Source organism: Lolium rigidum, chromosome 5 (assembly GCF_022539505.1).
Source record: "Lolium rigidum isolate FL_2022 chromosome 5, APGP_CSIRO_Lrig_0.1, whole genome shotgun sequence".
Lineage (NCBI taxonomy): Eukaryota > Viridiplantae > Streptophyta > Magnoliopsida > Poales > Poaceae > Lolium > Lolium rigidum.
Window position 1 is genome coordinate 185,343,888 of NC_061512.1, and position 72,089 is coordinate 185,415,976.

The 72,089-nt window shown below is 48.0% G+C and overlaps 2 protein-coding genes across 2 annotated transcripts; both read left to right on the forward strand.

Annotated features, from left to right (window-relative positions):
- The first annotated feature begins 34,170 nt into the window (after nt 1-34,170).
- Nucleotides 34,171-40,286, forward strand: LOC124656838. Its single transcript, XM_047195508.1, has 7 exons — nt 34,171-34,497; nt 35,427-35,567; nt 35,651-36,016; nt 36,576-36,818; nt 37,376-37,468; nt 39,562-39,762; nt 40,012-40,286. The coding sequence occupies exons 1-7, from the start codon at nt 34,171-34,173 to the stop codon at nt 40,222-40,224; spliced, it is 1,584 nt and encodes a 527-aa protein (XP_047051464.1). The 3' UTR covers nt 40,225-40,286.
- A 4,056-nt stretch (nt 40,287-44,342) lies between these two features.
- On the forward strand, nt 44,343-47,478 carry LOC124654211 (protein EDS1L-like). Its single transcript, XM_047193228.1, has 3 exons — nt 44,343-44,732; nt 45,589-46,356; nt 46,610-47,478. Exons 1-3 carry the CDS (start codon nt 44,358-44,360, stop codon nt 47,324-47,326), a joined length of 1,860 nt encoding a protein of 619 aa, XP_047049184.1. The 5' UTR covers nt 44,343-44,357; the 3' UTR covers nt 47,327-47,478.
- Nucleotides 47,479-72,089: the final 24,611 nt, after the last annotated feature.

Sequence of the window (72,089 nt, forward strand, 5' to 3'; positions counted from 1 at the left end):
CTTTGCACTAAGAAACGCTCACAGTACGTGTTATGGTACCTCGACGATACCTCGACCGGAAGTACCGCTCCCGAGCGGTAGTTCCGTCAAGGTACCGCTTTGGTACCGTAAACACGAAATACAGAACTACCGCCCTGGTACCGCTCAGTGGTACTGGCAGCGGTAGTACCGCTTCGAGCCCATGTGGCAGATCTGTGAGCGAATTTCAAATCCAGAGCTGTACTACCGCTTCCACAAGCGGTAATACCAGTCGTGCGGGAACAACACATAACGGTTGGATTTGGAGGGATCTATAAAAGCGCCCCTTATTCCCCAGCTCGTTACAACTCTTCTCTCTTTCTCTCTCCTCCATTGTTGCTGAGCTCAAAACCTTGAGGATCTCCCTCCCTACCCAACCAATCTTGCCCAAATTTTGAGGAGTGGTGGAGGAGACCCCGATCTATAGTTCTACCAAGAGAGATTTCACCAATATCATCCTTAGTGGATCTTGGAGATAGGGTTCCTATGGTGGGATCCTGGAAGAAGTGCTCCTATGGAGGCTAGCTTGGAGTTGTGCTAGCCCCATAGGGTGTTGGGAGCCTCCGATGTTTGTGGAGCTCGCCCCAACCTTGTGAAGGAACCGCCGCCTCGACCGGCTACTTAGTGGAGAAGGGGAAGCTCCTTCGTCGGGATTTCTCGAGGAACAAGGTGAGGCATGTGTGGCCGTCGAGCCTTCGTGGTTCGCACCTCCTCAATGCAGACGTACTCCCTTTTGTGGGAGGAACTGCGGGAAATAAACCTCGCCTCGTCTCCGCTACCCCGGTTGTCCTGCTCCCTCTCTCTTACTATGTTATTCGGTTCCTTTACTCGTTGCATCGCTAGGATCATACTAGGAACACCCCTATCATCAAAGTTGCCACCTTTACTTCCGCATCGCGCCTAAAAATTGAAAAAGCTATAAAACTTGTGTAGCGACCATTCACCCCCCCTCTTGTTAGCTCCCTCTTGTTCGCTAACGATCCATTCAATTGGTATCAGAGCAAGGTTTTCTTGCTCGGGCTTTACCGCCTAAGAAATGGCCGAACAAGAGGTGCTTGGGAATGGGTCCCTTCCCGGGTTGAAACCACCTCCACCATCAAACACCGATAGCACAACGGCTACTTTGGATGACCTCAAGAAATTGGAGTTATCCATCGTAAGCCAAATGAAGGCTATGATGATGGAGTTGGTTGCTCCAAAACCAAACCCTGCCATAGATCCTAAGGCAAGTGCCGAGGTTCCCCCACCACAAGTTAATCCAATTCCTCTTGTTGGCTTTGTCGCTCAATCGAAAAAAATTCCTCAAGAGCAGGAGCTTGGGGATGTCGGCACTTCATCAAAAGGGATGGAGGAACCATCGGTTGCAGAACATTTAAGGGGTAATCATGCGGTGCCACCACCAAGTGATTACACCATAAATGTTCCAATTCCAATGCCTCATATTTTGTCTCATGGTTCACCACCGCTACTTGAAACCAATAGCTTTGAAAATTGGCAATTCTTAATGCGTTCTCATATGCGCAGCGCATCCACCGAGCTATGGCGCATCATCGAGGAAGGTTAATCACAACGAGACCCAAGAAACTTGACAAGAAGAGAAGTGATGGATGACCAACTCAACGCCACTGCCATCAACATGATCCACATGGCCGTCACACGCAAGGACCGCGCTCATATCCGCTCGCTCAAGACCGCCAAAGAAGCATGGGATAAACTCGACAAGCTCTTCCTCGGAAATGAGAGCATTCAAAGCTCTCGTTTCGATGAAGTGAACAACATGGCCGACAACTTCGTCATGATTGAAGGAGAATCTCCCGAAGAGATGTACCGACGCCTCATCGCTCTTGCCGTGCAAATGCAAGATCTTGCGGAAACTTTTGTGGATGACCATTGGATCAAGCGAAAGTTCTACAACGCTCTCCTCCCCTATGAGGAAGTCAAGTTGACGGCCATCCGCCAAAATGCCTTCTTCCGTGCTATGACATCCGATGAAGTCCTTAGCAAAGTCATCGCTTTCGACATCTCCAAGAAGAATGCGGAGGATCTTGTCGCACGTGCTCACAACACCCGCAAGCCCAACCTCGCTTTGAAGATGAGGGAACATGAAGCTAGTGAAAGTGATGAGGATCACATGGAGTGGGGTCCGGATGATCTCAAAATCAACTATCATGAACATATGGCTTTCGCCGCCAAGAGCTTTTGGGATGGCAACAAGACTAGAAACTCAAGACCAAGAGGAAGCTCAAGATACTCTCCTTGTGACTCTCCAAGAGCCCAAGGGAAGGGCAAAGGGGGATAACGTGCTACAATCGCGGCGACAAAAGTCATTTTGTCACGGATTGTATCAATGAGAGAAGGGAAGACAATGGTGGAAGGTTCCGCAAGGACAAGTTCAAATCCCTCTCCAAAGGATTCTCCAAGTTCTCCTCCAAGCCCGGTGATGCCAAGGTCTCCTTCACCAAGAAGCCTAGAGCTTTCACTATCTGTGAGGAGTATTCCTCCGATGAAGGTGAAGAGCGTGAAGACAAGAGCTCGAACAAGGAATAAGAGGGAGTGGCCGCCATCGCCATCTCCACTCCCTCGAACTCTCTCTTTGACTCTCCTAATGAGAACCTCGTCGCCAACAACTCCCATTGCCTTACGGCAAAGGTATCATCGGAGGTAGCATCCCCTTCCAAACCTACATCTTCATCTAATGTCGTATCTATTGATGATGCCACTAGTCTTACCATAAAGCATGAGGTTGTGGGTTTGGATGCTTTTCTCACTAACTTGCAAGGGGATACCAAGACCCATGTTGAGGCCTTCATGGCTCAACTTGGTGTGGCTCAAGACCTTATAGAGGAGAAGGAGAGGCTTGAGAGGGAGGCGGCAAATGAGATTGCCTCTCTCACTCAAGCTCATGAGGAGGAGCAAAACTTGTGCATGTCTCTTGAAGCAAGTGTTATTACCCTTGAAGTCTCTAACAATGCTATCATCTCCCAACTCACCAAGGATCGAGATAATGCTCTTGCCTTTGTGGGTGAGCTCGAGAAGGAGAAGCTTTCTCTTGAGGATGACCATGATATGTTACTTGAGGAAGTTGCAACCCTCACCAAGGACTTCAAATCCTTGGAAAGTAAATTTGCAATTCTCTCTAAGTCAAGTGATCATCCTCAAGGGGAAGCTCACAAGGAGAAAGAAGTTGAAGTGCCTAACTCTTGTTGTGACGAGCTTGTAGATCAAGTTTCCTCCTTGAAGAGGCATAATGCATTGCTCTTGGAGGTTAATTCCCTTCAATAAGAAGCCTTGGATGAGTATTATTGCCTGAGCAAGGAGAAGTTACCGTGTTGCAATCATGAAGAAGAGATCGCAGCTCTAGAGAACACCAATGCCAAGCTCTTGGAGTTGAATGGTATGCAAGAAGAGTCCTTGATGGAGTGCCTCCGCATGAGCAAAGAAGGTCACTTGTTGCGATCATGAAGAAGATATTGCCTCTTTGAAGAGGAGCAAGGCCAAGCTCATGGAGATCAATTCCATGCAATAAGAAGCCTTGAAGGAGTACTTTCCCTTGTGCAAGGACCGTGTTTGTTGCAATCATGAAGGTGACATTGCCACTTTGGAGAGCCACAAGGGCTTACTCATGAAGATGAACTCTCTCCAAGAAGATGCATTGAAAGAGCATTTTTGTGTGAACAAGGAGAAGGAGGTCCAAGTGTTTGATATCACTCACCCTTACCCGGAACATGAAGATGAAGTCAATCGTTTGAAGGCCAATATTGATAGACTCCAAATCCAAGCCCAATACTTGGAAGGAGTCATTGAAACTAAAGATGGAGCCAATGAGGGCTCTAGCAATGAAGGAGGTGTGGCTACCAAGCCAAAGAGAAAGAGAAGAAGAAGGACCAAGAAGAAGAAGAACAACGAGAATACGGGAATCACCCGTGAGGGAGGTGACTCTAACCCAAGGAGGGGTGGAGTACCCGATCCCACCACAAGGGGCTATGTCGGTGCTAACAACCCTTCTCATGTTCTTTTTGTTGAGTACTATGGTCGTATTCTTGCTCGCTTTGTTGGTCCTTATGAGGACAATGTTGATTGGACTATTTGGGTTGTCGTTTCCCCGACGCTACTGCGCGTGAATTTTGTGTGTTCTCTGGAAGCTCCTTCGTCATGGATTGATATTTAGTTAGGGTTCTTCATGAGGAAGACGATCTAGTAAATTAGGGTTCCTGGGATGTCAGATTCGGCGTTCATACTAGGAAGTTTTAATAAACTAATTTAGTTTGCCAAAACATTTTAAATTAATAAAGCATAGGTAATAATATGATGTAAGTGATGTGTGTATGCGTAGCATGAGTTTCCAAGATTTATTTCATGGAACCAGATCCGGCCCGCATCATCTACATGTTCAGATATAGTCTCATCAGCAGTGGAGGATGTCTTTCTCAACCTCTAAAGGCACGATTGGTAGGTCGCAATACCTCTAAACAAGCCCTAGAGAGCAGAAAGTGGGCTAATAGGATGGTCGAACTCCTCTTGCGTTGTGGTGGGACTGGCCCATTGGACACGCCCAACTCGGCCATTTTCTCGGATACTTGGCTGGCTAGCTGCAATTGAGCTCTTGCTAGATGCAACCTTGCAGGTGACCTTGCTTCCTCTCACCCCCTAAATCTCCCTCACCTTTACTCACTTCTAATCAACACAAGTAGATATTTCAAATCAAAATAAGTTGTAAATGAAAAACATGTTGATTCCATTCTGACTATCGGTGTTGAGTTTTGTTTGTTGTAAATCTCCAATTTTGCGTTCTTCTTTCAAGATTTTTTACTGAATTTCATCAAATTTATCGCACACGGTTCGACATTTCAAATTTCCCTTTGACGGGTAGCTTCACCTCACTGTTTTGCACACTTCTCGTGTTGTAAATTTTTTATTTAGACAAACGTAAACGAATATACCTGTGTCTCGCTAGTAAAATGCAACTTATGCACATGTGTGGCATAGTGGTCTTTCTTCGCGCTGTCGTGGTAGGCCTTGTGTGTGGCTTCATAGATGGTGGTGTGGTGCTAGTTGTGGTTGTTAGAGGTGTCTTACATGTAGGCAGCGTAACCGCCTTGGCCACCGCCGACAACATTGGCATGGTGATCTTTCTGCGCGCTGGCGTGGTGTTGGTTGTGATAGTAGGTGGTGTCTTGTACGTAGTCAGAGTACCCTGCTCCTGGAGCTATAGAACGTGGTGGAGGTGCTCGTGGCGGGCGCGGCAAAAGGCGACGAGCATGCCGACACAGCTCACAGCGAGTTCCACCCCATCAATTTCCCCGCTCTCGCACCGAGCTCGCTAGTGGAGCTTCTACATTGACGGCTACTTTCAATGATGGCCACCGTTACTCAGTTCAAGTGTGGTGGTGTGAGGGAAGCTTACCACGTAAACAAGTGGTGAGACTCAACTTGAGTAGAAAGGCAACCAAACAAATGGGCTAAAGTTGCTCAAGAAATACAACTCGAGCTACCAAACGAATGGAGAACATAGTTTTTTGCCAGTCTCCACCCATCAAGACCCAGCGTCTGGCCCCCGGGAGCCATAAAAGGCTGCGAGCTACCAATCGCGGCCTAAATTGCTAGAACTGGGTATCTCCATCTTTCACCATCCCCAAATTACCATGGTGGGGTTCAAGCATCCTTCTACCAACCAATTGTAATTTCTTATTTGTCTCACGGTCAAATCTAACATCTTGCCCTTTATCCCTCATCCTAGTCACAAGATGCTACACAGTAACATCAACAATCAATAGTACGTTTTTTTTCTTTTTATGTAATATTGCTTAGGAAAATTTGGAAAATTCATTTCATGCGAATTGAGATGTAGATAGGTGTGATAAAAACCAATGACAACTTCAATAAAACATGTAAACTGGGATTCGAGCTGACCTCTACAAATTACATCGGAATCCAATCACATGGGTAGTTCTTTCTGTCCAAAGAGTTCCCATCCACCATGGCCCGCCTATCTCTCGGCTCTCCACTCCGATCTCTGAAACATCCCAGACTCTCCTATACCGTTAACCATCGTGTGAAGAATCAACCCTACCTTGTTACGTCAAGAACTCCATCCTCGTCATCCATGTAGAAAGCTTCGTGTTGAGGGAAGTGATGCGTTCCATGCCATCCACCGTATAGATATGGTATCATCGGCGACATCGGATGTCTTTCTCATCTTGTGAATGGCTAGATTTTTATCTTCTCCATCCTTCACTATCCCAATGTGAGGCTCAAGCATATCCTTCTACCACCGTCCTCGTGGTAAACCCAATTGTCCTTCCTCCTTTGTTGCACCTTCAAATATAACCTCTCACCCTTCCTTCGTCCTCCTAGTGGTAAGATGTGGCAATGACATCAACAACCAATAGTATGTATTTATTATTTGTTTTATTTTTATGTAATATTGCTTAGAAAAATGGGGACAGTTCCTTTCCATTTCCAGGAAGACAATGCAAGACGTGTGTCACGCGGCGAATTGAGATGTAGACACGTGCGACGAAAACAACGGCAACACATGGAAACCACGTGAATAAGGGTTAGAGCCGGACTCTACAAATTGCGTTGGAACCGTAGCCCCTCACACGAATAGTTCCTTCAGCCCAAAGAGTTCCCCTCCACCATGGCTCGCCTCTCCCTCTCTCCGCTCTCCACTCCTATCCCCAAAACTTCACGAACACTTCTATATCGTCGACCATCATCTGAAGTATAGATCCTCCCTCGTTAAGCCAAGATCGACATCCTCCTCCTCCTCCTCCATATAGCTCGGTTCATACCGTGGGAAGTGATGCCTTCCATGTCATCCCCATGATTAGATCTGGTCTCGTCGAGCAACAAGGGACGCCTCCCTCATCTTTCTCGGTCGTCGGAGCCTAGATCCGCTTCTCCATCATCACCCTGGTAAGGTTCAATTATCCTTCTACTATTGTCCTTGTTGCTAACCTCGAAGGTCCTTTTGCTATCTCCCCATGGTCAGATCTGACCTCTCAACCTTCTCGGTGACCAGATCTGACCTCTCATCCTTCTCGGTGGCCAGATCCGGCGACGACAACAACAATAAATGGTATGTGTTTATTTTCTTGAATACGTCTCTTTATTTTTTAATTAATTTTTATCCTGTAATCCTGGCCCAAAAGCTTGATTGTATTTTTTTTCTCCCTACATGTCAAGTGTTCTACCTTAGATTATCAACACCATTTACCCTTTCTTGAGCATACTCGGTGCATATAGTAGTTCTATACAAGGAAATATTTTCCAGAACGAATTTGGCAAACAAAGCTAGTATGGAAATCCATCGAAACTCAGAGGCTGTGAGCGGAGAGGGCCCGGCGTGAAATCTCCGGAAATCCTAAAATCCATAAAGCCTCGTTCGGCATACAGGTATTCAAGGGATTAGAGTGTAATAATTTCATCAGGCTAGATAAAGACTCCCGTAAATGCGTGCTGAACTGTTCAGCCGGCCGGGATGTACCGATTTGGAAGGGTTCAGCCACTGGTGGAAAAAGGGGCTTTGGTCGCGGTTGGCAACTGCCATTAGTCGCGGTGGCCCAACCGCGACCAAAGTAGCGCGACTAAAGGCCCCCCCCCCTTTAGTCGCGGTTCCTCACGAACCGCGACTAAAGGCCCATCCACGTGGGCCTCGAGGCGAGCGCCGGGCGGAGGACCTTTAGTCGCGGTTCTTCTGGCCAACCGCGACTAAAGGCCTCCGCAGGGTTTAGGGTTTAGCCCCCCCCTCCCCCTAAATCTGGTTTCTTTTTAATTTGTATTATTTTATTTCTTTTGGGTTTTAATTTTGAAGGAGTTTCACATATTCTACGGTACTGTATACATACATGCATATGAATGTACAATTTCAAACAAATTTGAAATTAGAACCAAAAAGAATTCAAGAGTAATATACAATATATATTCAATATCGGATAACCATATACAATATATATTCAATATCGGATGACCATATACAATTTTGAACAAGTTAGTTACTAATTCCGGTGCCTATAAAGATCTACGTCATCGTAATAGTGTTCTCCTCTAGGATCGATGACTTCCCTCGCCAACCATCCAGCTAGTTCCTCTTGAAGTGGTCGGAAGCGAGCTTCTGGACTAAGGGTCTTCCGGAGGTTATTCCTCAGGATGTTGTTCTCACACGTCTGGTCCCGCTCATTGCAGTATCTCCGGATCCTCTCACAAACATAGTATCCACATAGATTGGTCCCCGGTGGCTGAGTATCCCCGGTACGTCGGCACTCGCCATTTTAAAATGTAGCTCTTTTTTGAATTCACCGACCTTGGTATCTACGAACCGTCTCCAAACCCTACGAGGCAAAGAAAATTAAATAAACAAGAGAGTTATTAATTAGTTACTTGATATTAGGAAATGATGAACGAAATAGGCCGATCGATATAGAGCGCAAATGAATGAAAATAATTACTTTTGCATCATTTTTCTCATGTCGCCCCAAAGCGCCGGATCCATATTCAGAGAGTCGTGGACGAGAACCGAGGAGGTCTGAACTTTAATTACCATAAGAATCCGGTGGAACCTGCGGACACGATACATGCACGATCATGCATAACTCATCGATTAGCCACATACCATGCATGGAGTAAACAAAAGAGAATGTGCTCAAGACGAAACACTCACCCAAAATGGTAAGGAAATAGAATATCACTTTTCTCGTTGCTGTTTTCTAATAAACCGCCACAGGTCTTCCTCCACGTCGGCGGGGTGGTGTTCTAACACATATGAATTAACGATGTGTGGGTCAATGAACCCAACATCATGGATGTTCCTTATTCGCATTTCCCGCTTCTTCATTCTGCATAATATATAGCGTACACAACAAGATAGTTAGGACAAATATATATATATATATATATATATATATATATATATATATATATATATATATATATATATATATATATATATATATATAGTGCAGGCAATGAACGAGATGGGGTAGAAATTAATAAATCACTTACGAACGTAGCAACCGATGATAGATTTGTCGAGGTCGCGCAGATTGAACAGACTGGAACAATTCACTCGGAGGAATTTGTACCCGGTAACGTTTGAAGTGATGCTCATATTTAACTTCCGCATAGATATAGTCTTTGGCGTTTTCATGTTTTATGTAAGCCTTGTACCAATTTAGCAGACCTAGCATTTGTCGAGGTAGATCCTCTTCCTGCGCAGGCTCGATGAGAGGGCCATTCTTCACATATGTAAATACTACGTCCTTCATTGGCGCCTCATCAAGGCCTAACACTGCACGAAGAGTGATACCTAAGTCGGCCGCTTGTTTTCCGGCACTTTCTACGAGTCAATCCATGTGCTGCCGCAGCTGCTATGATATCGGGGGCATCCGGACCGGCGGCTTGCACTATGAGCGGGGCGATCGATTGTTTACTTTGTTTCCCGAGCTGGGCAACTTCTTTCCCCCTTTGCTTCTCCGCCAACTCTTTCCTGTTCTTGAACGCGAGTGCTTGCCTACGAAGTTCACGTAAATAGTCGTCGAGCAGATTCTTCGCGGCTTGGGACGGTGTGTTCAAAAATGACTTAGCCCACTTGCTTTTCCTTGTCGAATATACTGGCTTGGGCTCGCCCTCTATTTTCTTCCGGACGCTTGCCTTCCATTTCTCTAAATCAGCAGCCGCGCCGCCTCGACTTCCTCGGCACTACTTTCCCAAGACCTCCCGGGGAGAGGCTTCGATGATACCTCCGGTACCTTTGTTTTCTTAGGTACGTAAGGGTCCGGGTTAATAACCAAGGACCGCTTACGCTTCTTCGCCGGAGGTGGATTGGGGGCGGTACCGGTGTCCGATCACCCGCCGGACGAGGACGCGGGGGCGGCGTCGGCTGACGTGAATGAGGTGTATTAGGTGAAGCACCACCGCCACCGTCACCGCCACCGCCACCGTCACCGCCACCGCCACCGCCACCGTCACCGCCACCGCCACCACCACCACCGTACGGGGTGGACTTGTTGGCGCCTCGCCTGGAAACTTGATAAATTTCTTCTGCCATAGAATGAACTGGCGCTTGACATCTCCAAGTCTTTTCACCCCTTCGGGTGTAGCAATGTCAATGTCCGGGTCCTCAAACCCTTGGACTATCTCCTCCACCGTGACACGAGCATAGCCATCTTGAATGGGGTTGTTGTGGTGGAGTGCTCCAGTGGTAAAGCACTCGCCGATGGCTACCTTCATGGACATGTTCCCGATAGGATAATACGAGATGACATGCTTTCATCTCCTTTATATCGTCCACGGGGTAGCGAGGAGGCTCCGGTGCGGTAACCTCGACCACCAGCTGAGGCTCCGGTGCGGTAATTTCGATCGTCGGTGCACCAGCCGGTGAGGCCTCCGTGGAAGCCACGCCGCTTCTTCTCCGCTGGCTGGCTTCCGAGATCCATTGGATGATCTTCATGCTGCGCCCGAGCTGCATCTCTTTCGGCGACTAGTACACTCACGGTTTTCTTCATCACATCCATTTCCGTTACCAACTTCGCCACAACATCCGCATCCCGATCCATCTTTCTCTTACGGCTACGTAACCGTACGGGTCATCTTTACGGGGAACCCTAGTTTCCACGAAATGTCCCCGGGCATGCCTCGTACACGTCCTCCGTGTTCGGGATTCCCGAGGGCTTTTGTCGTGGCATCGTTCTCTCTGTTGAACCTGATCCTCCCCTCTTGAGCATCCCTCATTGCCTCAATAAGGTTTTGGGTGGGTGTAATTATTTTGCCCTGGTAAACACACTCCCCTGTCTCCGGGTTCGCCGATCCCCCATGCCCGTACCACCAGCTTTTGGCCCTTGGGTCCCATCCCTCCGTACTGGACCAGATTCCTCGCGCCCTCAGCTCGTTCTCCATCTTCTCCCACTTAGGCTGCCAAAGCGATACCCTCCTGGCCCCATTTTATGATTGTACTCCTTCTTGGCCGCATTTTCCTTATTTTTTTCGATAGTTCAAGGAACTGCTCCGATTTCTTTTGCTTCACAAATTCTGGCCAATCATGTTGCAGTTTCTCATATTGTCCTTTGAAATCCGGAGTCTTGCCCTGGTTGACAAAGTCATGGGCTAGATTTTGCTTGTATTTCCGAATGCGTTGGCCATCCTAGAAAGAGCGAACTGTTTGACTAGCTTGCGCCTCTTCTTGTTTTCCGCAATCTTGTTACCCTCCTCATCGTATTTGCGGTATTCGGAGGTAGAACGAAATGTTCCATAAGCTTTTTGAAGCAATCTTTTTTTCTCTCTGTTCGACAAAAGTGAAACCAACACGTGCCTTCTTTGGCTCATTCCACTCTGGCGGGTGATCGAGACGTTGTCTCTAACAACGGCTCCGCATTGGCTGACAAACTTGGTGGCGTTCTTGCTGGGCTCCAGCGGCCTGCCGGTTTCTTCGTCGACAACATCGATGGTGCATGTTTCTCCTGGTTTCATCGTCTTGGTTGCGCCACGCTTTGACGACGACGTACTCGATTTTTCAGACGATCCGGCCGAGGGCTAAAATAAGAAAGAGAGTCGCGCGCGTTAGTACACACACATTTATTCAAATCAGTTAGTTGTATCACCAGACGCTCAATATGTATATATATATATATACCTCGGCGCCGGAGGTGGTTGCTACTTCCAATTGAAGATCGTCGTTTATCGACGTTTCTTCGGCATCATCTGCTTGCTGACGGCGCCCTTCATCTTCACACTCAAAGTTCAGATAAGAAGCGATATCATCTTCTTCTTCTCCGGTCGGCACAAAAGGAATATCGCCTTTTATGATGCCGAACATATGGTCTTCAGCGTCCGGATCATAGTTGTCCAGAATCGGGTCACCTCTATCGTCCGCCATATGTCGGTCCCGAAAACATGTAGTCAAAACAAATTAATTAAGTGAAGAAGGGGGCGGTGGCGGTGGCGAAAGGGCGGTGCCAAAAGGAGGGGGCGAGGAAAGGGTGGGAGAGGGTGTCGCGGTATATGCGGGGTCGCGGTGGCGAAAGGGGGGCGGCGGAAGGTAGCGCGCGGTGGCGGTGGCGAAAGGGCGGCGGTGGCAAAAGCGCAGTGGCGGTGCCGTGTGTTCTCCTATCCCCATTACCCCATCCCTGTTTGCTGTGGCTGTGCGGTGGTGGGATTGGCCGACTAGTCCGTCGTTAGCTTATATATGCATGATGCAACCCACCGGACTTCTTTCGTGTCATGGGATCCCGTCTCCTCTAACATGTAATTCGTTTTTTGTTGGTTCATCAAACATGTTTATTTGGTTCACCCACTTTAGTTACATATTGTGATGAAACAACAAGTTACATATTGTGATGAAACAACAAGTTTATTTGGTTCACCGGCCCACTTTAGTCAAATTTTAGTTTACAATTTTAATTAACAACAAGTTTATTTGGTTCACCGGCCCACTTTAGTCAAATTTTAGTTTTTTAGTCAAATTTTAGTTTACAATTTTAATTAACAACAAGTTTATTTGGTTCACCGGCCCACTTTAGTCAAATTTTAGTTTTTTAGTCAAATTTTAGTTTACAATTTTAATTAACAACAAGTTTATTTGGTTCACCGGCCCACTTTAGTCAAATTTTAGTTTTTTAGGCAAATTTTAGTTTACAATTTTAATTAACAACAAGTTAATTTGGTTCACCGGCCCACTTTAGTCAAATTTTAGTTTTTTAGGCAAATTTTAGTTTACAATTTTAATTAACAACAAGTTAATTCGTTTAAGTCAATTTTTAGTTTTTTTCCAAAATCTTTTGAAGTCCAATTTTAGTTTACAATTTTAGTTAGCAAAAACAAAAAAAAACAAAAAAAAATGAGATCGGGCCGGGCGCCGGCACGCCCGCGCAGCGCCCTCGATCTCTCTCCCGCGCGGCGGTGGGCGGCGGCGGTTCGAGAGGCGGCGACGTGCACTCGCGGCGGCGTGTACTGCGGCGGCGTGTACTGCGGCGGCGGCGTGTGCGGCGAGCGCGTGTGCGGCCGGAGAGTTCGCGCGGCGCGGCGAGTCGACGGCACGTACGTACGGGGGCGCCGGGCCGGGGCAGCGAGGTCGCTCGAGGGCGGCGGCGGCTGCGGCCGTTGATGGCGGCGGGCGGCGAGGGCGGCGACGTGCGGAGGCGCGGGGGCAGCTCGACGGCGTCGGCCGAGCAGGCGAGCGAGGGCGGCGACGTGCGGAGAAGCTTCACGGATCGACGGAGAAGACGAAGACCGAACCGCCGTCCGCCCTCGCGGTATTTATACCGTCGGGGCTTTAGTCGCGGTTGGGGTTACCAACCGCGACTAAAAGTACTGCTTTAGTCGCGGTTGGTAACCCCAACCGCGACTAAAGCCTTCTTTCGCACCTTTTCGGTTCCCGCGGAAACCGACCTTTAGTCGCGGTTGGCCTCGCCAACCGCGACTAAAGACTTTTTCGAAATTATTTCGTTTCAAAAATGTTGAGAGTACATATAATATATCAAAAAATTCATAAAAATAAAACTAATTCAATTCAAAATGTTAAAAATACAAATTATATATCAAAAAATTAAGAAAAATAAAACTAATTCATTTCAAAAATGTTGAAAATACAAATAATATACCAAAAAAATCAGAAAAATAAAACTAATTCAATTCAAAATGTTAATAATACAAATAATATATCAAAAAATTCAGAAAAATAAAACTAATTCATTTCAAAATGTTAAAAATACAAATAATATACCAAAAAATTCATAAAAATAAAACTAATTCAATTCAAATTTTTAAAAATACAAATAATATACCAAAAAAATCAGAAAAATAAAACTAATTCAATTCAAAATGTTAATAATACAAATAATATATCAAAAAATTCAGAAAAATAAAACTAATTCATTTCAAAATGTTAAAAATACAAATAATATACCAAAAAATTCATAAAAGTTCGTTGGCCCCCTCTTCCCGCCTCTTTCCGCCGACCCCCTCTTCCCTCCTCGTCTTCCCGCCATTTCTTCCCGCCATTTCTTCCCGCCAATTGTTTCCCGCCAATTTCTTCGGCCTCTTTCTTCCCGTCAAATTTTTTCCCGCCAATTTCTTCCCGCCACTTTCTCCCCGCCTCTTTCTTCCCGCCTCCTGTCTTCCCGCTCCCATTTTTCCCGCCATTTGTCACTACATATAGGTAGCCCGGCTTGGCCAGCATCACATCTCTACAATCTCTCATCACTCTCTCATGGCTTCCACCGCACCCACTCTAACCTACCCGCAGGTGGAGGAGCTTTGCGCCTCGAACTACCCTTGCCCTCCGGGCTACCGCGTCCCTGCCGGCTGGAGCCTAAGCGCCGGCGGCGTGCCGGTCCCTCCCGTCCCTCGAGTGCTGCGCGCCGGGCGGCCATCACGAATCACTACTACCTCGACCTCACGCCGGAGCAGCGGATGAATCCCCGCCGGCATCCCGATAACCAGCATACTTGGGACGCCTTCTTCATCAATCGGCGTGAGAGGGCGCTCGCCGAGTATGAGGAGGACGGTCCGCCTCCCGGAAACTTCCACGAGGCCGGCCGTCGGCTATGGTGGTACGGCCGGACTCCGCAGGCGTCATGGACTACATCACGGCCGGCGATATCCCCCGCCTGCGCTACCCTCGGTTCGAGCCACGAGCGCCGCCCGACGACAGCGACGACAGCAGCGGACGACGACGCCGGCAACTTAGAAGGCGACGACTACCGGTACAACGGCGGCGGCTATGAAGACTACGAGTATGCATATTATACGCCTAGGCAGGAGTATGACTAAATCACTCCAAATTTCATGTATGCGGGAGTATGACTTAGTCACTCCAAATTTCCTATATGCGGGAGTATGACTTAGTCACTCCAAATTTCCTATATGCAGGAGTATGACTTAGTCACTCCAAATTTCATGTATGCAGGAGTATGACTTAGTCACTCCAAATTTCATGTATCATCGTTGCTATCTCGAGTCAATTGAATCATTCGAAAATGGACACCAATTAAACACATCACGGGTAATATAATTCACATGATTCATTCAACAAAGTTTGGTACAATAATAAATTATTACACATCATTTCTTCCCTTGTGTCCCTGCTTGCTTACGATTGTGCCGTATCCATGGAGCATCCTCATCATTTAACTTAATGCTTGGGTCGGTGTTCACTTTGAAGGGCGGAATTTCAGCAAACATATTATAATCTTCCGACATGTCCGTCTTGTCCTCCACTCCCACGATGTTTCTTTTCCCTGAAAGAACAATGTGGCGCTTTGGATCATCGCATGATGTACTGATCGTTTTCTTATCTTTCCGTTTCCTCGGTTTGCTACTCATGTCCTTCACATAGAAAACCTGAGCGACATCTTTCGCTAGGACGAATGGTTCGTCAAGGTAACCAAGATTGTTGAAATCCACCATTGTCATTCCGTATTGCTGGTCCACCTTTACCCCACCTCCTGTTAGCTTGAACCATTTGCACCGGAACAAAGGGACCCTAAAGGAGGGTCCATAGTCAAGTTCCCATATCTCCTCTATGTAACCATAATATGTGACCTTTTGCCCATTCTCGGTTGCTTGCATCAAAGCGGACACCACTGTTTTGGTTGGTGCTCTTTTTATCTTGGGCGATCGTGTAAAATGTATTCCCATTTATCTCGTACCCTTGGAAAGTCGTTATAGTCGAAGATGGTGTCTTGGCCAACATGTACAGACTGATCTACAACCTTATTGTCACTCATTAAATGTTTTCTCAACCAACTGCCGAAAGTCTCCATGTGGGCCTTCCTAATCCGGGATTCGGGCTTCCCGGGGTTGTCCGAGCGTAAAATATTCTTGTGTTTCTCAAAGTACGGAGCCACCAAGCTGGAATTGGTCGAACTGTGTGGTGTGCTTCGATCGGAGAATGGCCGTCCATACATATCATTGATTTCCTTCCGATCGTGCCTTTTCCACTTAGTCTCCCCTCGTGCCGCGATTGAGGAAGACCAATCGGCTTAAGGTCGGGAACAAAGTCAACACAAAACTCAATTACCTCCTCATTTCCATAGCCCTTGGCGATGCTTCCTTCCGGCCTAGCACGGTTACGAACATATTTCTTTAATACTCCCATGAACCTCTCGAAGGGGAACATATTGTGTAGAAATACAGGACCGAGAATGGAAATCTCATCGACTAGGTGAACCAGGAGGTGCGTCATAATATTGAAGAAGGATGGCGGGAACACCAACTCGAAACCGACAAGACATTGGATCACATCGTTCCGTAACCGTGGTAGAACTTCTGGATTGATTACCTTCGAGAGATTGCATTGAGGAATGCACATAGCTTCACAATGGCTACTCGAACATTTTCCGGCAGGAGCCCCTCAAAGCAATCGGAAGCAATTGCGTCATAATCACGTGGCGGTCGTGAGACTTCAGGTTTTGGAACTTTTTCTCCGCCATGTTTATTATTCCCTTTATATTGGACGAGAATCCTGACGGGACCTTCATACCTGCTCGAGCATTCAAAAAAGATGACCTTCTCTTCTTTGGTCGGAGCGTAGCCGGCACGACCTTGAAACCGTTCCGGATGCTTGTCATCGGGGTCTTTCAAACTTTGCCGGTCCTGCCGTGCTTCCTTTGTATCATTTGACTTCCCATACACGCCCAAGAAGCTTAGGATGTTCACGCAAATATTCTTCGTAACGTGCATCACGTCGATTGCGGAGCGGACTTCTAGGACTTTCCAATATTCTAGCTCCCAGAATATAGATTTCTTCTTCCACATGGCTACGTGCCCGTCGGCTCCCTTCGGAACCGATTGTCCGCCAGGACCCTTTCCAAAGATGACTTTCAAACCCTTGACCATATCAAATACCTCAGCACCGAGTAGTGTTCCGCAGGCTTCGGCCGGTGATCCGCCTTGCCGTTGTAATGCTTGCCTTTCTTTCTTATCGGATGACCTTTCGGAAGAAATCGACGATGCCCAAGGTACACGTTCTTCTTACAATTTGGCAAATGTACACTTTCGGTCTCATGTAAGCGAGTGCGTGCATGCATTGTATCCCTTATTTGACAGATCCCGAAAGGTTACTAAGAGCAGGGCCAATCGTTGATGGTTACGAAAAGCAACGCTCGTAGGTCAAATTCCTCTTCTTTGTGCTCATCCCACACACGGACACCAGGTCTGCCCCACAGCTGTAAAAGCTCATCAACTAATGGCCTTAGGTACACATCGATGTCGTTGCCGGGTTGCTTCGGACCTTGGATGAGCACTCGGCATCATAATGAACTTCCGCTTCATGCACAACCAAGGAGGAAGGTTGTAGATGCATAGAGTCACGGGCCAGGTGCTATGGCTGGAGCTCGCTCGCCAAAAGGATTCATGCCATCCGTACTTAGACCAAATCTTATGTTCCTTGCGTCAGCTGCAAAATCTTTGAACTCTCTCGTCGATCTTTCTCCATTGCGTTCCATCCGCGGGGTGTCTCAACTCCCCGTCCGACTTACGGTCCTCTTTGTGCCATCGCAACAACTTGGCATGCTCTTTGTTCCCGAACGAGACGTTTCAACCGTGGTATTATAGGAGCATACCACATCACCTTGGCGGGAACCCTCTTCCTGGGTTTCGGCCCTCAACATCGTCACCAGGGTCATCGCCTCCGATCTTATAACGCAATGCGAGTGCATACCGGGCATTCATTTAAATTCTCGTATTCACCGCGGTAGAGGATGCGGTCGTTGATGCATGCATGTATCTTCGAACCTCTAAACCTAGAGGGCAGACAACCTTCTTTGCTTCGTACGTAGTGGCGGGCAACTCGTTATTCTTTGGAAACATATTCTTCAACATTTTCAGCAAGTTTTCAAATGCCGAGTCAGCTACACCTGCCTGTGCCTTCCATCTCAGCAAATCCAGGTGTGCAGCCCAGCTTTTTCGGACCATCGTCGCATCCGGGGTACAGCGCCTTCCTCGTGATCCTCTAACATGCGATCCAAATTCTCCCTCTCTTTTTCAGTTTCGCAGCGTCTCCGTGCATCAGCAATGGTCCGACCAAGATCATCAACGGGATCATCACGTGCCTCTTCTTCACCTTCCCCTTCACCTTCAGCATCCTCCATGAAAGTATCACCGAAATGAGAAAGATAGCTTTCATCATTGAAATCATCCCCTTCTTCATCTTCTTCCATTATAACCCCTCTTTCTCCATGCTTGGTCCAACAATTATAGCTTGGCATGAAACCGTGCCGAAGCAGGTGCATGTGAACATCTCTTGAGGAAGAGTAACCCTTCCGATTCTTACACTTAACACATGGACAGATAACAAAACCCCCCGCTTGTTCGCATTAGCCACTACGAGGAAATCTTTCAAACCCGTACTGAACTCGCCGGAGAGTCGGTTACCGTACATCCATTGCCGATTCATCTGCATTATTATAATATAAAATATATAATTAACCATCATGCATTTGTTAAACTAACTAGCTACAAACAATATAAATTAAATAATGAACTACACACACATGCATATTTTATCAATGACACATCAAAGGTTCAAGTTGCTAACCGCGATCGAGGAGGAAAAAATAAATGAGAAAGCTCAAGTGTGACTCCAACACTTCATATCATGTTTGTTTCATGCTCTTGGGGCATTTCATCAAACACCTTATGTGCATAAGAGGAACCAAAAGCAAACCTAACACTCACTTGTGAAGTTTGTGAAGAGAATGGCTCCAAATGGCTAAGTGTTGGCTGCTGGATGGGTATATATAGGGGAGGGGCTTTAGTCCCGGCTGGCTCGGCCAACCGCGACTAAAGGCCTTCGGCACCTTTAGTCGCGGTTGGGCTGGCCAACCGCGACTAAAGCCCCCCACGTGCACCAGCTGGCCACCGTGCGCCCTGGGCCCAGGCCTTTGGTCGCGGTTCGCCACACGAACCGCGACTAAAGACCCCATTAGTCGCGGTTCCTTTACCTTCGCGACTTATGGGGCTTCCCGGAAGCCTGTTTTTCCACCAGTGAGCCCCAGGTATTTGTACAAGACCTACCGATACAAGTGTGAATAAAAACGCTAGCCCCCCCCCCTCGCGTTTTTTCTCGCGATCAAAATGAGGACGAACTTTACTGCAGGCGTGGCCTGTTGTGGCGCTCGTGATCGAGCTCTACGAGCTGCTGCACTGCTGCAGGCCATTCCGAAGAGGAAGCTACAGACCGGGTTTACAGTTCGAGTTTTTGCTCCCTCCCGATAGCTACCTCGCCCTGAAAAGCTAGAGAGTTCATGCGATACCACCCAAAACACTTGTCTTCACCCGAAACACTTCAGATCATACACTTCTATCCTTGCCTGCTGAACGAGGCTTAGAGAGATGAGCCGGGCCGCTCGATGGAAAAAGCGAAACCTAATCTTGGCGCTTTCCCCCTGAAATAAAGCCCGTTTCACCCCGTCGAAAGATCTCAGGACCCGTTGCAACACGCATCCCGAGCACGACGATAAATTCTCCTCCACGTCGTGTCTCTCTCTCGTTCTCCTCGTGACGACCCCCCACGCCGAACACCCATCTTCCTCCTTCCATACACAGAACTAGATCAGGGCGAGGCAGAGAGGCAGGCCGGGATGGAGAACGGCAGCAGCGGCGGCGGGGAGGCGGTTCCAAACGGGGGAGGAGCCGAGAACGGGAAGGCGGTGCAGGCGTTTGAGCGGTGCTCCGGACAGGTGCAGGGCATCCTAGAGCACAACCGGGTGCTGATCCAGGAGATCAAGCAGAACCAGGAGTCCGGCGAGGACAGCGACCTGAACCGCAACGTGGCCCTCATCCGCGAGCTCAACAGCAACATCGCGCGCATCGGCAGCCTCTACTCCGACCTCTCGGACGCCTTCGCCAAGGGCACCCCCGCCGCCAGGGCCGCCGACGCCGCCAAGGGGTACAACAAGCGGTCGCGCCCACCCCAGTAGAAGATCTTCTAGATGAACCATCCGTCCATGCCGGCAGCAACCCCGTTTGCTTTCTCTCTTCAGTTTAGAGCCGGTCCCGATTTGATGAATCTTGTTTTCTTCTTCTGCTTAGCTTTTCCTGTGCCGTTATTTTAGCGTCGAGAGCTGAGACATGGCTTCCCCATGGGCAGCTTCTTGTCAGATACTCAGATAGGAGTAACAAACAAAGATGCAGGCAGCAGCAGTGTGCGACTGTATCGGTCTGTACTCCTATGTGTGTTTGTACTGATGGTTTACTAGCGCATGTGTCCTTCAGTCAGTTCAGATCCGATGAAATGGAATGGAATGAATAATGATTGCATTGTCCTCTAACGTTGGTTGGTGACAGGAGAGAGAAGAGATCCTGCGGCTGCTCATCGTCAGGCGCAAAGTATGGGGATCTCATTGGATCTCACTGACAGCGTAGTTTCTGTTCTGTCCATAGCATTTGCACACGGTTGTAAGGGGCATTTCGGACGTTCCAAATTATTCGTGCTTGTTCGTTTGCGTCGGCTCGCGGACATCATACAGCCCGAAATAACCGTTTGCGTCGGGTATCCCAGCAGTGCGGACCCATTTTTTAGCACTAGCACCGTCAAGTTCGGTAATGGCGGTTTCACGTCCCGTCGAGGCATGCCGCCGGCGATTACCGGTTCCCATGCGATGACGGTGGTTCCCGTGCGCAACAACAGATTGGTGCGTTTCGCCGACATTTCGCGCGCGCGGGAAACTACCTGCGCACGAACGCTGTTTCCCGCCCCGCCGTGCCTATATATGGTGTGCGCCGGCGGGGCCGACGGGAACACCTCAACCTAAACCCTAGCATCCATCCATGGATGAGCACAACCGCACCTAGGCTCGCGTTGTTCACATGGCCCGCCAAGTCTACCCGGATGATGCGGACCTCGCCGAGTTCCGCGCGATGGATGCGTTCGATGAGGAGCAGCTCGCCGCAAACGCCCTTCAGGCCGACCAGCTGGACCGGGAGGCGGAGGCGGCATGGAGTGCGCTAGAACGTCAACGGCGGGCGGCGGCCATGGCGGAGCTCTAGGGCGGAGCTCTCCGATGTGTGGGCGGAGATGGCGGCGGCTAGTGCCGCCCTTGCGGCGGCTCTTCCGTTGTCGGTGGCCCCACCCGCAGATGTCGCCATCCATGACATCGCCACCAACGACAAGGACAACCACATCCGCTTCGAGTTCGGCGGCGACCAGCGGGCTCCGCTCACTCGGGCAGTTTAGGAGGAAGTTCGCAACCATGCGATCTCCATGAGTCGGGCTTACCTGTACTCCGACCTAGATTCGGTCGCGCGGAGGGGACGCCATCGCCGCCAGGGATGATGCAGAGGCGGCAGGGGCTAGGGATAGGGCCCGCTACCACGCCTAAATGGCGGCGGTGAAGAGAGTCCACTAGGACTCTTCTCTGGCCGAGGCCCTAGAACGCCGCAGGCAGCAGGACGAGATGTCCGATCGGTGGCGTGCGCAGCGCGAGTACGTTAGGCGGTCGCGCTTCGACGACGGCGCCGACCCCTCTTGCGGCCAGTAGTAGGCTACGCGACTTCGAGTAACCCCGGCCGTGGTAGGTACGGCCGTTGTAGTTTTAGGTTAACTCGACTAACTATCTTTGTAAAGATGGTCCTTTTGGCCAATCAATAGCAATGAGGAAATATTTTGCTTACTTAGTCACTGCCTAGCGGGCCCGAATGCAACCAACGCGGTCACTTGGCGCGACCGCGGAAACGTAAACGTGCCGCATTTTTGGGACGCGGACGGCCCGATCATTATGCATCGCCCAGCTGGAGCAGGGTGCGGGCGCATTTTTCGACCGCGAGGATGCAAACGGTTGCTCAGCACCATCTCCAACACCCTGCAAAATTGTCCGTTCTGATGCGGCGGTCCGCATACACGAAACAGGCTGGCGTCCGTATGCGGGTGGCAGCGGCCCCAATGCCCCTCCGCAAAAAAAGCCCACCAAAAAAGAAAACACATATGTTTAATATATATAGGAGCCCATTTTACAACTTTAAAAAAATAAGAAAAACAAAGGGGGAGACAGCTTCTAGTCGCCGCCGGCATCTAGTCCTCGTTGCCGAGGTTAATGAAGACCTATGGCGGCAGCCACACATCGGGCAGAGGAAGAGGGAGGGGCAGCTGCTCAGCTGTCGGGTGGAGGTGGGGGCGCTGGTGCGGCCGCCTTCTGCGACAACTGGATGGCTTCCTCGAGGCCAATCGACTTGACCTGGTCCTCCACCTCGGAGACGAGGATGGAACGACAGATGGCCACCTCCATCGGCTTGTAGTCGCCGCCGCTGTTGTTGTCCTCCTCTGGCGGGTCCTCCTACTTCACGGCCTGGTTGTAGGCCTCTAGAGCCAGCGACGGAACCCACGGGACAGGATCCACGTAGTTCCTGACGGCCTCGACCTACTGCCCCCAATCAGGACCGCCAGGGCGCAGCGTGGGGAAGACAAAGCCATCGTAGTGATGTCGCTGCGGCCACTCCGATAGCTCCTCCTTCATGGCAACCGGTGGAGGTGGCGGTGCATGGTGCATGGTGTGCCGCCTCCTGCACCTCGTGGTCGACGTCCTCGTCCTTGAGGTCTTTAAGGTATGCATCAATGCCGGTGCGCCGCTCCTCATGCTCAACCTCGAACCAGCTACCCCATAGCGGAGAGTCCACGGGTTAGGCCGGGTCGCACCTCAGGTCGGGCGGCAAGTTAGCTCACCTCCGCAGGATCTCCCGCCAGCGAGCAAGCCCGCGCGGGGGGTGGTGGGCACCAGCACCCGCGCTTGATTTAGATTCCACCCATGGGGAAGGTGGACGTCAGGCTAGGGTAGAGGCACGTCGGACTCCGCGAACTGGCGGGTAGTCTCGACCTCCACGTAGACGCGCCGCTCTAAGCACGACACGGGTGGAGGACGAGGTGGCCTCTAGGCCTCGTCCTCGTGGAAGAAGCGGCGGCCGCCATTTCCGCCACCGGCGGCCTTGTGATCGTTGCGCCTAGGGTGGAACCATCCACTGCCTTTGGCCATGGTTGTGAGCTAGGGCACCGAGATAGGGTTTCAATGGTCCTTGGAGGGAGGGAGAGAGGGAGAGAGAGAACTATGGGATGGGTGTGGGTTCGATGACGACGAAAGGTCGTCATTTAAGAAGACGGCATGGACTCGCATTGCCTTGCCTTCCCCTGTCGCTGACATGCCGACCCATCGCGATCTAGAGTGGACATGCATGGACGCGCGCAGTGTCCACGGCCACCGCAAACCCGACCCAATTTTGGGCCAGAGATGCGGGCTAAACAGACAGAAAATGTGGCCCCTTCTAGATGCGGCACACCATGTGGCCTCGCATCTGTCCTCAACGAACCATGACGGACACATTCGGTCCATATGCAAGGGGGGTTGCGATAGCATAAGTTCATAAGTTCCAACAGAGCATGCATTTTTTCAGGGGGGAAGTTCAAATCTTTCGTAACCTGCTGAACTCCTTGAAATAGGCTTGTGCCCTGTTATATTAATATAGCAGCCACACGATACGATAAGTCTGCTAGGGCAAGAACACAATCAAGATCAAAAGAAGGAAACATGAGAAAATAAAAAAAATGACATTGGCGGATCGGCCGAAACAAAGATGGATCGGCCGAAACAAAGATGATCCGCAACTGTTGCGCTCTGGAGAATTCCTACTATGCTCCTAGCACTCTGAAGCGCCACGTATCAAGCAACACCTCTAAAAATAAAAGCGATGACAACGACGCTACTTCCCAAACTGGTCCTAGGGTTCCCCTAGTACGCTAGGGGGAGTGGGGAAGAGGTATACCTGATGCCCTTCACGAAGGAACGATGACAACCCCAAGCGTCACCGCGTTGGTGCCGAGATGACATGGATTTCTCCCGACCTCAAATAAACACACCGGATGCTCCGTTGCGCTCCACCGAAACAGACCACCACAATCATGCAATCACCACCATCGTCTCACCATGGCCCAAGTTACGAGGTAGACAAAAACGAGAAGAAGGGACTCCCGAGAGGGGCTGCAATATAGTAGCACGCGGGAGGGAACAACCTCCACTGCCATCTGCGGTAGCCGATAAAATGCTGCTACAGGGACAAACTAGGCCCGGCTAGGCCCAGATCGGGCCCGTAAAGCCCAGCCGCCGCACTGCAACATGCACACCATCCCCTCCACCACCCCAGCACAAGCTCCTGCTTCTTCTGCCACCACCACCGCACCTAAGACGGCCCGCCTAGACCAAGATGGGACCCAAAAGGTCTAGATCTGGGCCGGAAGGGTGCAGCCGGCCATGATCAGCCAACCAGCTCGCCGAGCTCCAGCTAGCATGGCACATAGAAGCCAAGAGGCTGCTCTACCGCCACCATGACCACCCGGGCCTCACCGGACCGCCACGGGCCGTTGTGCGCGTCAGCACCCCACGCGTGTGGGGAAGGTTCGGTCGCCGCCGGTGGCACTGCAAATGCAACGCCCCACAGCCCACGCCGCCGGTGTTGGATAGGGGGAGGGAGAGATGGCGGGTGACGTCTTGCCCTTCCTCGCCTGCACGGAGGCGAGACATGAGCGAGAGGAGTAAGGTGTTTTCCTTCAGGCGTTCACAGCTAGGGATCATGATAGAAGACATAGACAATTTCAACGCTTGAATTAGGGTACAATCTTGATAGAACACGTGAAAATTTGCGCTAAAAATATCATGCCTTATTTGTAGATTGTACTCTAATTGAAGTGCTGAAAATCTTGCTTTGGATGGAGATTGAACCGTAGTTCAGTAGGGGTCGGATGGCTTGAACTTGCCTGGTAGAAAAATGCATGCTCTATCGAAACTCAGAATGTTGTCTGCAAAGGCAAAGTACAGGGAAAATACGTTCTTAGTGAGATCCAATCAGATCCCGGTACTTTGATCCCTGATGATGAGCAGCCGCCTTCTCTCTCCTGTCACCAACAAATGTCACGTGACAGACCAATCATTTATTTATTCCATCCGATATGGACTCACTCAAGGACACATGCTCCAGTAGGTCATCAGTACAGACACACACACGAGTACATGCTGACACTGCTGCTACCCGCATCTTCGTTTGATATCTGACAACAAGTTGTCATAGCGCGACGCTAAAACGACACATCAAGAAAAGCTAAGACGAAGATAAGAAAACAAGACTAGAATCTAACTGCCGCTCTAAATCTGAAGAGAGAAGCAGAAAGCACTGCTTTCTCTGTTTGGGTTTAAAGCATCACTCAGATTCAAGTCTTTTCTCCTTCTCTTCTTCTTAGCTCTCCCTGATGTGTTGTTCTAGCGTCCGCCATAAGCAGCTTGCTATTAGATATCAAATAGAGATGTAGGCAACAACAGTGTGAGTATGTACTTTATTATCCTTGAGTCAGTCTAGACTGCATAGTGAATAAAACTGACGTTGGTTTGCAAACGAAATCCTAAGTTCTAACAGAGCATGCATTTTTCAGGAGGCAATTCAATCTTTCGTAATCCGACACCTACCGTACTCCTTGAAATAGGCTTTACTCCCGCTATATTAATATAGTACGCACACGAAAAAAAGAATAGATTAAAAGAAAAGAAACAATATTGCTGACACCGGTGGATCGGTGAAAAAGAAGATGATGCTCAACTGCCGCACCCTCCGAGTTCCCACCACGGTTCTAGCACTCTGAAACACCGCGCACCAAGCAACACCTCCAAAAAAGAAAGCGACAGCGTTGATGTTGCTTCCCGAACTAATCCTAGGGTTTCTCCCGGTACACTACGTGGATTAGGAAGAGGTACACTCGACTCCCTTCACGAAGGAATGGCGACACCTGCAAGCGTCACCGTGTCAGTGCTGAGACGACATGGATTTCTCCCGACCTCCAAAAAACCACACCGCGGACGCTCCGAAGCGGTCCACCAATCTTGCAATCACCATTGTCGTCTCATTGTGGCCCATGTAGTGAGGCTGACAAGACCAAGAAGAAGGGACTCCAGCGAGGGGTGACAACACAATAACGCGCGGGAGGGAACGACCGCCACCACTGTTGGTGGTAGCAAGCCGGATGTTGCAGCTGAAACAAACCAGGTCTACATAGGCCCGACTTGGCTCGTAAAACCCTGCCGCCGCAATGCAGCAGGCATGCCACCCTCTCCGCCAACCTAGCACGAGCACCTGTTCCTCTGTCCGCCGGTGAAGCCGCCAACGTGCCCGAGGCGGCCCACCTAGACCCAAATAAAGCCCAAAAGACCCAGATTTGGGTGGGGAGGGTGCAGCCGGCCACGCTCAGCTGACTAGTGAGCTAAGAGCAGACTGAACTCCATTCCACACTCTCGGCCGATCGGTCGGCTATTCAGACGCACAAGAAGCATGAGCGATGGGCCTGCTCTAGGAAAGCAAACGTCACACGCGGCCAGACACAGCCGGTCACCTTGCACACACCGGGCCTTTGATGGGTTGGATCACTGGCAAACGTCACGTGACCACTAGCATTAACTCAGTACAAAGAGCTGAAGCAGTTTTTTTCTTTTGTATTTATCTCTTCAGCAACACCCTGGCCAGTTGGCGCGTTTTCGTTTTGTTTCACGTTGGACACGGGAAATCATCAGCCCTTTGTGAAACTTTGAAACATACGTGGCGTAGCTGTGTGACGAAACTTGCAGCATGATTGGTTGCCTGCATGTGTAGACAGGCTCTAAAACAACGCAAGGTTTTGGCCGAATGGAGCTTGCCTGCCATATGAGTGCATTGTTAAGATATGGGTATTTTTCTGCCACCAAATATGCGAAGTGTTTTAATCTAGCTACACACATTTGATGTCAGGGATTTTATTTTATACATGACATTATTATGGCGAAATCCGTACATGCACCCTGGCAAATATTTTCGATTCAAAGATACACGCAATGGAATGATTTTAATAAATTTGACATTTTCTGTGGATGGAACATTTTTATCACAAACATTACACAAATGGGAAATTTGAGAAATCTTGAAATTAATATCCTTTTACTCAAAGATTTCCTCAGCGTTAGAGCATATTACGAGCACATATTTTGATCTTTTACAATAAATTATTTGCACAGCAATTACAAGCGTCTAATTATTTTTCTGCTATAAAATGGTCCGCTCTCTTCCCTCCCTTCTCCTCAATCCTCGCAGACCAATAGAAGAAGCAATGCCTCGTAGGGGGAGGGCGAGGGGCAAAGTGAACATCCAGTGGATCATAGACAACAAAAGGCGCAAAACAGCGCTGAAGAGGTGCCTCCCTGTTGTCGTGAAGAAGGCCAGGGGCTATCCGTGCTCTGCGACATCCCCCTCTGCGTCATAGCATACCGTCCTAGCGAGGCCGAGCCAGTGGTTTGGCCTTCGCCGAGGGTGGCTGCCGATGTCGTGAGGAAGTAGAGAGACCTTCCAGAGTTGGACAGGTCCAAGAACAAGTTGGAGAGCACGGACTTCATCAACCAGATGAATGAGAAGTTGAGAGTGAAGATGTCCAAAGTCTAGCTGCAAAGACGAGAGGTGGAGATCAAGAAGACGTTGATAGAACCAGCTCCTCTCGTCTTTCAGCTGGACTTTGGACAGCTTCACTCTCAACTTCTCATTCATCTGCTTGATGAAGTCCGTGCTCTCTAACTTGTTCTTGGACCTTCCAGTTCTGGCAGTTCTCCGTCCTGCCTCACGACATCGGCAGCCGTCCCCGGTGAAGGCCAAACCACTAGCTCGGCCTCGCTAGGACGGTATGCTATGACGCAGAGGGTGGACATCGCAGAGCACGGATAGCTCCATGGCTTTCTTCACGACAACAGGGAGGCGCCTCTTAAGCGTCGTTTTTCGCTTTTTGTTGTCTATGATCTACTGGATATTCACTTTCCCTCTCGCCTTCCCCCCTACGGGGCATTGCTTCTGCTAATTGTCTGGGAGGGTTGGGGAGAAGGGAGCAGGGACGAGAGCGGACCATTTTATACCAGAAAAATAATTGGATGCTTGTAATTGTTGTGTGCAAATAATTTATTGTAAAACATCAAAATATATGCTCGTAGTATGCTCCAACGCGGAGTAAATCTTTGAGTAAAAGCATATTAATTTCAAGATTTCTCAAATATCCCATTTTTTAATGTTTGTGATCCAAAATATTTCATCCACAGAAAATATCAAATTTATTAAAATTGTTCCATGACGTGTATCTTTGAATCAAAAATATTTGCCAGGGTGCACGTACGTATTTCGTCATGCATAAAGTCATGCATAAAAAAAATCTCTGACATCAAATGTCTGTAGCTAGGTACATACACTTCGCGTATTTGGTGGCAGAAAAATACCCATATGATGCTATAATCGTGTCCTGAAGTAAACTTAATAATGCACTCAAACTGGGAGAGTAGAAAAGAAGGTGCAAGTTACGGGTATGTTGCTTTATGTAACTTGGTTTTCGATTAATGAAATATGTGGTTGCTCTAAAAAAAAAAAAGGTGCAAGTTACGGGTAATAGCTTAGGCGTACTTTGTATCCAAATACTTTGTAGCAAAAATATGTGCTTCTCTGTCGGTGTCTTTTCCTAGCGTATTTTTTTAACCATCCTAAACTGCAAATTCTTCTCGTTGATACCCTAAACTTGCAAATCCTAGTACTCATTCCTGCCCATTTTATGTTGCGCATATTTTTTCGGATAAGTTAAACTGCGCAAACTTTGATCAAGAATAGATAATAATACAAACATCTACTATGACAATTGCATATAATATAAAAATATATTTCATGACAATTCTAATTTTTTTTTGTTGTATATGTTTAGATTTTTATGATAAAACTTTAGGAAGTTTGACTTTGACCAAATCTTATATACAACATATTTTGGGCAGGATGGAGTATAATAAAACTTTAGAGCTGCTAGGTACACTGTGATCAGGATTATAGGTTAATTCACTTAGAGCATCTCCACGGACGAGCATAAATCATTGACGAAAGTGATTTGGGGATTTCAGTGAGGAACTAATCACACTGATGTTTCTAATAAAAATCCACACGATCCCGAGTTTAATACAAGCGTCAGCAAATCGATCCCAAAGAAATTCTGTATGAAGGGGTATTATCGGACGCGTTGGCACCAACTCAACAACTACTCCACGTTTCACATACATTCAAATAAACTCCGAAGAACCACACCTTCTTCTCTCGGCTCTCTCCTCTTGTTCCTACTGGAGTTGGTTTGGCGAACAACCGGTGTGGACCGCTCAGAAACATTTTACCGACATGTGTAAACGGTGATTCCAATACGTAGGTGGCATATGTGCTGCTGGCTAGTATTTGAAAATCACAGGTGCAAATGCATTGATAGTGGAAGTGGAACCCATATGTCATATTCATCTTCCCCAATCTTTTGCAGTTAGGGCATCTTCAACTGAACGACGTAAACGGATGCTGAGTGACCGTTTGCGTCCGTGCGGTCAAAAAATGCGTCAGGAACCAGACCCAGCGGCCCGACGCATAGTGACCGGGCTGTCCGTGGAGACGCAAACGCAACCCAAATATGCGCCTCGGGGCGTGTGCATCTCATCTCCTCCAAAACAAACCCTAGCCGCCGCACATCCTCCACTGTAGCGCCGCCTCGACACAACCCTTCGCCTTTGCCATGAGCAGCGCCGGACATGGCTAGCCTACGACGCCTCCACCTGCGACTCCACCTCCCCCGGTCGAGAGCTCCGATGAGGATAACGACAAAAGTGTGGACAACGTCATCGACGCGACCATGGACGCGAAGTTCATGGCTGACGCGGAGCGAGAAGCGAAGGAGGAGCCGGCGGCCCACGCGGTGTTCGACGTCGAGCAGGAACACAGCTGGGAGGCGGCCGCCGTAGAGGACTCCTCCTCCAAATTTGAATGGTCATCTGACTCTGACGGGCCTGACCCGGAGGAGAAGGCGACGGAGCAGAGGGATTTAGTCGAGTCCTTTGAGCCTCTCAAGAAGGCCGAGAATGTTGCCAACGAGGCGCTGCTGCTTAGAGGATGCGGCGGCCCACCGAGCTCTGGCGACCACACAGCTGATGGGGCGGCGGGCGGCAGAGAAGCTGATGAGGAGGGAGGGAGGCAATGATGGTGCTGGGCCGTCAACCGCCCTGAGGGGCAACAACTAGTTTAGGGACTTGTTCTTTCTTCTTGTTTTTCGTATGTACATTTCTTGCATTTGAGCTATGAAAAAAGTGTTGGAAAAATAATATGCGTCGGCCTGCTGGGGCACCCCAGTCGCAAACGGACTTGTGGTAAATAACGACTATTTTCGTGTCTGCGGGACCACGAAAACGAACGGGTGTAACTAGTTTCAGCGTCCGATATGCGTCACTCAGTTGGAGATGAGATGCGTTATAGAATCTGAAGTGCTTTCTCTCGGGTTCACTGCCGGCATACTGTCGAGCGAAAAGCGAGCCCATCTGCTGGAGAGTCGACACCGATGCGTACACCGCGTGGTCTGTGCTGCTGCACCGCCGCGATTCCCACTACTAGGGATGGCACCCGCAGGGTATGGATACGGGTAGAGCCATCTCATACACGTACTCGTCACCTTTAATCTTACCCGTCATCCGTACTCATACCCGTCAACGGGTACAAGTTTTCCCATACCCGTCACTCAACAGGGTAAATGGGTACCCGCGGGTAAAAATACTCGCGCTTACAACACATCAAATTAATCAAAAAAATATGACAGAAGGTGATCATAAATAGAGATCTAATCCTCACTAGCCTACCAACGATTGTGACACCGGAAATCATGAGATTCATCATAGCAACATGAAGGCATGATTAGGAAAAAAAATTAAGTAGATTAAAATATTACATTAACCCACTTCTTAATTTTAGATGAGTACATGGGTACGCGGGTATGAGTTCTATGATCCCATACCCGTATCCACTATACCCGATGGGTATAATATTTTTCCCATCTACAAACCCATGAATAATATTTTATCCCATACCATACTCCTACTAAATTTTTATTTAACGGTACGCGGGTCAGACTAGTCACAATGGGAAGTATCATACACTAGTATCATGTACATGATACCAGTTTATGAGACTACATCCACAATGCATAGTACTATCATAATACGGTATCATACTTATATCATATTTAATGTTTTGTAGAATCTCAATGCAAATGTGTGTACATGATGTATTTGTCATGAAGTTTTCTAGGTCTATGTGTCATGATACGGTATCATATTATGATAGTACTACTTTTATCTCTCACCTCATTAATTGATGTGACACATCAGATTTTGCCAACATGGCATGTATGATACTCCTATTGGGGCTAGTCTCATGTATGACATCCCGCCGCTAAGGCTGGTCATAGTGCATAGTATCATATACTAGTATCATGCATATGATACTTGTCTATGATACTATCTCTATAGTGGGTGGTATTATAGTGTAGTATCATAAACTTGTAAATTTATTATTTTGTAGAATCCCAATGTAAATCTATGTACAAGATCTATTTGGTATTTGCTTTTCTCGTAACATGCGCTATGATACAGTATCTACCTATGTTACTCTAATCCTATCTCTCCTCATTAATTAGATGCCACATCATCATTTTTGTGGGCCTAGGATGCATGATACTACCTATGATACTAGCACTATGGTCAGCCTAAGAGCTCGGTATCCTCCGCTGATAGCCACCACGTGGTTGCTCGTCAGCGGGGATTCAACCGCTCCGTGCACCTACCAGCTGGCGAGAGGATGTCTGACCGGCTAGGTGCAAAATTATTGCCTAATTTAGGTGGTTGATGAGTAGAATTTTAATCAATTCGAGATGCTCTGCCGCGTGGAGATGCTCTGCCTGCTCCTGTTCCAGACCAGCTTTGTCAGCGAGAGCACTCAATTATTTTGTAAGGATTTTTTATTTTTTAACGTGCAAAATTAATCCAGGATTTGATTAAGAACCGGAGTTCCTAAGTTCATGATACAAACGACAGGATTTGGAGTTCATGGTTTATTTCATCAAACACCTACTACCTCGGTCTATAAAAAAATATCGTAAATTTATCTAAATTTAGATGTATCTAGATACTCTTTAGTGTATAAATACATTCAAATTTAGAAACATCTTCAATATCTTTTTATGGATGGAGGGAGTACAACTTTAGAGTTTGAAATATACTTTTTCCATCCAAATACATCCAAGGATCTTTATTTTAGGGGAAAGCTTTACATCACGTTTTATTCAATAGCCAACATTTACATCATTAATTAAATGTTTATTACATGCGGAAAAATAAAACTGGGTGGATCACCATCCCAACTTATCACAGAATTTGTCACATATGCCTCTTTAGCTAATTGATTGACGCGCCACGTTGTTTGCTTTCGGGGGCAATGTCCGAACTCAATCTTCTCGAAAGAGTGTGCTCACATGATCAATCGGCAGAACTGCAGCATACTTCCATTTCCGACTTGCAAGTTTGATATGACTCAAAGAATTATACTCTACCACGAACAGTTGCAATACCAAGATGATCGAGAAGAAGTCCTTTAGGGTTCATTTGATTCATAGAATAGAAAAATTATAAAATAGAAAATATATGATACCACTAATCCACGATCATTTCGAAGGCTAACTAGCATAGGGACAAGAACTTACAATTCAGAAATCAGAACCGCTCCTCTTCTCCTCTTCCCGTGAAACCCTAGCCGCTACCACACCCAAATCCCCTGAAACCGACCGCTCTACCGGCCGGCCACCAGCGGGCTTCTCTCTTCCTATCCTCCCTCCCGTCGCCGTCGGAGGACCCGTCGGGCGAAGCCCGGGCGGCGGCGGCGGGGACCTTTATTACTCGCGGCGGCGTTCTTCGGTGGTGATGTGGCGGCGGTGTGGTACCGTGGTCCTCCCCGGCGAACTCGGTGCCTCGACGGTGACGATGGCTGCGCCCCCCTCTGGCGGATTGGCCATGCGACGGCGTCCGCAGCCTCGGATCCGTCGGCAGACGTGGGCCAAGGTGGGGATGCGGGGCTGAGGCGGTTGTTGCAGTGGCGTGGCGGCGCTAGCTGCTGAGGTCGGGCACCATGGTGGTGTCGCGGCTGGTGGCTACTCACCCGAGGCCTCGGCGCTAGATGCTGGATTGAGTGCCCGATCTGGCTGGTGGCTATGTGGTGCTGCCGGTGGTGGGCACGACCCTCGCCATATTTGATGTTCCTCTCATCTGGGTAGCGCTGGCTAAAGCTGGCGGCTTTCATCCCATCCCCAACCTGCTCCGTATGCATCGAGGTTGTCGTGTATAGCCGGGCGAAAGTCTTGCTCGATAGTGTCCGATGCTGACAACGGCGACGCCTGCGGGCGCCGTTACCTTGCTGAAGGCGTGGTCACAGCCTTCACCATGCCATCCCTCTCCTCCGATACCGGGGGAAACCCTAGATTTGGTCCCCCAAACCCGATGGCAGCGGCACCAAGGTGCCCCTATCTTCTTGAAGATGCCGTCTAGGCCATCAGGGAGGGACCGATACGACACACGGAGACTGGGGATGGTGATGTGCTGCAGGTGGTGGCCGCGGCCCAAGGCTTGTGCTTTCGGGGCGCAATGTACGACGTGGCAGACGCTTCGTTCGGCATCTTCCCGAAGTCTGTCAAGACCCTTCCTTCTTCCCGCCGACTCCTCTAGGCGCTAGAGGGGAGGTACGTTGGTCCGGACTGCCTTGGAGTCGATGTCGATCTTCGGTGTTGTCTTGCTTGGTCCGTGACGCGGTCCTCAAGCCATGTGCTCCTCTTCTCGCCATTCATGGTAGAATGTTGGGCAAGGACAGTCGTTTATCGTCGGGTGTGTAGAGGGTGTGTTGTTTGCCGCTTGACGTTGTATCGTGAAGTGAAGTTGTAGTCTTAACGTTGTATTCTTAACGTTGTATTGGCTGTCTTGACCTCTCTTCTACAAAAATCAATAGAAAACAATATCCAAAAGCAACACGGCATGGGCCCTAGTACCAGAACCGGAAGCCTTGAAGAAACCGTCCCCACACCAGAGTGGGACCCGAAGTCGAGCCCCAACCAGATCCCCTCAAACTCAAAGTCCAAACGCCACGCCAACCTCCGCCTTGAAAGCTCTCGCAGCGACCGGCGACTCCACTCCGCGTCCACGGCACCTTCCCCCACCGCGCAAGCCTCCTCGGCGACGAACGAAAGTAAAAAAATCTCAAATCGGCGGGCCGGGAGGGGAGGGAAACCAACCGCCGCCGCCGGCGATGGCCCCGCGGAGGGGCCTCTGGGCCCTCCTCCTCGTGCTCGTGCTGACCACGGGGCTGCCGCGGGGCGGGGCGATGGGGCTGAAGCTGCCCTTCAGCCCCGGGGACGTGCTCCCGATCCTGCCGCGCCAGGTGGCGTGGCCCGTCATGAACACGCTCCACAGCGCCGTCGACCTCCTGCCCTCCTTCGTCGCCGCCGTCGCCCCGGGCGACCCCGCCCCCGCCGCCTGGAACGGCTCCTGCTTCGCCGTCAACGAGGCCGCCATCCAGCTCACCCCGGGCGACCGCAACGGGACCCAGATTGGCGGCGCCGTGCTACGCCTCAAGGTCCGCGCCTAAGACCTCGAATCCCCTTGCCTCAGTTTTTGCTCGATTATGTGAAATTAGGAGCGGCTGCTTGGGCGTGTAGCTGCTAATTGGTTCCGTATAGAACGAGGAGTAGGTACATCTGGGAACTACCCAATTGAGAGGGTATATGAGTGCTCTACTAGTGCAAATTAGGAAGAGTTGCTCTAGTGCATCATTGCTGCTTAGTTTTAATTAAGAAAGGGGATAACCGAACTCCGCTTTGAATGCGCACATTAGTTTCGATGTCTCCCCTCTATTTCTACTACCTTGCTTGCTGGGACCAGGATCTCTCCGCTATGAATGAACTTCCCAGAGTAGTTTTTGTTGATCTAATTTGTCTATATTTTTTTTTCTTGAACGATGACTGCAAAATCAGTCGCCAGACATGGTAACATCATCATAAATGGCAGGAGCTCTGCAGAGTTGATTCTGGAATCACAACATCATCGCTAATTACATTATAATTCTTATATAATTTTGATCATCTCTACTTCATGCAAATGCATCCTGTTATAGAGTTCCTGAAGGTAGCATCTTTCTACTCAAATTGAAATTTGCAACTTGTTTTCGCTCCGTTACCTCGTTTGCTTGCCGTGGTAATGCACAAGTACACTAACTATTGTGCTTCAGCTGCTGAATAGTAATATATACATACCAGCTTCTCGGTGGCTATTAAATATTTGCTTGAACTTATCTTGCAGCAGCCATTTTAAAAGAAAAATCTTAGCTATTCAGTATTTGGTTGAACCGATCCTGCAACAACCATTTTATAAGAACAATATTTGGGTTGACTTTATCTGCACTGGACAATTTTGTGATCGTGAACATTGGCTGTTTTTAGATGGTCTGATTATCTGAGTAAACATGGGTTTTGTGTTGACAACTTGACGTGTCTTCTGGTTATGCAGACTGCTTCTGCTCAGAGCTGGACATGCATGGATCTTTATGTGTTTGCAACACCATATAGGATAACATGGGATTACTACTTTGCGGCCCGCGACCACACTTTGGAGATAACGTCATGGGAAGAAGAAGCAGAACTGGAATATGTGCGTTCTCTTTCTGAAAGTTCCCTATAGCGTTTCAGTACCCTATGTAAGTAAGAACTGATTGATTTCCATGTATTTATCAGGTTAAGCAGCATGGCATCTCTGTTTTTCTCATGCCATCCGGGATGCTTGGGACTTTGTTATCTTTGATTGATGTCCTGCCTTTGTTTTCAAACACTGGCTGGGGTCAAAATTCCAACTTGGCCTTTTTAGAGAAGCATATGGGAGCTACATTTGAGAAACGCTCTCAACCTTGGGTTGCTAATATTAGAAAGGAGGATATACAATCTGGTGACTTTTTGGCTCTGTCAAAGATTCGAGGACGATGGGGTGGGTTTGAGACATTAGAGAAATGGGTAACTGGTGCATTTGCTGGGCATACTGCTGTCTGCCTGAAAGATGAGAATGGTGAACTCTGGGTTGCAGAATCAGGTTTTGAGAATGAAAAGGTAATCTATAGCTTGCTATAGTATGAATTGAATCTTCATTTATCATGTCATTTTGTTTATGTGATGTATGGTGTCACATATCGATTAATAACATGCTCCGGCTGTTGTTACTTTATTTCTTATCTTTTCACCCTAATCATGTTCATTAACAACATAAACAATACTGTTACAAATCCTTCTAACCTTCTGAATATACTGAAAATAATGAGGATTAATCCAAGTTCGTACTTCTCAGTTCTTATCATTATGCTCATCCTTTTGGTTTAAATATTGTATTTATTCAACTTATTATGCTCTGGTAGTGAACCTTTACTTGCTAAAGCTAGCCTTACAGTGGTTATACTACATTGCTCTTATTCCAAGGATAATTTTTATGTCCTTATGGCTTTAACGCCTGGTCAGTCTTGGGTATCTGCTGCAGAGCAATGTTAAGGCCAGCAGGCAGCAGCAGAACTTCCCTTTTCCAAAAACAATTGTATATGAGTATTCCATGCATGTTTTTCCTGTGCAAATAACTGCAGTCCTGATTTGTCTTGACTATACTGAATTGCAATAACAGGGAGAAGAAATTATTGCTATAGTTCCTTGGGATGAGTGGTGGGAAATGGCACTCAAGGATGGATCAAATCCTCAGATAGCCCTTTTGCCATTGCACCCTGATATACGTTCTAGATTCAACGAAAGTGCTGCATGGGATTTTGCCCGGAGCATGGCAGGAAAGCCCTATGGCTATCATAACATGATATTTAGCTGGATTGATACTATAGGCGACAATTATCCACCTCCCCTTGATGCTAATCTGGTAACTCTCCCAAGCCTTTTCAAAGCCTTCATTATTTTTCTGTTTGCACCTTAACCATGTTACATGTTTAGTTCCAGATTTATCAGTGTTTAGACGTATTGCTTGTTATGTTTCCAGTGCCTATGTAGTTTACCTGTACAGATCAGACAGGAAATTGTGCCAATAGTGGGAGCCATCTTATCAAGTTAGTTAATATTAAATCTGTTGTCTAAATCTTAATAGAAATAGGACGAGTTTCATGCTTTGGACCTATGTTCTTACTTATTATCTTGTTAAAAGGGTTGGAACCATACTTGGAAACATGTAACAATGCAGAAGAAAGCACATGATCTCTTGAAGTTGCATGGTAAAGTGATACTGAATTGGCAACCATGTGAATGATATACTCCATGCTAGCAGCATAAATCTATAGAGGGCATCGGTCCTTTCATACTGAAGATAAAAGAATGCTAGCTGTTATGAGCTTTCAGTGAAGACTAGATAGCTTAAAAATTTACTCCCACGTATTGCACTATTTTATCACAGGTAGTGTTTGAATTACTCAATACTGTTTTCAGGTAATGGCTGTTATGTCCATGTGGACTAGATTACAACCACTTTATGCTGCAAACATGTGGAATGAAGCTCTTAACAAACGACTTGGGACTGAGGTTTGTAAACTACTTTTTACTGTGTCTTGTTTTGTTTGGTAAGGTAAAGGGCCCGGTAGTTTGCAGTGATTCAAGCTGACACAAGGGTAAAGTAGGGTTGCGGTTTCTTACGAGTTTTTGTTATGTGGCTGCTAGGGTTTGGGGGGGAGAGAGAGGGCTGCGAGGGCGCGAGAAGGCCGGCCGGGGGCCTTTTGCCCACGGCCGGGCAAGAGGGCCGGGCAAGAGGGAAGGGATTTCCTTCTTAATTCTTGCTTGATTAGATTGATACATCTCCTCTCCTTATATAGAGAGGTTTACTTAACCCCTAAGCAAACGACCCTTATCTCTAATTAACCCTAAGACTAACGGGCTATACCGCCAGCCCAAGCCCATTACGTACTCTAACACTACACCCCACGTGGACATGCAGCTCGTCCTCGAGCTGCAACCTAAACAAACCATGACTCGACGCAACACAAACCTAACACCTAAAAACGAGCCTTTTACATCTCGGCTTGTTTTATTACTCTCAACCTGAAATGGACTGGGACGCTTTATTGTTGACCCCTGAACATAAAGTGGACACCATCCGCCCGTCGGACGTGCAGCCACCTGGATCCCATGGAAACCAGCGGGACAAAAGGAGCCCGCGCGGCGGCCGGCGGTGGAATGCAGTGGTGCTACGCGGTGCGCTCCTGTCGGTGACACCATGCCTTCTCCCCGCTGGATGACTGTCAATGGCGCAGACTTTGAGGTCGCTGCCCGCGGGAAAAACAGCATGTCCGCCGCCCGTGGGGGAAACCGCACGCCCAAGATCCACGACGCAGCGGACGAGATCGAGGTCCGTTGCGCAACGAAGCGCAACTTGGAGGAGCTGCAGCTGCAGATCACGCATCTCCCGCACACGCCGACGCACTAGGAGGCCGCGCGCAGCAGCCTGCAGCCTCACCGCCGCCGACACGTGGCGGATAGCGATCCAAGCCGGAAGCGGTGACGGCGACGGAGGGAAACGGACCTGGTGGAAGGGCATCCCGGGCGGTGTCGATGTAGAGCCCGGGGCCAAGGTCGCTCCCACACCGCCGAAAGGCAGGGACGGCGTCGGTGGCGGCAGCAGCCGCTGCTGCGGTGTTGGTGGCGACGGCAGCAGCTGCTGCTGTTGCAGCTGCCCACCGAACGGCAGGGACAGCGTCGGTGAGGACAGCAGCTGCAGCGGCGGCGTTGGTGGCGCCGGCAGCTGCTGCTGTTGCTGCAGCGTCCCGGTGGGGAAGAAGGCGGCCCGGCGCCGAGGTAGGACCCGGCCCGGAGATGGTGGACAACGGCAGCGGGGACTGCAACAGCCCGACGTCGGGTGGCGGCGATGACAGCAGCAGCGTCGGCTGCAGCGGCCCGGCGATCGCGGCGTTGGCCGCCTGGTGCGTCGGCTGCCACGGCAGCAGCGCCGCCGCCGGCAGCGGCCCGTAGGGACCGGCCAGGAAAAGGTGGATCTCCTGGACCGCGGTGGCGAGATCGCGGAGGGCTGTGGTGATCTCCGCCGGGGAGAGAACGGCGGGGACGTCGGAGTGCGGCGGCGGCGGGTGGGAAGAACTCGATGGAGGGTTGGACATGATCGAACCCGGGAAAGCTGATACCAAGTGTTATGTGGCTGCTAGGGTTTGGGGGGAGAGAGAGGGCTGCGAGGGCGCGAGAAGGCCGGCCGGGGGCCTTTTGCCCACGGCCGGGCAAGAGGGAAGGGATTTCCTTCTTAATTCTTGCTTGATTAGATTGATACATCTCCTCATGTAGAGAGGTTTACTTAACCCCTAAGGAAACGACCCTTATCTCTAATTAACCCTAAGACTAACGGGCTATACCGCCAGCCCAAGCCCATTACGTACTCTAACAGTTTTTTTTTCACCTGAGTTCTGTTCTGGTTCTGTGCATACTTTTAGGCTCTAGCCTTCCACTGCAACTTAAATACAATAATTGCATAGCTTTCTCTGGGGCTTAAATGAAAATTGAAATGATAGGCTTGCCCTGATTGGCTGTTATTTTCTTCTACTAAAGATTTATTAATAGTTCGCCTGCTTCTAACTGCCTGGCTCAGTTATCAAATTCATGTTATCTGTGCTGTGCAGGGTTTGGACCTCAAGGGTATCATTGTTGAGGCTGAAAGTCGTGGCATGTCTTTTGATCAGCTGCTTACCATCCCTGAGCAAGATGAATGGGTATACAGTGATGGCAAATCAACCACTTGTGTTTCCTTCATTCTTGCAATGTACAAAGAGGCTGGAGTGTTTGCTCCTTTCACAGAGTCGATTCAGGTCACCGAGTTCACTGTAAGTGTCACAAGTCCCTTCACCTGTCATAGTTGAAATTGGACGTGCTATTCTTTGCTGCTCATTGTAGACAAACTAATGTTTGATCCCATTAACTATGACGTTTCTCTTGAAGGCATTTTTATACTTTCACATGATATATATTTATGTCCATTCTGAAAGTTCTAAACCAATCTTAGATGTAGAAATGCATTAACTCTTGTTCTTCGGTTGATTGGTCTCGTGTTACTAAATTACTTTCTACCTCAGATACGGGATGCATACATGCTCAAGATTTTCGAGGACAACCATGTGAATCTTCCGAGCTGGTGCAATGCTGAGGCAGATAAGCCTCCCTTCTGCCAGATACTCGGGGAGTACAAGATGGAGCTACCCGAGTACAACTCCATAGAGCCGTATGCGAAAATGAACGAGAACTGCCCATCATTACCACCGACGTACAAGCGGCCATCACGCTGCTGACATGAAACAACATATATAAGCTGATGCTGCTGTTCCTGTAGTAAATTGTTGTCTAAGTTATGTAAATGAAGGATGCTGTATATAGTTGTTTGGTAGATGGCTGTTTCCACACGGGTAACAGAGAGCAGCGCGCAGTTTCCTGCCAGTTAGTGAAGCAGTTCTTAACCCATGCTTCCAATGTGAATCTGGCTTCGAGGATTTGCTCGCATAGATAGAACTTTGGAACATAGCTATGAAAACTTGATGTTGATGACTTATCTTTGCTTCATGAATTGTATGTCCCTGAAATAAAATCCATGTGTTCTTCAGATGTTGCATGGCGTGCATTTGCTTTGATTATTCTGAGAGCATCTCCAGTAGCGTCCCCCAAAGCAATTTGGGGCGCGCCGGACCAACAAACGGTTCCAGCCGCGTCCCCCAAAACCCAATTTTGTCAGGCGCGTCCCGATACGGTGTCCGGCACCCCGAGCCCGTCCCCGCCCCACAGGGGACGCCGGACACACCGAAAAGCGAGGCGGGGAGTGGTGGGGCTGACCCATCAGCGGCACAATAAATTTTGACCTAACCGTCGCCTACCTTGCGATGGAAGTTATTGGCACGCAGCGACGGTGCAGTTCCCGCAGAGGCGCAGCGACGCGTCTCGTCGTGCCTAGCTCTGCGTGCCATCGTTAATGAGCGCCACCGCTCCCCCGCCTCCCTCCGGCCTATAAAAAGGGCCGCCTCTCATCGTCCCTCTCACACACAAACCCTAGTGCCTCTCTCCCCAACCCTAGCCGCCACCATCTCAACAAGAGTCGACGCCATGTCTAGTAGAGGCGGAGGCCGAGCTCGCGTCTGTGGTCGTGGTCGTGGCCGCGGCAGAGCTGCACGCTCGTCGTCGCCTGCCACGTCGTCGTCTTCATCGTCGGAGATGGACGTGAAGCCGGGCGTGCTGTTCGAGTTCGTCCCCGTCCTCAAGGGCGACCCACGCGGCATCCACAGGCTGCCGGACTCCTTTGCCGAGTACGTCGCCGGCGACGACCGCCCGCGCACGATGCATCTGCGGGAGGCTTCGTGCGGCTACTACCGGTGGATCGTCAACGTGATCTACGACGCGCGCGACAAGATGTACCTCAACATCGGCTGGGAGAAGTTCGCGCGCCACCACAGCCTCGAAGCCGGCTTCATCCTCCTGTTCTCCTACTTCGGCGACAGGGACATGAGCGTCAAGGTCTTCGACGAGACGCGCTGCCATCGGGACTACCACGGCGACAGCACCGACGAGGAGGACGACTAGTGTTGTTTCTTTGCAGCGAATACGTGCACGAGGGTCTCTGTCTGTTCTTCCTCGGTAGAACCAACAAGGGCACCGTCACCAGCTGGATTTTCCAGTTTGGGTGACTGGGTGTGCCCTCGAGTGTTCTTTCTTGGCAGCGAACACACGAAACCTTCGATGCACGACCTAGTTAGGTTTAGTTTTTTTGCAATATTCTATATTTGTGTCCACCATGGTTCAAACTATGTATTAGTTTGTGGAAAACCATGTTCCAAACTATATCTTCGTGTAAACCACGTTCCCAATTATGTATTAGTTTGTGGAAATTGAAATAAAAATGCCAAAAAAAAGTATTTTTAATGTTTGGGGGCGGCGTTTGGGGGGCGCGACTGGGGAGCGACGTCCCCCAAACGCGGCACAAACGAAACACGTCCCCCAAACGCTCAATCCGGCGCGGTTTGGGGGACGCTTTGGGGGACGCGACTGGAGATGCTCTGACGTGAAAAAAACATACATTGGGCACATGCATCGTATCGATCAACCGATCATTTGGGGCCCAATCACTGAAACTGTTTATCATGATGCAAGAAACAATGCCTAGCACAATCCAGTTATTAAAGAAACTAGGAACTCCTTGGCCTAAAGACAGGCTTGATGAACAGATACTCCAATAATAAATATTCAACAATTAGAGAGAAATGAACTAGGAACCTACCATTAAACTTACAAAAGATAAAAAATAACTACACATTTCTTATAATGACGGAACAACCATGTACTTCTAGAAGTTTTCAAAATCTTGGTGGTACATTTTCTAATAATCGGCATAACCACAGAATGCCCTCCCCATTCCCCAATGCATGAAAAGAAATCGATAGATAAGCACTCTTATACTTAATGTTTGAATTAAAGAATGAGTCATATGACAGACAGACAGACAGACAGACAAACATATAGATTTCAGGTTTACATGATTACATGTGACTAAATACAAAAAAAACTAAGGTATTTTGAAGACACATGATAAATATATTTAACTACCCTGGCACAAAATTAAGAAAGTTCAAATAACTTGCATTTTTTCAAAACACAAAGAAATGATTAGAATGCTAAAATATAGCGTCTACTTTGCGTCTAGAGAGGCAAATAATATTACAATCGTGGGATGATATAGGTCGGCTGGTTGCTCTTACTTTTTGCATTAGTTTCATACTCACTCCTTGCCAAAAATATAATGTATATAAATTTTTCTAAAAAATAAATGATCTGAAGTTTGATCAAGTATGTAGATAAAAATATCAACATCTAGGGTACCAAATAAATAACATTAGATTCACCGCCATGTATATTTATATAAGGTGTATAATTGATATTGTAGATATAGCTACACTTTTCAATAAACATGGTCAAACTTTACATCATTTGATTTTAAAAAAAATTGTATATGCACTATATTGTGGTTAGGGAGTAAAATATTCTTATTTATCCGTTGGTTTGCCAAGAATGCAACTTCCTCCGGAGGAAAAGTGCAACATTCTAACCATCTAGGAATTAAATTAGGGAAAACAAACATTTTTGCTAGCGAGTTTTTTTTTTGGATGTTTTGCTCACATTTTGTCCCTCCATCCGCGAATAAATGTACTTCTAGCTTTTGTTAAATCCAACAAATTAAAATTTAACTAAGTCTATAGGAAAAAGTAGCAACACTTGTGACGCTAAGTTAGTACTACCTCCGTTTCAAGGAATAAGGCGCACGTGTATTCTAAGACGAATTTTAACCAAAAAAATTGAGGAACAAAATTTTGATTATATTATATGTAATTAGTATCGTTGGATTCGTATTGAAAAGAACTTTTTAATGATACTAATTTCATATAAATAATGTTTATCTATTTAAAGTAATTCTTGGTCAAACAAAAAACACGTAAAATGAAGATGCCTTATTCCTTGAAATGGAGGTAGTATTACCATCCATCTTGCAATGTGATTACATAATATTTATTTATGTTATGTACTATATTGCTACATTTTTCTATGTAGTTAGTCAAAATTTAAGAAGTTTAATTTAACACAAATGCTACTTATTCATGGACGGAGAGTAAGATGTAGTCTTTAGTGTTTAAGACGACAGTGATACCTCCAACCCACCAAGAATCAAATCATAAATTAGTTTTTTTTTAAGTGCTTATAAAGTTATAAAGTTAGAGTATGCATGCATGCGTTTTGGCTCCCGGGAGCATTTGCTCCCGGTTTTTTTGACAAATTAAAACAAATTAAAAACTTGTTAAAAAATTCCGGAAAAAATCATGCATGTACCTGACCATGGCACGCACCACCGTGTAAAATTTCGTTGCAAAATGTCATTGTATGCGCCCTGGACAAAAATGACAAATTTCTGACATGAAATGAGATCCAAAAATATGAATCTCAGATCTGGAAATTTGTCATTTTTGCCCAGGACGCATACGATGACATTTCGCAGCGACATTTCACAAGGTGGTGCGTGCCATGGTCAGGTACGTGCATGATTTTTTTCAGAATTTTTTGAAAAGTTTTGAAAAACAAAATTTACTCCCCAAAAATCCGGGAGCAAATGCTCCCGGGAGCCAAGATGAATTTCCGTGCATGCGTCTGCATTTGACAAATACTAGTATGTACTACGAGATTTACTGTGTTTTTTTATTAAAGAAGTACTGAGTAGGATGCTAGTCGCTGCTATTGTGCGTACCGTATCAGCCACCGGCGAGGCCCGAAATTGCCAATTGCCATCACTAGTTTTCGCCGTCAACACGCCGGCGACAAGTCAACCCGGCAGTCATCTCAACCATCAAATTCCAGCAGAGAAAGGGCGGCGCTGTAGCCCCACCGGCTCACCACGATGCCGATGGACACTCCACCGCGGCGCGCGGCGGCGCTGTCCGACGACGACCGCCTGCTGGTCGACCACTGCGCCGCGCTCTCCTTCCCCTCGGGCTCCCGCTCCCCGACCTCCGCCGCCGCCGCCGCCTCCTCCTTCCAAGTGCACCACGCGTCCCGCCCGTACCCCTGCGCGGCCTTCGTCTTCACGCCCACCTGGTCCGCCGCCGGCTGGATGCCCGACGCCGGCGGCCGCGCGCCGTTCGGGGACGCGGAGGTCGACCCCGTGGTCTTCCCGTCGCTCCGCAGCGTCGGGAGCGGCGTCCCCGCGCGCGCCAGCGCCGCCTTCATGGCCGCCTTCGCAGGCCTGCTCGACGGCTCGCCGCTCCAGTCCGAGGTGAGCACCTTCTTCGATCGCTACTTCGCTAAAACTATCTCTGAACCTTCTGCACTTTGCTACTTCAGACTTATGTAGGAAATAAGAACTTTCAGGACGGAAACCTTATTTCTCCTGGAACAAAAGCTCCATTCCTGTTGTCATAGAAGATATTTCAAATGCTCCTTTTGGATCAACATTTTGGTGCCTGCCTTCTGTAACTGTATCGTAATATTATGCGAACCGGCATGAGCTATGGGATGCTTATTGGAGCATTTGGAGATTAGTGTAGTGCTCTAGTGTTTTTTAGAGAGGGACTACGGGTGATAGGGAGCATCTTTTCCTTGTATTTTCCGTATTGTTGTAATGCCTTTGAAGTACTATCTCCGTTCCAAAATATAAGCCTTTTTAGAATGCTAGGAACGGAGGTAGTACTTTTTTTGGTGGGTTTTTCGTTTTCGTAGTGCTTTTATGGCTTAACTAGTTTGATTTGAGCCTATGAAACAGAGCAAGAGAGTTGCTTAGACTCTGTGGTTACAGTGTCAGATTTCTCGTAGTAGATGGAAGGCTGCAAAGTAGTTTAGCTTAGTGCCATTTATGTTCCGTGAAAACAAGTAAAATGAACCAGATGTTCTATTATCATTTTGACAGAAAAATGAAGTGACCACAGTGATTTCAGCAGTTCTACCGATTTACTCCCCGCTTTTGTTGACAGCCTTTATTTTTCTCGTTATGGGGATACACCTTTCATAATCTTACCTCATGCTCTGCTATATTTATATCAATAGAGTGAAAGTCTTCTTGATATGGCGAATTTTAGTCGAACAGCATTTTCAACTGAATGATGAAGGGGTGATTTCTGTTTCTTCTGTTACAGGTATCTAGAGCGGTGGCAGAGGAGAAACGTATCGTATTCACAGGCCATTCATCAGGGGGTTCAGTAGCCACCCTTGCTGCCATATGGTTTCTTGAGAACTGTACCAGACGGGGAAGTGTCAATCAAGCACAACCGTTTTGTGTGACCTTTGGGGCACCTCTTGTTGGAGATAATATTTTCAACCACGCTGTTAGAAGGGAGGGCTGGTCGCAGTGTATCTTGCATTTCATCATGCCACTAGACATCATCCCACGAATACCACTGACCCCCCTTGCATCCTCTAGAGAACAAATTCAATCTGTTCTCGATTGGTTATCTCCTCATAGTCCAAACTTCTCACCTGCTGGGAATTCGCTTGTCATTCCTGAGTTTTATGAAACCTTGTTGAGAAGCACGCTATCTATTGCCAGCTATGAGGCCTGCTCTTTCATGGGATGCACTAGCTCAATCCTAGGAACACTTACGTCCTTCATTGAGCTCTCCCCTTACAGACCCTGTGGGACTTATCTTTTCTTGACGAGTCCCGAACAACTGATTGTTCTCACAAACTCGGATGCTGTATTGCAGTTGCTATTTTACTTCCTTCAATTGGATCCCCAACAACAATTGCTTGATGCTGCTGCCAGAAGTTTAAGTGCTCACTGGCAATATGAATCGATTAAGCAATGTGTGACACAAGAGATAGCTTGTGTGGACTACCTAGGAGCAATTTCATCATCCCTTCCTGGTAGGCCAATGAATGGAACAGCAATTGGTGGACTTGAACTGGTAAGCAATCCTCTTCTTCAAAAACAACTGTGGCTTGCCATATTAAAGATCATTACTTTAGTTTTTAGCCAAAGGCAACACATATGTTTGTAGGTTAGTAAATAGCAGTGTACACATCAAATTTATATCAGCAGTCATTCCCAATGACACAGTTCTACGAGTTCTGTTTGCATACGTTGTCCCAAGTTTCAAATACTAGTAAAGTAAATTTGATAACCAGTCCAATCACATAATGGCCACTTTCATATTACAGAGTAAGGAAGCTATGCTGAGCCTTGCTGCAGCTGGACAATGGGAGAAGCAAAGAGAGATAAACCAAGCAAAGATAGACGCAAACTGCAGTAAAATTCAGGAAGCCCTCAAGTCCCTGAACGAGTACAAGAGAACATGCGAGCTCCATGAAGTGAGTTACTACGATTCCTTCAAGCTTCAGCGGGAAGTGCATGACTTCAATTCAAACGTACGTAGGTTGGAACTAGCCGGCCTTTGGGACGAGATAATTGAGATGTTGCGAAGGCGTGAACTTCCGGATGCGTTTGAAGGGCGAGAAGAGTGGGTGAATCTGGGAACCTCATACCGCCGGCTGGTCGAGCCCTTGGACATTGCAAACTACTACAGGCATTCCAAGAACGAGGACACCGGCTCCTACCTCTGCAAGGGGAGGCCAAGGCGTTACAAGTACACGCAGAAATGGCGCGAGCAGTTACTGCGTATCCCACTAGGTTCCAGCCTCGAGTCGTGCTTCTGGGCAATGTCTGAGGAGCTCCAGGCCGAGATGGTCAACGGCAAATCGTTCCAGGATCTCAAAGACAGGGTGGGTAAACTGGAGAGCGATGCACTTGGATGGTTCACCTCTGGAAGTCTTGGCAAAGATGTGTTTCTGAGCAGCTCATCCTTCGTGATATGGTGGAAGACGCTCCCAGAGCAGCACAGGTCTGCATCCTGCATCGCGAGACTTGTACCTCCGTAAGGTAAGATCTCTTTAGAGCTAGCCGTTTCCGATATGCCAAGAGCTACTGTATATTGTGTTTCTGAACTCTTACGTGTAGTACTTTGTATGTACGTATTCTCGACGGTAAACAGACTATTTAAAAATGCTAAACAGTTGCCACATAAAACTCACCTACCTATTGTTTTATGTCGCTGGCCTGACCAATTTAAGTAAGAACTCTTCTTTACTACACCACCAACAGAGGAGTATTTCAGTTGCAATCATAGGATATTACCTTGTCATATGCTTGATAATACCGCAGGTAGATGGTCACTAACTTTCTCCCAAGCACTCGAGTCAGCGAAATAACTGTTTCGTAGTTCTACTTTTAAGAGTCAAGTCAATATAAGAAGTGTAGGCTCAAAGTTCACACCGTCAACATTGTGAAGGACGAGTTGGATTTTTGCAAACAATTATATGTCAAACAACATGCATCACAACGATGGAGTTAGCTACTACTAAAATCAACCCAGATACTAGGATCTACCCTATGTATTCCCCAAAATGCCCTTGCTTCCTCGCCTTGTCCCAGTTCATAAGTCCATATGTTTGTGTCATAGTTATCGTCTTGCATAGTGGAATGGGAGAATCCAAGCTTCGGCACAAAGGCGAGTTCATTGTCGCGTTGAACAAGGTCGACGTGGATGGTCTCACGCCAATCGATGAGTCCAGGGAGGAACACCTTGTCTTGCATCCTTGTGATGTTTGTCGTCTTCATCATCGTTGTCAGCGTGCCGGTGAACAACGTTCTTCCTTTGAGGCTCTCCGTCTTCTCCCACTCCATCGTATGTTTGTTGAGCTTGACGACGTTGACCGGCGTCCCGTGGTGCCCGGCAAAGATGGCCATGAGCTCATGCCGGTCAGATTCGAAGAGGTAGCTGTTCTCGCATTTAAACCCAAAGCCGTGGGGCTTTTCGAGGATTTCAAACCACTGGTCATGGCTACCCCTGTTGTAGACAACTAGCCTCCCGTCTTCTCCCAGTATGTAGAGCGAGCCGTCGTGGAGGACCGGGTTGCAGTTCGACGACACCGTAAATGGGGGATCAAAATCCATCATATCGCACTCCTCCCACTGGCCCCACTCACCGTTACTATGTCTGATAGCAAGTGAGGCACTGAGTCCGCTGCTCGTCTCGACGCCATACATCCTACCTGCGTCATCGTCGTACACAGCAAAATTGAAGCCGGGCTTTGAAATTGGTGGCAGAATGTTCATGTCTCCAGTGTCGAGCTCGGCGCTGAGGACCTTGTACGGCAACCCCAGCGCTAGGCGTAGTCCTCCTGCGGCAGCGCAGAAGATCTTTGCGCCGGGAGGCACCTCCAACTTCGTGTCGATCTTGAAGTTCTTGTGGTAGTACGGGCTGTAGCAGCGGAAGCTGGTGCTGGTTCCGACGTTGGCGGCGTTGAGCAGGAGCGGGGTGATCCATGCTGGGTAGAAGGGCGACAAGGCGCGAGCGGACTGCCATTGCCGGCAGACAAGACCGAAGCTCGGGAGACTGGACCACCTGACCCGACTCGAAATCTGGGCGAGCACGTCCACCGCCAGAGAGGACCAGTCCCGTTCTTGCAACGCCGCCACCATTGCCAGATTGTCGACAGAGAGCTCGAGCACCACGCGCTGGTTAGTGCCACTTGCTGACACGAGATTGTCCCGTGTTGAAATAAAGAGTGTAGGTTTACGTTAGTTTTCTGGTGTATCCGAGCAGTACTAGATAGAATTAGGAGTCCTGTTTGATTGGAGTTGAAATAGTACCATACGTGAGTTCTGGTTCTGGTATAGGTCTCCGAGTCCAGATCGAGCTGCTCCTATATGTTTTTCCAACCGGACTAGCTCCTTTGCTTAATGGAAATATTAGATTAATAAACTAATTAACCTATAAACATATATGGGAAGTATATGCGATGCTTGTAGTACCACAAATTGTAAACGTGAGAAAACCAGAGAAATAAAGAGGAAAATATTTAGCGTGTGTTCGTCCATTTGATGTGATCTATCCGTGGGCGAAATCCCAACATCCCGGACTCGGTGCCGTTTCATGATGCTCCGTCGTGGTGCTCGTGTTCACTTTGGACTTGTGTCCTCTTTCCTCTAGCTGATGTCCAAGATGAATTGGTTTCCTGGTGTTTATTTGTGGTACACCCTGCCAATTCGAACACTAAATCCAACAAGGAGCAGCTTTCATGCTCTAGTGAGTCGCAAACAGCAGCTTGCTCAACACCAAGGGGTGATTACTGAATCCTCTACTACCAATAAAAATATGTGGTCCGCCTTGTAGAAACTGAATGTTATGCCCAAAGTTAGGGTTTATTGGTAGAGGATTACGAGGTATACCCCCTATTGAACATATTTTGAAGCATAGACATATTCCCAAATCAGTAGATGCAAAATCTGCCTGGCCGCAGATGAGATCTTATACATGCTTTGCTCACATGTGACCATGTTTCATGCACATAGCTTCTAGGCGGAGGCACAAACTTGGATGGATTTCTCCTTACCGAGACTTCATCCACTAATATGATCAAGATATATTCATTTTCGGAGTTGGATCATTGGAAGATTATTACTGTCATGTGGGGAATTAGGAGCTTAAGAAATAGTAATTGGACACATTAAAAGGGAAGTTATGACCGGTCTAATGTCTGAAAACGGACAAGCAAGCATTGGCAATGCTCGAAGTTCCAAAGAAATACGCTGCATCTCAAAAAAAAAAAAAAAGGCGGCCATCTTGCCTGATAATGGATGGCGCCCGCCTCAGTAAGCTGTCAAAATTAACAAAGACGGGGTTCGATTGCTCACTACGGGAGAGCCGGCATGTGCCGACAGCCAGCCCATGTGCCGACGGCCAAATGTCGGGGCCGTCGGCACAGAGGCCCTTGTCGACCGGCGACGGAGCTGACCGTCGGCGCAAGGTCACCGTCGGCACACTGCTGTCTACACCGACGGCCACCGTCGGCGCAAACCGGACCGTCGGCACATGAAGTAGGCGCCCGAAGGTCACCGTCGGCACAGCCACGACCGTCGGTACACGCGCTGACAGGCGGGCCCAGCCGTTAACCGTCACGGCGCCGTCTGCACTGTGCCGACGGTAGCCCACGGTGCAACGGCGGCCGTCGGCACAGGGACTGACTGCTGGGTCCCCCCTTATGCTGTGCCGACGGTGACCCACGGCACAACCAAGGCCGTCGGCACAGCCAATTATGCACATTTTTTGTTTTCCCATTTTTTTGCATCAAAGAGATAATTATTACCCATATAATTATTAATCCCAATCATTTTTTTGTTTATTTCTTTCTCACTGCTATTTTGGCAAACCCCTTTGCGAGAAACCTATATATATGTATAAGGCCGGTACGGTATAGATCCCCCGCCGGGACCCCGGTCTAGGGTTTTCTCAGAAATCGAGGATCGGAGAGTGATTTGAGATGGTTTTATATCCAATGCTACCCCCAAGTGTGTCCGGCTTCTCGGACATGGGATTCACTTAGGCAGATTCTGGATCTATAGGGGGAACTCCCTCGGAGGTGAACCAGAGAGAAACTTGAGATCATATGGGATGATCCTTGTTACCACATGTACCTGGAAGCTCAGAAAGGTGGTGCTGGAGGTGTTGCAAGATCACGTCCCACCTATCTAGGAGGTTGGAGTAAACCCTATCAAGGGATTACTTATTCTCTAGTACATGATGGAGAATCGTCTTCACAAAATTACGTGGGCTCGGCAAGCTGGTGATGGAGATACGGATTGCTTGGATATTGTCAACCTCTCTAGAACACTTACATGGACCGTGCTCGGCTGTGGTACCAATTCTTCAAGAAATATGAGAGTTAGCTTTATGATTTTCTAGTTTCACAATACATGTATCAAGAGCAGCGACGGCTAATCTCTGTGCCAACTTGCTTGGCTGATCAATCACGCTTTGTGTTACATGAATAAAGATCGCCGAACTCCTGGCAAAAAATAAGATAAAACTGATGTACCTATGGTTTTATAGACTTTTTCATGTCAACATAGTACTATGTCAATAATCATGCATCGTAACATTGAAGTCAATTGCTACTACCACTACTACCAAAATCAATCCAAATACTATTGTTATCTACTCTCTTTGCTCCCCAAATTGACCTAGCCTCCTCACCGTGTCCCAATTCACAAGTCCACATGTGTATGCCATGGTTCTCATCTTTCGCCATCGGGAGATGCGTGAATCCCAGCTTTGGCACAAACGCGAGTTCATTGTCTCGCTGAACAAGGTCAACAACAATGGTCTCGGGCCGATCGAAGAGTCTGGGGAGGAAGATCTTGTCCTGCATCCATTTGATGTTAGTCCTCTTCATCATCGTTGTGGGTGTGCCGGTGAACAAGGAGGAGCCATGGAGGCTCTCCGTCTTCTCCCAATCCATGGTACGTTTGTTGAGCTTGACGATGTTGACCGGTGTTCCCCGGTGCCCGACCATGACGGCCATGAGCTCACGTTGGTGTTATCACCAAGATTTGACCGCGTCGGAGGTGGGCCGCAGTCAAGATGGGCTTAAGGAAATATATGTGGAAAATTACATGAATCGGCCTGTTATACCAAGTTGGGCTTAATTGCCCGTGTATCTGTAACATATTAGATCGTATTTTAGTTTAGAGATAGAATCTTACTCGTGCACGGTTTAGTGCACGCCCGCATTAGAAAGTCCCCTGGACTATAAATATGTACCTAGGGTTTATGGAATAAACAACAACTCACGTTCAACCCCAAAACAAACCAATCTCGGCGCATCGCCAACTCCTTCGTCTCGAGGGTTTCTATCAGGTAAGCGACATGCTGCCTAGATCGCATCTTGCGATCTAGGCAGCACAAGCCCCACGTTGTTCCATGCGTTGCTCGTATCGAAGCGTTCTTGATGGCGAGCAACGTAGTTATCATTAGATGTGTTAGGGTTAGCATTGTTCTTCGTTTAAGCATGCTTACGTAGTGCAACCCTTGCATATCTAGCCGCCCTCACGCCTATCTCAGGTGTGGGGGCGGCACCCCGCTTGATCATTATTTAGTAGATCTGATCCGTTACGATTGCTCCTTGTTCTACAAGGATTAGTTTAATATCTGCAATAGTTAGGCCTTACAAAGGGGGAGGATCCAGTGGCACGTAGGGTGGCGTTCGCAAGTCCTAAACGGGATGTTCCTAGGATCAACTTCATGTTGGTTTTTTGGCCTTGTTTAGGATCGGCTTACGAGCACCGTGCGTGGCCGCAAGGCCCAACCTGGAGTAGGATGATCCGATTATGCGGTGAAAACCCTAAATCGTCGTAGATCTCATTAGCTTCATCTTGATCAAGCAGGACCACCAAGTATCCGTGCACCCCGTACGGATCATGGGTGGATCGGCTCTTTGAGCCGATTCACGAGATTACCCGAGAGCCGATCGAGGCTCGTATTTAACGTTTACATGTATGCCCTGCAGGAAACTAAGCGAGGCATCCTCATCACCTTCCCGACCAGGTATAGGTCAGGTGGCACGCCCTTGCACTTCGCAACGCCGCGTGTGACCGGAAGAGCATTGCGGGCCGTCGCTCGGAGGGGTCTCAGCCAGCCGCAGCTCTAGGCTCTTCCCGGCTCTACGGTGTTGACAAGGCCGCTGCCCGCCGGTGGGTTTTGGCAGTCAACACATTCGGCACGCCCGGTGGGACAATCGTCTACATCAACCACATCGCCATCTACATCCGAGATGGCGGACGGCACGCCGGTCACCTACGGGGATCCGCCCGACGACCTTAAGAAGCAATACAACGAGATCAAGGCTACCCTCGAAGCCGACCTCATCGGCTCTTTTCAGAGAACCCGTTCCGGTGGCATCAGATGGAAGGGGTTCTCACCGCAAGGTGCGCTCGATGGGATAGACCTCTCTACCCCGTCGGAGGAACGCACCAGGGGTCTGCGGCAGGAGATCAACTACCTGGTGGCTCACTCACTACATCGCCACTCTGAGAACTTGGTCAACGTGTTGGAGCGTGTCGCTCTGCGCGTGATCCAAGAGATCATGAGCCACTAGTACTCGCCGTCAGGACCAGCTCTCGGGACTCATCAAGGAGAGTTGCCATTCCAGTCCCGTCCACCGCTGCCATTTGCGTTGGCAGCACCTGCTGAAGTGCCGACTACACCGGCATTCCTCGTCTACAGGATTGGTGGCGACCCTAGTGACTACCAGTTCTTAATGGAGGCGCCTAAGGAGATCCCTCATGGATACGCGTGCATGTACGTGCCGGATTGTGGTGACTGGGCACTCACAAACCAGGCCACAACATCGGGAACTCCGGCGAAGACAAGAGGAACGTCGGCGACGGAGCGGACGTGGCTAACTAAATACGCCACGCCGACGAAACTCCCGAGCCCAGCTCTCGCGGAGGGCTCGAAGCTGGAAAAGCAAACATGGCAGGCCAAGTACGCCACCCCGGCGAATCTTCGAGTGCAACTCCTACGGCCAGCACGGCGGATCAGATCGGTACCATACCGAGAGACCGGTTCGGCATGATGCCGAAAAGAAGGGCGATCGGCTATTCCAAGCCGTACCACGACGATTACGAGATGATCCCGCTGCCACCTAAATATCGGCTCCCCGACTTCTCCAAATTCGGTGGATCGGATGGCTCCGGCTCCATCGAGCACATCAGCCGATATTTGGCTCAACTAGGACCGGCTTCGGTGTCGGATCAGCTACGCGTGAGGCTCTTTTCACGGTCCCTCACGGGATCGGCTTTTGGATGGTACACCTCTTTGCCAGCAAACTCCATCCGGTCTTGGAAGCAATTGGAAGAACAGTTCCATATGCAATACCATTCGAAGCTTCCGAGTCCGGCATTGCCGATCTAGCACAACTACGTCGAAGCGCGGGGAAACGGTGACGAGTACATCCAGCGCTTCGGGAATCTTAGGAACCGATGTTATTCGGTTCGTATAACTGAAAAGGAAGCGATCGAGTTGGCAGTAGCAGGCCTTGCAACACAGCTCAAGGACATGGCCTCCCAAGCAGATTATCCCTCGTCGGCGCACATGGTTCGAAACTATCGGCATATGAACAGCGCCACCCCGACCTGTACCAAGACAAGTTCAAGCGTGCGATAGTTATGGTCGATACGAGAGGAAGATGAAGTGCTCGCGGGAGGCCAAGAGATAGCGATGGGCTGAGTGGACTCGGGGGGAACCCCTGTGGCCCGCAAATGGGTAAAGCCACCGGGGCCGCCCGGGGATTTGATTTTGACATAACCAAGACGGAACAAATCTTCGACCTCCTGCTCAAGGAGAAACAGATTGACGATTCCTGAAGGTCTCAAGTTCCCCACGGCGAAGGAGCTAAACGGAAAGCCGTACCGCAAATTCCACAACTCGCTTTCCCATGCCACCAACGACTGCCGGGTGTGGCGTCAGCACATCCAAGCGGCGATAGAGAAGGGGCGGCTAATTTTCAACCAGTACGCCATGAAGGTCGACACCCAACCCTTCCCCGCCGTTAATATGGTGGAAATCACCTACCCTGAAGGTTGCCAGCCAGGTCCCTCGTTCGAGCATCAACATGGTAGGACTCGGAAACCACTCGGCAAAGATGGAGATGAGGGCAGCTGCTCTCATAGCAAGGATACGAGAGGAGGCCGCTCCACGCGATCGGCTCCGTCATGATGGCAAGCGCTATGTCACGGAGGGAGAGGTGAAGAATATAAGATATCGGCGACCCTCTCTCGATCACCTCCTCAACAAATATGTGAGTCGGTATGACCAACGCCGACGGTCCAATTACGATGATAGAGGAGATCGTCCGGCTAGAGAAGCCGAGAAGATATCGTCGGCAGGATCGCGATGAGGAGGAGCACGAGCGCCGTGCCACGGAAGCATCAAGGGAGCAAGGTGACAACGCCGGGCATTGGGACTGCCCCTTCTTCGGTACACTCGCTGGGATTCAGGAATGAGCCGATTGCCCACAATCGGCAATTGCCCGAATGCAATCGAAAAAGAAGGAGGCAGCCAACGTGTCCGTGTTCGAGCGCCTAGGGCCTCTCCCGCCACAAAGCAAACGCGCCGAGTCACCTCGTTGGGCAGATCTTGAGGATTCGGAAGACGAGGGAGAAGTGGAAGAAGATAGGTACCACCGGCCAAGGTGGTGCTCCGACGGACTCAGCCGTTCCCAAAAGCGCAGGGTTCAGCGATTGCGCGGCCCGGAGGAAGCCGAAAGGTTATACCGCATACGCTAAGGAAGGCACGACCTGATGCGGCTGCAAAGGTTCAGCGAACCCTGGATGAAGAGGGTCGCCCACGGAAAATGGAATGGCGCCCTAAACAGAGGAAAGCCGATGATGAGACATCGGCTGGCACAAACATGGTACTCGTCTTGCCGACAGAGTGTAGCGCTCCACGACTCTACGGAGCACTCAAGGTGGACGACAGCAAGCGCATCAAGTCAGAAGTTGGGTTGGTTTTATCCAGCCTGACCAAGTAGCAAGATCAAACCAATGAGCAAACCAGGGGAGGCTGATCCTTGTGATCGGCCCCAAAAAACTTATGAAGGGAACTTACAAAACCTTCAACGAGCAAGCAGCGTGGAGGCCGATTCCAGCAATCGGCCAAAATTATCCTCACCCACCATTACTGCCCGGGTTCAACATGTTATCCGACACGAGCCGATACCATCAATTCTCTTGACAGAATCGGCTCGGGGGGCACCCAGGTAGATAAAATACGAGGATATACAACGGAAGCATCTCATCTTCTGTTGATAGGTATTGGAATATGGGGGCCGATGCACAGGTCGGCCGTAAAACAACAAAAATAGATAAAAAGTGAAAATTCGAGATTTTTTCGAACACAGTCGATGCAGCAGGCATCGACTTTAGAATTGAGAGGCAGCCGATGCGCAGCCAGCAGCCGATGCGCAACCATCGACTTTAGTGGAATTATGCAATGTTTATCGAGTCTCCACCAAATCCAGTCCGACGGTGGTGCCTTTTGTTGCCTCGAGGGAGTAAAAACAATGGAAACTTCCCCAGTTGCTTCGAGCCGAGCCGGGTTCCTGAACCTTTTTCGTCAAGGATTTCCAATCTTTGGGGGCTAGTTCAGCTGAAACGAAGGATTATCGGCTGACGGAGGAAGAAAGAGGATCGGCTGTGGCGCATTCTCTCTGACATTCTCGCCTCGAGTAAGGCTCGGGGGGCAGCAGGCCTAGTGGATACTCTGTTTAAAGAGTCGATGAGGATACCATCGGCTGATCCTTCATTGCAACCTTCTTCACAATGATGGGTACTGAAAAGGATTATTGGGTTTGGTTGGAAAAGTTTGAAGGTTTTCCTGAAAATCCGGCGTTTTCCACCAGATTTAGAAAATCATCAGCTGAAGAAGAGAAGGGTGAATTTCAAAGGACCGATGCGGTGCGATCGGTTCATCACGCATTGGCGAAGGGGACGAATCGGCAAGGTCAGTAGAAGAGAGAATCGGCTCAATTAAAAGGAATCGGCAAAATCAAGATTGAGGAAAAGTTCTTCATTGATTAAGATGAGATTTCTTACATAAAGAGCTAATTGCTCTCAAAAGGGAAATACTAGGGGATCCACTGCCCCATCTACTACTACTGGCCCTGTTCTAGAGGTCCTATCTATGGGCCATCACTGCCCTCGTCGTCGCCGTCGTCGCCACTATCGGCGCTGCTCCCGGCGGGCTCGTCGTCGCTCCAATGGCCGCCGACCGGGCCCTCGTTGTCTTCATCTTCTTCGTCAGCGTCGTCCTCGTCGCTGTCGAAGTCGCTAAGATTGCCCGGCCAAGGGCGGAACCGCTGGCCGGCGGCTCGTCGGAGGAGCTCTCGTCGTCGTCCTCCTCCTCCCCTCCCTGCTCCTCCTCCTCCCCGGAAGAGGTGAAGTCGCAGGAGAAGCTGTCGTCGTCACTCTCCTCTTCTATTTCCCCAACGGCGAGGAAGCGGAGGTCGCTCTCCCCATCCGTCAAGGACTGGTCGTCCTCGGACCAGATGGAGAAATCGTGGTCCGATTCCTCCCCGCCGCAATGGCGCGGCGGGTGTTGGCCGCGTGGACCGCCGCCGCGTCGTACTCCGGCGTCGGCTCACGGGACGTGGAGGATTGGCCGGCAAGATCCGATGGGTCGGAGGAGGAGGAAGACATGGTGGCTGGGAGGGTTTTTGGAGTGCTAATGCGGGGAGATACAAAGGAGAACTGTTCGGAGCGGTTAAATCGAAGGAGGATATAGTGGAAATTCAATGCCACAGCAGTTTCCGAGGAAGTGGTGCCTAAAAAGAAAAAAAAAAACTGCCAGGTCACGCGGAGAAGTTGAGAAGGCAAGGCATCATCATGAGGGATACTGCGACGGTTCTGCCACGACATGACCCGACGAAGGAAAGCAGAGTGATTTTGGAATTACCAATTCCAAAACCAGGGGGGCATGTGTTATCACCAAGATTTGACCGCGTCGGAGGTGGGCCGCAGTCAAGATGGGCTTAAGGAAATATATGTGGAGAATTACATGAATCGGCCTGTTATACCAAGTTGGGCTTAATTGCCCGTGTATCTGTAACATATTAGATCGTATTTTAGTTTAGAGATAGAATCTTACTCGTGCACGGTTTAGTGCACGCCCGCATTAGAAAGTCCCCTGGACTATAAATATGTACCTAGGGTTTATGGAATAAACAACAACTCACGTTCAACCCCAAAACAAACCAATCTCGGCGCATCGCCAACTCCTTCGTCTCGAGGGTTTCTATCGGGTAAGCGACATGCTGCCTAGATCGCATCTTGCGATCTAGGCAGCACAAGCCCCACGTTGTTCCATGCGTTGCTCGTATCGAAGCGTTCTTGATGGCGAGCAACGTAGTTATCATTAGATGTGTTAGGGTTAGCATTGTTCTTCGTTTAAGCATGCTTACGTAGTGCAACCCTTGCATATCTAGCCGCCCTCACGCCTATCTCAGGTGTGGGGGCGGCACCCGGCTTGATCATTATTTAGTAGATCTGATCCGTTACGATTGCTCCTTGTTCTACAAGGATTAGTTTAATATCTGCAATAGTTAGGCCTTACAAAGGGGGAGGATCCGGTGGCACGTAGGGTGGCGTTCGCAAGTCCTAAACGGGATGTTCCTAGGATCAACTTCATGTTGGTTTTTGGCCTTGTTTAGGATCGGCTTACGAGCACCGTGCGTGGCCGCAAGGCCCAACCTGGAGTAGGATGATCCGATTATGCGGTGAAAACCCTAAATCGTCGTAGATCTCATTAGCTTCATCTTGATCAAGCAGGACCACCAAGTATCCGTGCACCCCGTACGGATCATGGGTGGATCGGCTCTTTGAGCCGATTCACGGGATTACCGAGAGCCGATCGAGGCTCGTATTTAACGTTTACATGTATGCCCGCGGGGAAACTAAGCGAGGCATCCTCATCACCTTCCCCGACCGGGTATAGGTCAGGTGGCACGCCCTTGCACTTCGCAACGCCGCGTGTGACCCAGAAGAGCATTGCGGGCCGTCGCTCGGAGGGGTCTCAGCCAGCCGCAGCTCTAGGCTCTTCCCGGCTCTACGGTGTTGACAAGGCCGCTGCCCGCCGGTGGGTTTTGGCAGTCAACAGTTGGTCAGACTCGAAGAGGTAGCAGGCTTTGAATTTGAACCGAAATCTCTGGTGTTTCCTGAAGATCTGAGGTCGCCGGCCATGTTTCGAGTTGTGCACAAGAAGCTGCCCGTTTGTTCCCATTATGTAGAGCGAGCCGTCGTGGAGGAACGGGCTGCAGTCGGGCGACGGTGCAAAGAACGTGTGGTTATGTTGATCCATGAGATTGCAAACCTCCCACCCAACCGACCACTCGCCGTTTCTAAGCATGGTAGCATGCGAGACGTCGACCCCGTCAGCCAATTTGACGCTGTACACCTTGCCTACGCTGTCGTCATGGACCACGAAATCGAACTTGGTCCGAGAGGTCGGTGGCAGCTCGCACACCGCGCCGGTGCCGAGGTCGGCGATGACGAGCTTCTTCCGCGAACCCAGCGTCAGCTGTAGTCCCCCCGTGGCGCAGAAGATCTTGGCGCCGGGGGGCGCCGCGAGCTTCGTGTCGAACTTGAAGGTCTTGTGGTAGTACGGGCTGTAGTAGCGGAAGCTAGCGGTGGTTCCGGCGGTGACGGCGGTGAGCAGGAGCGGGGTGATCCAGGCCGGGTAGAAGGGCAACAGGGCCCGTGCGGACTGCCATCGCCGGCAGACGAGACCGAAGCTTGGGTGGCCGGACCACTTGATCCGGCGCAGGATCTCGGCGAGCACGTCCACCGACAGAGAGGACCAGTCCCGTTTTTGCGATGCTGCCTCCTCCATCGTGCTTTCTCAAATTCCCAATCGACGGGAGCTGGTTCGTCGGACGCTACTTATTGCCGGGTGAGTAGCTAGGTGCCGCTTGATGTTGGAGTTCAGGTCGGACTGGTGTCCTTGGCTGATGTCCAAGATGATCCAGTAGCGTCGTACGCGGCTGGGTCTGAGTTTGGAAAGTTACATCAGATCGGAGCGTTCACAAATCTCTTTGTAAGCAAACCAAAACAAAAACAAAAAAAAAGCAATATAGACGCGCGAGAGTGCGAGTCAGGGAAACGCGGCCGGTCGGGATGGCAACCGAGCAAAACCCACGTCCCACGCCATCAAAGAATGACGCATGGTGAACCCTGAAGAATCGAGCCAGATCATCGTCGCGTCGTTCCCCATGCTGATGCACCACATCAACGACAACACCCAGACGCTTTTCAGCATCTCCGACAACAACAGCTCGCGCGCCGTCAACATACCGGAGATCAGCGGCAGGTACTTCCCGACGTCCTACGGCTGGATCCTGGTGACCCATCCAAGAGGAGGCAAGACAGCGACGCTTCATCAACAATGGGCGGTCCAGATCATCTTCATAGCTATTCAATGGTTGTGATGTACTCCGTATTTACCTTTTTGAACTCTACTTTCGCGCGCTAAGCGTGTTTAAGTGTAATAACCGTCCATGGTTAAACAGCTTGGTCCTGCTCTTGAGTTAGGCTGGTGCCAACGCGGGCTGGAGCAGGGGCGATAGCGCCGGCGTCGGGGCGAGAGGCGGGCGAGAGGGCGGCGAGACGAGAGCGCGGGGCGGTGGCGCGGGCGCCCGGCGGTACCGCCCGGCTGCCGCCCGCGCTGGGGGCGATAGGGGGGCGATAGGGGGGCGAGAGCGGGGCGGCAGCGATGGCAGGTCGGGGCGAGAGGCGGGGCGAGAGGGAGGGGTAACGGCTAGCTGAGGTGGCGCGATCTGATTCGTCCACCTCAGCTAGCCGTTGGGGTAGCCGTTGCTGGCTCAAAAAAATCGAAAAAAATGCCAAAAACCCCAAAAATTCATCCCCACCCCCTATAAATACCCCCATATGGTTTCACTCATTCCACACCTCACTTCATCTCCTCCACTCTCCATTTCCACTCCTCTCAACGCCATGTCTTCGTCTAGCAGCAGTTCGAGCGACGGAATGGAGGGTGATATGATCGATGCATTCCAGGCGGAGTATGAGGAGGAGATGCTCAACGAGGAGGCGGAGCCAGGACGGCCGCGACGCCGCCGAGAGTTCATCAGGCGTGATCATTTGGGTGCCCACGATCGGCTCTTCGAAGACTACTTCGCCGACGACTGCAATTATCCTCCGAGCTACTTTCGGCGAAGGTACCGGATGAGACGATCCCTCTTTCTGCGCATTGTGGATAGATTGGGTGAATACTCTCCGTATTTCACCCAAAGAGTTGATGCTCTCAACCGTGCTGGTTTTCTCCCCTACAAAAGTATACTGCGGCTTTGTGTCTGTTAGCTTATGGAGCCGCTGCAGATACGATAGATGAGTGGCTTAAGTTAGCTAGACAAACTTCATCAGATTGTCTAGATAGATTCTGTGAAGGCATCATTGACTGTTACGGGGAGACGTTTTGCCGTCGACCAAATGTCGAGGATACTCAGCGTCTGTTAGCGAAAGCCGAGGAGTGTGGCTTTCCGGGCATGTTAGGGAGCATCGATTTCATGCATTGGCAGTGGAGGAACTGCCCAGTGGCTCATGCCGGTCAATTCACAAGGGGAGACATCAAACACCCTACCATAATCTTAGAAGCCGTTGCGTCGTATGATCGTTGGATCTGGCATGTCTTTTTTGGAGTGGCCGGGTCCAACAACGACCTCAACGTACTCAACCAGTCGCCGTTGTTCACTGATATGCTTAGGGGAGAAGCACCCGTAGTGAACTTCACGGTGAATGGACACGAGTACAACTATGGTTACTACCTTGCCGGCGGCATCTACCCCTCCTGGCCGGTGTTCATGAAAGGTGTTACTCTTCCACAAAGTGAAAAGCAGCGAGTGTTCACTGCTGCTCAATCAGCTTGGCGCAAAGATGTCGAGTGTGCCTTTGGAGTGCTGAAGGCTAGGTTCAACATTCTAGCAGTTCCTGGACGCTCCTACTCGAGGCGTACTCTTGGGTTGATCATGCGTGCATGTGTCATTCTGCACAACATGATCATCGACGATGAGCGTGGTACAAATTTGGAGAACAACTATGAGACAGTTGAGTCCAATGTCGGCCCTGCAATACACAACCATGCACCACCAAGCCTAGCAGCCAGGATTCAGATGGACAACGAAATGAGGGACTCACCGATGTATACACAGCTCCAGCATGATTTGCTTGAGCATGTGCGGGCTAATGCCTAGATTATGTAATTTTTTCAAATTTTTATGTAATCTTTTCAAATTTTTATGTAATTTTTTTATGATGTAATCGGTAACAATTTTGGTTCAATAAAATAATTTCCTTGCATTATTTTTAATGTTGTAATCTGAAAAAGAAATGCTGATGTCGAGGAGAGAGAAAAACTGATGTGGAGGAGAGAGAAGTGAGAGCTGTCACTATAGCCCGTGCACTGGCATCGTGGGGTGAGAGTGGGGTGAGAGTGAGGAAAAAAGCTGACGTGGCAGGCTATAGTGTTGTGGTGCATTGGTACCAGCCTTATAAAAGGACAGGAGAGGGAGGATGAGAGGCACACATAATGAGGAGGAACCTGGTTTACTGGGTCAACGGCCGGGTGGACGTCACCTCTCTCTATGTTTTCGATCTGGAGGACCGAGGAATCATGACGGTGCAGCTGTACCCATGGGCGGATCTAGCCTATTGGCAAGGGGGGCAGCTGCCCCCACTTAAATTTGTAATCTCTTTGTAAAGTCTAGCTTAAATAGAGCTTTGCCCCCACTTAAAAATTATTTTTCTTCAATAAGCATATTCTTGCCCCCTCTTAATTCTCATCCTGGCTCCGCCCATGGCTGTACCAGGGGGACTATATTAGTTTTTGGGATTTGCCAGCTAGCGTGCTAGTTATAATTTTAGCGGATTATATTCATGCTCAGTCAAGTCTTATACCATTTATTTTGCATTATGATTCGTGCTAGTTATGAGATGTACTACAATAAGTTGCAACTGAAATTTTATAACATCATCTAACTGGGAACGAATTAGTTCACAATCTGTAAGGGTACATTGCCCCTATGTGTGGTTTTGATAATTAATGACAACCCCTATGGACTAATGTTTTTATTGAGTTTATATGAAGGAATATTCCATAGGTACTGCTTGTATTCCATGTGTTGGATTCAAGTATGGATGCCATGAAGATAAAGATACACCTTGTGTATTGGCATCAAGATCATCGATTTAAAGACATATATGTGATATGATCAAGAAGAAGAAATGAAGATGGATTTCTTAGATGGAACTCAATATTAACCATGCTCTATCTTATGTGAGTATGAGAAGATACAAGGTTGAGTTGGGCAAGTTCAAGATGAGCATCTTGAGTGGATCACATGCTTGAAGCTTGTCGTCCATTTGGTGATAATGGACATGTGAAGATGTGCATCAATGGAGCTTTCCCATCATAGTGTATGGGGAGTATTTGTGAGTCTTCACGAAGCAACATTGATCAAGTGAGGCATTCCGGCTTGTGTAGAGCTTGAAGAGTTATCATCAAGATCAAGCGGGATGCGCAAGGCAAAGGTATGACCTTGATAGGTTTTCCTTTTACCGGTCTCAAGGTGGTTGATGGGAGACCGGATTATAGGATAGATAGCCGCACTATTAAGAGGGGCTTTCGGTTGGGTAACTTGATCACATCGTCTTAGGGAGCTCAATCCCTTGCATACTTTGCATATCCTTATTGCTTCTTGGTGTTTCTATGTGTAAGGTTCTTGAGCTTGTTGCTAGCTTTACAACAAGCCCAAGTTCATCGAAAACGGAGTTCGCATGCATCTTCTATTGCGTTTTCGAGGTTGGGTGATTTTATCGGTTATTCATGATATAAGGTTCTACCTTTTATATTCATGATAAAATCCCCTCCTAAAGATTCTTGCGTTTTCACTTTCCATAGGATAGCATTTGTTCTTATCTCTCAAACAAAATTGGTTTCATTCGAATCGGAGTTCGGGAGCATTTGTTATTAAAGAAAAGGTAAAAGAAGAAAAAGAAAAGGGCAGGGGCCAGCCGGCCGACCGGCCTAGCCACCGGCCGACCCGGTCCACAACCGGGCGCCAACCGGACCGGGCCAGGCGCCGGCCCACCCGGTCAAAACCGGCCTGGGCGCTTCCTCCGGCCCAGGTGCCGGCCATCGACCGCCCCGCCCGGTGCAGGCCCCGGCCGAACCGGCCTCCCCGCCGGCTGGGCTTCCTTCGCCCCCGCGCGGCCCACCCAGCTCGCCCCGCGCGCCCGGGCCTTATCCGCCGCACAGCGTGCGTCCAGCCCCGCCCGGCTGCTGAGCCGGTCGGACCGGACGGGCCGCCGGCCTCCCCAGCCCAGGCTCCGGTCAGCCGGTCGCCCCACCGGCCTGGGCGTTTTTCTGGCCCGTTTTTCTTGCTATTTGCTCTGTTTTTCCCCCAACGGTTCTATTTCCCCCTTAGCTATAAATACCCTTCTTCCACCTTGAGCTAACTTAGTTCTTCCATTCTCTCACCTCCATTGTTGCCTTTGAAGAACTTGCTCTCTCTCTTGTTCCCCCCCCCCCCATGATTCTTTCTCATTCTTGAGGGATCTAAGAGAGGAGATCTAGATCTACACTTCCACCAATCCATTTCTCCTCTAAGTGAGGGAAACTCTTGGGATCTAGATCTTGGAGTCTTTTGTTGACTTTCCCCATTGTTCTTCCTCTCCAATACCATCTTAGCATTTGTTGCTTGGGTGGGATTTGAGAGTGAAAGATTTGAACACCTCTAGTGTTCTTGCTTTGCATCATTGCATAGTGTTGAGCTCTCCACCACGATTAGTTCGAGTGAGAGACCGTGAGCTTGTTACTCTTGGAGGGTGACCTCCTAGTTGGCTTGGCGGTTGGTGCTCTGGTAATCTCTTCAAGAAGATTGTGAAGAGGCCCGGGCTTCTCCTTCGTGGAGCTTGTGAAGTGGTTGTGGATCTTGCCATCTCCGGAGCGGAGGAAAAGCTAACCATAAGGAAAGGGCCATTATCCTTCGTGGGTGTGGTTCGGAGAATAGGGTGAGCCTTCGTGGCGCGGGGAATCCTTCGTGGGACCTCCACTCCTCCAAACGTGACGTACCTTCTTGCAAAGGAAGGGAACATGGGAATACATCCTCGTCTCCGCGTGCCTCGGTTATTTCTATACCCGAGCTCTCTTTCCTTGTGATAGCCATCGTGCTTGAAGTTCATATATCTTGCTATCACTTGTGCTACATATATCTTGTGCCTATCTTGCTTAGCTCTAGTTGCTATTGTTACACTTAGTTGAGCTTAGCATATTTAGGGTTTGTGCTTGTAAACTAAATGATAGTTTAATTCCAAGACAAATCCGTAAGAGTTTTTAATTGCCTATTCACCCCCCCCTCTAGGCGACATCTCGATCTTTCAATTGGTATCAGAGCAAGGTCTCTCCTTGTTTTAGGCTTCACCGCCTTGAGAGTAAAGATGTCGGCTAGTATAGTGCACAATGACACAATTGTCTTTAATGGCACAAATTATCTTTTGTGGCGAAATTGCTTGCTTTGTAATCTTCGGACCTTGTGTCCACATATAGAGCAATTTCTAGATGTCGGTTTATCTCCTCCGATGGATTCTCAAAATCTATCTTTAGAGGATGAGAAAAACTTACATCTTGAAGCTCAAGTATCTAATGAGCTTTTATTCTCCTTGAGACCCGATTTTCGTAGGTTCTTGATATATATAAAGCGAAAATCGTCTCATGAGATGTGGATCAAGCTTAAGGAAATGTTTGGTGGATCCACTTCTCAATTGGTCGGTGGTGACTCCGAGGAGCTCTCTTCCCCTTCACATCATGAAGAGCTCCAAGTTGCTTCCACCTCCGGTCGTGATGAGTTATCATCTTCTTCCACTTCACCAACGTGTAGCAAGACACGAGGTAATGATATGGTGAGTGGTGAGGAAAATTGCAATGTTGATATTGTGCTCAATAGTGATTATTCTTCATCTCTATCCCATTGCAATGCTTCCTCTTTGGACTTAAACACATCTAGCATTGAAAATAATCTACATGCTTGTGTTGATAGTCCTTGCATATCATGTGTAAATTGCTTACATAAACCCCATGATGATATGCTTGCCTTGTCTTGCTCCCATAATCAAAATGCTTCTATTTCCTCTAGTTGTTTGTTGACTAACAATGTAGAGGAAACCGAACACTCTATGGATCAAGACATGTTTTCAAATGAGGATTCAAGAATTTCTTCATCTTCATCCTCCAGGTATGCACATGTGCCTTATGGCAAATGGATCAAAGGTATCTCCTACTTTGACTCCTAACACTTCCTCTAATGATGAGAGTGATGATGATGATAATGATGAAGAATATAATACCTTGGTGCATAATATGGCAATGGTATATGCTTCTCTTCATGGTAATAAAGAAGCTCGTGCTAATCTCGAACACTCTATGGATACCTTGAGTAAATATAGGGAAACCATAGTGGAGTTGGAGTCCCATGTTGAAAATGGGGAAATGAGATTCACTCTCCTCAAGCAAGAGCTAAAAGATGAGAAGCATACTAACTTTATGCTTACACAAAAAATTGAATCCTATGAGCTTGAAAATGAAAAATCCATTGTTGATGCTTGTGCTACTAACTCTACTTCTTGTGAAGCATCTATCTTAAAGGAGAATGTTGAGCTAAGGGCTCAACTTGATTGGCTAACTAGCAATTGTAGGGAATTGGAAGAAAGCAATAAAACGCTCTCACACTCTCTTGAGGATCTTCTAACTTCCTACGATGAGCTAAAGTTAGCTCATGAGGCTAGTATCACTAAGGTAACATCTTGTGAGCCTCATGTGGACATTAGCACAACCTCTACCCAAAATGTTATATTGCCATGTGCTAGTCCTTGTAATCCATCTAGTCAAACTAGTGATACACCTTGTGTTGGATTACTTGATTTGCCTTGTTGCTCCAACAATGAAGCTTCTACTTCCTCTAGTACTTGTATTTCTACTAATCATGTAGAGGAAATAAAAGAGCTCGAGGCCCAAGTCCTTTCTTTGAAGAAAGACTTGGAAAAGCGTCATGAAGGGAAATCCGCACTTGACAAGATGTTGAGTATGCAACAATCCCCCAATGACAAGAGTGGACTTGGATTCAACTCCAATAACAAGAACAAGTCCAAGAGCAAGAACAACAAGAAGAAGGGCCAAGACAAAGTCAAGGATTCGGCCAAGATTGTTTGCTTCAAGTGCAAAGTTGAAGGGCACCATGTTAGATCATGCCCATTGAAGAAGAAGAAGCACTTAAGTGAGAAACAACAAGGGAAACGGCCACAAGGTCAAGGTCAAGCTCATGCTCGACCTCAAGTTGAAGATAGGCCACTTCCCAAGAAGAATCAAGATTTTGTTCCCCAAGAGAAGAAATCAATAAAGAAAAAAAGGGGAACACTTGCTACTTATGTCGTAAGAAGGGGCACTTTGCTTCTTCTTGCTTAGGTGGTACCTTATCTAACCCTATAATTGTTGATGATGATTATTCTCTAGGGAAGGATAAGGATGGCAATGTGTTTGCCAAGTTTGTTGGAACTCAAAGTGGTTTCAAGAAAAGAACCATTTGGGTTGCCAAGCCTATTGTGACTAACCTCTTAGGACCCAACTTGGTTGGGGACCAACAAGCTCAAACTTGATCAATAGGTACAAATGGAGGTCATTGGAGACTTGGCTACTTCATTAAGAATTAAGGGATCTTCATATATTATATTTTGACCAAGCCAAGTCGTATGGATTATCATCTATATCTTATATCCAATGTTCCTCTTTGCGATAACTTATACTTCAACTCATCATATTTATTGTAAGTTACTTGCCCCTTTGCATGTTTGGTTTTGTACCAAATATTTGTGTGTATGTGTTGTGTCTTACTTGCCTATCTTGTGTATTCAAGTATGTTTGTTTGACTCATCATATACTTGTGTATTGTTTTGGAGCCTAATGCATCTTGATGATATCTTATTTGGCTCCCTTTGAGTGATTAATGGAACATCCCATTTTGGGGGAGTGATATGCTTTGTGCATCTCTCCTTCTATAAAATGTGGGTATATGGGTACCACCACTTAGTATTGATATTTCAAGATTATCTAGTCACTATGTGGTGTGTCATATTCATGAGAAATTCAAATTCTAAATATCCATTAATCATCTCTAGTCGAATTTTAGTTGCCTCTTGTTTAGAAGAAATGTTTTATCACATTATGGGGGAGTAATATGTTTTGTACATATCACAAGCCTAGAAAATATGAATATATGAGGTTATGCCACTTAGAGTTGATGCTCTTAATTATCTTGTTCCTAGGTGGCATGCTTGCTCAAACAAGCTCCACTTCTATTAAAAAGCTTTTATTGCTCATCTTATGGATTCTTGTTTGAGTAAGAAATTCTTGGTACGGTTTTCCTCAAATACATATCTCTATATGTTATTTGGGACACCGATTGCTTCAAGTTATTCTAATTATTGCCGTGCGTGATTGTTTGACTAGTTGAAGCTATCAAGAATCTTCATTCGTGCATAGTGCTTAATTCTATATACTTATCCTATGCCTTTTATTGTGAAGTTGATCCTTACTATCATTGTCAATTCACCACCGGAAATTATTTCCAATATACCCATTGTCTTTGACAATTGATAACCTTGTATGTGGTTGAATTCATGGATCATCTTCACCTTGGATTGCTTCTTATTTACTTGTTTTATTTCCAAGAAATCTTCGTTGCTCCCGTGTGTCTTCCTTGTCCCTTTGAAAAATCTTTTGATAAATTCTCTTAATTCATATCAAGTGTTTGTTTTGGAAGACAAACCTTTTCCTTACGGTACATTGTTCCATTGTGAAAATTGTAGAGGGTTTGGTTTATTTGTTTGAACCTTGCTCTTTTGGGAGTTTTGCTATCTCATTCCTTCTTACATGTTTTATTTGCTTAAATGAGATAAATCTTTGAGCATGTTTGCTTTATTTCATCCTTTATGCTCAATGGTTTCTTCTTAGTTCATTTTTTGAACTTTGTTTAACAAATCTTTTGTGATTTGCGTCTTTGATATATTTTGGACAACAAATTTGTTTGGTCACACCTTTATGCCTTCTTCAATTCATTTGGTGTTTTGTCCAAAGTATATCTTTCTTGGATCTTTAAAGTCTTTATGCGTGCTTATATGTAATTTGTTTATATTTGTAGCATGTTTGCCTTCTTTGATCCATTATACAGGGTATACTCCATCAAATCCTAAATGGCTAAGATGTGCATGAAATTCAAATTTCATCTAAATATGCACATATTTATATGGAGTGTGTCCTATATATTGTGGTTAGTCTAACCATTTTGGACCCAATAAGTTTGGGGACCAAGATGTACTTGAATGTTGTTTTAGGAACATTGGAGATGCAATGGTGGCTTGTCTCATCTATAAGGAAGGTGTTGTCACCATATGAAAATTGGAGTCAAGCTAGGATGATCGATGAACTCTTATCTACTACATCATGCCATTGCTATCTCGGTAACAAGTATCTTATTCATTCATACTCATATAGCATCCAACCTCTTGTAGGTTGCATCTTGGCATGAAATTCTTTATCTCGAAAATATTGCGATTCTTGAAAAATCCTTTTAAAGAAAACTTCTTATTGTACATTTGAGTAATTTGAGAAGATGCATATAATAGGAATATATATATATATATATATATATCATGTTTATGATTCACCTATCTCAAATATGCCCTCTAGCAATTTATTGCATATCAATTCCTCAAAGAGCTCTTATGTGCAATATTGATGAAATTGCGAAATAAATCCATATTTATGATACTTGTTGCCTTTCTCAAAACATTCCAACTAGCTTTACTTCCCTTATTGTTGGTTGTGATGTTTTTGAGATTTTCTTAGTTGAAGCTCATTCATGTACCACTAGTGAAAATTGGAGCCATAGGCTATATATGCTTTTTTAAGCAAATATCCTTTGGTATATTCTATGACTTCATCTTGGATATCTTGTCTTATCTATTTTGTTAACCTCTTGTGTGTGCATGTTTCTTTATGGATCACTTTGTCCACTATAGAAACTCATATACATAAGAGCGTTAATCCATCACCTTGATATCCTTGTTCTTTGCCAACCATCTTCTTATCCTTTTGATTTTAGTGGTGTTGGTAAAGAAGATTTATGAGTGCTTGGTTTACTTGTTTTTCTTCATGCACTCATATCTCGTAATTGTTGGACTCAAGTTGTTCTTGATAAGCATATTCTCTTTATCTTAGTTGTGTTCTAAATGATATATATAGGGAGTGAGGATTCCATGTTTGTGCATATTGTATTCAAATGCAAACATTATAAATTATGTACGAACCTTGGGGAGCTTTCTTATTTTATTTAGAACACTATATCCCTCTTATCATGATATCTTTGTTTGTCCAATTGGATCTTTGATTGCATGCTTTATTTGTTAAAGCTTCCTTCACCATGTTATTCTTGTGCAATTTTTGATCCTCAATATAGTTTGACTTCCTTCAAATATTCATCATTGGATATGTGCATTTGATTCCACTCAAATTATGAGAAGTGCACACCTTGGGGAGGAACTCACATTATATTGGCTTTCTAAATTTTTCACCCATTTTGACAATCGATGCCAATGGGGGAGAAGTTTAGAGGGTTTAAGGGAATGGTTTTATAATTAAGTTTGGTTTGTGCTTAAGTGTTTTGTCCTCTCATGCATTCCATATTTATATGTCTTGCATGGTTGTATATATATAGTGGAAACTATCCCAAAGGTTAATCTTGACAATATATGCAATGAATTCATGTTCATCACACGTGCATACATTGTGGGGGAGTTTTCTCTATATATATTGGTTCTACTCACATCTCTTGCATTTGTTGTAGTTGTGTGAGTAGAGCCGGTTTTGATATGGGCTAGTAGCTTTGTGTTACTTGACCATATCAAATGCAACCTCTTGTATACAACTTATTCTCGGATAAGTTGCGTACTTGTTTCTAATATTCATTATATAAACTCTCTTATTGTGGTTGTCATCAATTACCAAAATGGGGGAGATTGTAAGGGTACATTGCCCCTATGTGTGGTTTTGATAATTAATGACAACCCCTATGGACTAATGTTTTTATTGAGTTTATATGAAGGAATATTCCATAGGTACTGCTTGTATTCCATGTGTTGGATTCAAGTATGGATGCCATGAACATAAAGATACACCTTATGTATTGGCATCAAGATCATCGATTTAAAGACATATATGTGATATGATCAAGAAGAAGAAATGAAGATGGATTTCTGATACGTCTCCGACGTATCGATAATTTCTTATGTTCCATGCCACATTATTGATGATATCTACATGTTTTGTACACATTATATGTCATATTTATGCGTTTTCCGGAACTAACCTATTGACGAGATGCTGAAGGGCCAGTTCTGTTTTCTGCTGTTTTTGGTTCCAGAAATCCTAGTAAGGAAATATTCTCGGAATCGGACGAAATCAAGACCCAGCATCCTATTTTTCCACGAAGCTTCCAGAACACCCGGGAAGGACCAGAGGGGGGCCACAGGCCCACTGGACCATAGGCCGGCGCGGCCTGGGTGTGGCCCGCGCCACCCTATGGTGCCGCCGCCTCTTCGACCCTCTGACGCCGCCTCTTCGCCTATAAGAAGCCCCTGGACCTAAAACCTCGATACGAAAAAACCACGGTACGAGAAACCTTCCAGAGCCGCCGCCATCGTGAAGCCAAGATCTGGGGGACAGGAGTCTCTGTTCCGGCACGCCGCCGGGACGGGGAAGTGCCCCGGAAGGCTTCTCCATCGACACCACCGCCATCTTCATCAACGCTGCTGCCTCCCATGAGGAGGAGTAGTTCTCCATCGAGGCTCGGGGCTGTACCGGTAGCTATGTGGTTAATCTCTCTCCTATGTACTTCAATACAATGATCTCATGAGCTGCTTTACATGATTGAGATCCATATGATGAGCTTTGTATCGCTACTAGTTGTGTGCTACTCATGCGATGTTATTAAAGTAGTCTATTCCTCCTGCATGGTGTAAAGGTGACTAGTGTGTGCACCGTGTGGTTCTTGTCGTAGGCTATGATCATGATCTCTTGTAGATTGTGGAGTTAATTATCATTATGATAGTATTGATGTGATCTATTCCTCCTTCATAGTGTAATGTGGACAGTGTGTGCACTATGTTAGTTCTTAGTTTATTTTG

What these genes read in the sequence shown, in the direction of transcription:
- LOC124656838 (XM_047195508.1), top strand. Translation starts at nt 34,171, where the DNA reads ATGGCCCCGCGGAGGGGCCTCTGGGCCCTCCTCCTCGTGCTCGTGCTG. An exon ending in GCGCCGTGCTACGCCTCAAG is followed by an intron (nt 34,498 to 35,426) that starts GTCCGCGCCTAA and finishes CTGGTTATGCAG; the next exon opens with ACTGCTTCTGCTCAGAGCTG. An exon ending in AAGAAGCAGAACTGGAATAT is followed by an intron (nt 35,568 to 35,650) that starts GTGCGTTCTCTT and finishes TGTATTTATCAG; the next exon opens with GTTAAGCAGCATGGCATCTC.
- LOC124654211 (XM_047193228.1), top strand. Translation starts at nt 44,358, where the DNA reads ATGCCGATGGACACTCCACCGCGGCGCGCGGCGGCGCTGTCCGACGAC. An exon ending in GCTCGCCGCTCCAGTCCGAG is followed by an intron (nt 44,733 to 45,588) that starts GTGAGCACCTTC and finishes CTTCTGTTACAG; the next exon opens with GTATCTAGAGCGGTGGCAGA. An exon ending in CAATTGGTGGACTTGAACTG is followed by an intron (nt 46,357 to 46,609) that starts GTAAGCAATCCT and finishes TTCATATTACAG; the next exon opens with AGTAAGGAAGCTATGCTGAG.